The sequence below is a fragment of the Pseudochaenichthys georgianus genome, chromosome 17, assembly GCF_902827115.2.
Source record: "Pseudochaenichthys georgianus chromosome 17, fPseGeo1.2, whole genome shotgun sequence".
Taxonomy (NCBI): Eukaryota; Metazoa; Chordata; class Actinopteri; order Perciformes; family Channichthyidae; genus Pseudochaenichthys; species Pseudochaenichthys georgianus.
Genome location: NC_047519.1, coordinates 26,579,562 through 26,651,329, shown reverse-complemented (window position 1 = coordinate 26,651,329; position 71,768 = coordinate 26,579,562). Strand labels below are relative to the sequence as shown.

The window sequence follows — 71,768 nt, the reverse complement described above, 5'->3', positions numbered from 1 at the left end:
GCTAAATTGAACTAAAGTATATTTTAATTCTATTTATTTCGATGCATTAAATGTGTTACAACCTTGCGAAAAACATACTAAGTAAGGCTAAAATGCAATTTAATTTAAAGTAAATCATGAAGGTGCTCCATAGTCAGTGTAACTGGAAACTGACAGCACCATTATTTATGCCATGTTTTACTTGGTTGTAGAAACATTTTGTGATTCATAGTTGGTCTTTGAAACAAACATCCCATGAGCCAACAGAGTTAGTCAGTAATGTAATATCAGTACACCGACTCCAAAGCTGATTCTCTCATTTCAAACTTAAAATCTTTTGTTTTCACACAGTTCTAGGGTAGATTGTGGCAAACACTGCACCAGACCTTTATTTCTTTGCTCAAATCTTGCTTTAATTAACTGTGTCTGAGTCAGGAAAACAGAACTATTACTGTCAATACATTCTGTAGAGAAGGAGATGTTTTCAATGGCTGTGGTGGGCCCAGATGAAAAACAGATGTGTTTCTTTGTTGTTGTGAAACTGCAGGCAGTCTTATGGAGACGCGCTGTGTGAGTTGTGGACACGTGGCTGTCAACAAGCGGAGCCCCATATGTGCTGCCCTAAAGGACAAAGGGTAAAAGACAGCCCCTCTGGAGTAAACACACACTGATAAACATGCAAGATGTATAGCCTGACCTCTTCAGTTTGACCCACATGTGTCATTTACCCCACTGTGTTTGTTCTCTTTCTGTACAGCGCACCTGACGCAGATGTTGCTGATGCCCAGATTCCTGTGGATAAACTACCAAGGTGGGTTTACTGTCACTTCATATTAACAACTCTTTGGTCAGAATAACTGAGCCTTTCCGACTGATTTTCGAATGCACACGACAGCTGGAGTTTTCTTTTTTAAAAGCCTAAAAAACACGGTATGCCCGTCATCTTAGGTGCAGTCTGCATGGCCGTAGGGAAACTATCTATATCTCCTCTTGAGGTTTCTTTTGAAAATACCAGGAGGAGATATGAGTTTTTCTTTATTGTGTGTGTTCCAGTTTTATGTGAAAATACTTTTCCTATAAAGAGCAGGTGAAGAATGTTAAAGGAAAGGTTGTAGTGAAAAAGAAAAACATGCAACCTTTCTTGCACAGAAATCTTTTTGAGATTCAGCTGCTCTGCTTCTGAGCTTCTGCTGGACCTGCTGCTCTTTCTCTGTGCAACATCTCCCTCACCACCTGTCGCAATGGCTTGTATTATGATATCATGCCTCTTATTAATCTGCCTCTATTCTTAATAAGAGGCTAAATGACTAGTGCCTTTCTAATATAAATACATAAAGCACTAGATCATTGTTCTTAGGTGGAGTTTAACTGGGACATGTGTATCGTCATTAATCTGAGCTTAATGATTTTAGACAAAAACCATCAGTGACCTGTGCCAAGCATAACATATATTTTTCTCTGCCTCTCTGGCCTAAAAGTAACCTTGATATGACAACAAACACATGTCCGCTTGCTTCATTGTTTTTCATTGATTTTAACCATCAAGCATGTTGCATGCACGGCTATATAATCAGGGAAATTAGTGAAGTATGATTAATAAAAGTCCATCTTATCTTATGTGTGGATTTAGACTTGTGCGGAATAAAACAATTAATCGTCTAAGGACTGTTTGGTGCTGCTGTATCAAGGTGTGGCGAAAGAGACTGCCGCGGTCTTCTGAGACCCAACGTGGTGTTTTTTGGAGAAACCATGGACTCTCATATCCTGACCAAGGTGGAAGAACAGATGGAAACCTGTGATCTCTGTCTGGTGGTGAGTCATCCTTTTTTACGTGGATACATGTTATATCTTCCTCCTGTGTAATATTAGTAGGTAAAAAAACATTTTGTCAAAATTGATAAAAGACTGTACCATTTTATTACTATACTTTTCAATAGATTTCAAGTTGACACTGGTGTTTTTCTCTCCCTGTTGTTAACCTGTAGGTGGGCACATCTTCCATTGTTTACCCAGCAGCCATGTTTGGGCCCCAGATTGCATCAAGGGGCGTCCCAGTGGCGGAATTTAACACCAATACAACTCCAAAAACTGAGTACTTCACGTAAGTTATTCACAAAACTGAATTTTCTATATTTAATAAAGTTGTTAGTTAGTAAGCTGAAAGTGATATTTAGTGCCATCCAGTGGAAGAATAGGCAATATCCAGAACCTTGAATCAATAAGTTACCTTTACCCTTTTAACCTAAAATTCTGACCTTGTTTTTTCTGTGTGATGTGGCTCAGGTTCCACTTCCAGGGTCCATGTGGAACAACGCTTCCCCAGGCTTTGGCGCAACATGAATCGGAGAGTATTTAAGTTTGTAAAAATAATTACTTTACAAACAGTAACCAGCGGCTTCTTCTACATACTAATGCAATCAAAGGCTCGGTGGGTGGTGCATAGCATTATTTTACTCAAATGTTTTCCTTACAATAAGTTGTTTATGCTTGGTAGATGGAGGGTTAAGCTTAGAATGTAGCTCGTTTAAACTTGGAGATGCATATCTTAATACTTGAATATACTGTATAGCTGGATAAACTGGAAATGGGGTTTTGTATGTTTGACATATTTACTGCTTTGAGTTAGGCAGGAGCTATGCAGTTTGGTATACCATAGGGAATGCACTACGTGTAGTTATTTGCATTGGATATTGTATCGTGAGATATTAGAGGGTATTACTATTCCTATATAATGTTGCGTATAAGATGCTGGTGAGGAATTGTCCTATTTTGCTGTTTATCAAAACAAATGACTTCTGATGCAAATGGAGAATATTCATTTTTTCTCTACTGAACAGATGTATGTAGAAACCTAATCTTGTGCCTTTCAAAACTGTTTACACAACCTTGACCAAAGGCTTGCTTTAAACCTTAAGTGCAAATCAACCAATGTTACAGTTCCAGAGTTTGCTTTGACCAAGGACAGAGAAGGTAGAGAGGGGGAAATGTTCTCTGTTCAATCCTAGCCGGATGCCGCATAAACTCCTTCTCATTGCTGTTTGAAGGTTTTGTAGGAAATCAATGGGTACATGTCATGGGTTATTCAAAAATAGATATACTGTTTTTTTCTTTTTCAAATATATGTTTAACTGTAGATGGAAATTGTATAAAAATGAAAGCAATCACATATTTGATAACCCTAACCCTGTCTTTAAACATCACGCACAATTCCTTGATGTTGATGAAAACGTACAATGCAATAATAGAGAATTATTATTATTATTATTAAAACACTAAATGTACGTTGGCTCTTTTTGTGTTTTATTATCTGCATTGATAAATAATTGTTCCTTTTTTTTTTAGTAGAGTGTACTGTAATGTGTATTTGCCACAAATGAACAGTAGATGCCAGCATGTAGCCTTCTATCCGAGGTTATACAGTAACTCAACACTATTGTATCAAGTTTTTCTCTTAGTATGCACGAGTGAGAGGAAATGCAGACTTCAGCACCCTGAGGCCAGATTTGTTACGGCTGAGGCGAGCCGAGTACAAAATATGAGCCTCAATCATAATGCTGCTGAGGATGGAAACAGTCTGTAGTGCCCCATGACACAATGGGGCATCTGTTGCCCAAGCCGATCTCTTACATGGATTTCGATACCTTTTTATGTTTCCATAGTATTATTTTTGGAGGGGTTGTTTAAATTTAACATTTTAAACAAGTTAAAAAATGTGGTTTATTCGGTTTTAGATTATTTATTTTTCTAGATTGTGGCTCAGTGTTACCAACTCTGTTTGCCTTGCTGCAGCTTCAATCAAACTTTTGACAATAAGTAATCGCTTACATACAGCTCTGAAAAAATTAAGACCCCTGCAAAATGATCAGTTTCTCTGTTTCTCTATCCTTCAGAGGTCATGTTGTGGTCCCATAACTCGCTGAACGGTCTTCACCAGCTGTTGAAGATCTTTCAGCTCTTTCCCTGTGCAGCAGTAGACCAAGATGTTGATGGTGGCACAGACGTGTATCATCAAGGCAAAGAATCCAACTCCTTAAGCATTTATCTTCATTGACTGACTGGACTAACATGGTTAAATCACCCAGTGGAGATGTAGGGCTAGGAGTCATTAAAATTACCCATGGAAGGTTATGTTCATTAGACAGTGTTATGATAATATGATGATATTCGTAAAGGAATTTTCTCAAGAGAGCTACACTGACTACGTGTTTGAGCGATAGGGATACACACACACACACACACACACACACACACACACACACACACACACACAGGTACGTGATCCATCTTCAGTATCTCACGGGAGTCGAGCTAATTTCATGCCCACTGTAGTTTCAGTCCTCACGTTATTACATTTTTAGTGCACACAGAATTGCAGGACCAAACGCACCACAGAGTTGTTCACATTGGTTAAAAAGCACGTGCTGCCCTCAGGTTGTATTCCTCTTACCACTTGCTTTTTCTGCTCAACAACTGCATCCAAATCAAATCCCTTTGTTTAAAACTTTACCTTCACCTGTTAATGAACATACTCATCGTCATTGCCATGATTAGATTTCCTAATTTCCTCGTTTATCACTGCTGCTTGTCCTTCAAGGGGATGTAAGGCCAAGTCCCATTTGTCATCAGGAAAAAAGGTACATTGAGGAGCACTTAAGATAAATCTCCGCCGTCTGATTTGGTAATTTCTTAAACTGATGTGAACAAGGCCTTCAGAGAGCGGACAACTGCTCCCAAGTCCTTCAGTGGATCCCAACCTTTTTTCCCAAGAGCCCCCCCAAATGACTCCTGTTGGAATATGTGCCCCCCCCCCATTTTTGAGACTTTTAAACTTGAATAAACTTGAATTGCAACAGGGGTAATTCAAGTTTAAAAGTCTCAAAAATGCTACAACTACTGTCACAAACTAGATGAATGTGAAGTATTTTGTTAAAGGAGGATGACAGCGTAATTAAGGAGCACGATTGGAGTGACTTTGATTGTTATTGGACTCAGGATTAATTCATTTGGATTCCCGCTGTATAAAGAAATTAAAGGATGGCGCGGAAGTGGAAACAATTCACAAAGGGATTAAACTGTTTAAAACACATGCTCAAAGTAAGCCGGATTTTGCCGATGTGTTTATGTGGATTCAAAAGTCGTAAATAATCTACAAAATTGAGGAGACCGATCTGATCGGAGCAACTGTGACAAATAATCCAACTGAAACCAGCATGGACAGTGACTATGTTTTAAAAATGCGCTTATCCAGAAAAGCCTGGTTTGGACACTTTAAGGGCAGAAGAAACATTTCTATTAAAGGAAAAATTATACATTTCTGTCTTTTTACTTGAATTTGTATTCAAATTAATTAATCAATTATTTTTTATATTTTTATTGTAATGTAGAGACGAGGCTTTTAGTGACAATCATGTATTGCTTTAAAAAAAGAAAAGAATAAAAAGTCTAAATATGATATTTGGCCTCAAATCATCTGAGGCCTGGAGCTTCCCCTGCGATTTGTGGCGCCTCCCCAAGGGGGGCATGCCCCCCAGGTTGGGAACCACTAGCTCATTCATGAACGCAGTTGGTAGGGATGAGACAGAAGTGGAAATGTTGTTGTCTGACCCAAAAGCCTTGGGGTTAATAGACTCATCATCATGGGTGGCAACTCTACAAATATCCCTTTGTTTCTTTGACTGAGGTGTTAGATTGACCGGGTGATGGTGTGTCTGTGATGTCCAAATTGCTCATGTGGGGATTGCCCACAGTACTGAGTATGTAAGTCGCTTTGGATAAAAGCATCTAACAAGTAACATGTAATGTGTGATTGACTCTCTTTGTTGCAGTCTCTGTGTTTGGAAAAACGCTGAAAGTGGTATTTGATGGCCAGCTGGATGTTCGAGCTGTATGTGTACCGGTAACATTTATTTTCTTTCTGTATGCAGACCTGCAGAAGTGTCAGACCAAACCAGGTCAGGCATTGAGACGAGACGTGAACATTACAAATATTTTATTTATTTTAAAAACAGGTGTAAACATATTTTATGAAAGGAAATGTGCTTCAGTATTTTAGAAAAAAAGGGATTGTTTTACAGTATTTTCCAGGTTAAGTGTTTGATATAATTTGTTTCTGTTGTGTATGACAGAATATAACCAATAACCATACGTTTAAACATTTTCAATTAACAGATGAGCTTCCAAAAGAGATTGGGTTTAAAAATAAGCGTAGCCTATTTAATTTGGCTGCAGAGGAAAATAGAACAACAAAGGCTTAGTTGTTTTCTATTTATAGCAGATATCAATTCACTGCAATGGAGGCTGGGGCTTGTCTCACGTGCGCGCACACACACACACACACACACACACACACACACACACACACACACACACACACACACACACACACACACACACACACACACACACACACACACACACACACACACGGTGCTAGCAACAAGTACTTCTCATCGTCTCCTGTTCTTAACCTTTCCCTGAACTATTTGTGCAAGAACTGGCTGTGAAACCAAAGGTCCACTGCTAATCCCTCACTGCCATGAGAACCATCGTAATTTATAAGTAGCAAAAGCACTAATCACATCATTCTTTGAAGGATCCACTTGTCCCCACCCTACATTGTATTTTGTGTTGTTTTACTTGTGGTCTTCTGTTCCACAAAAGCCTGATATCCCCACAATGAACAAGATGTGAAAAACAGTGATCCAGATATGTCTTTCTCCAGATCTCCGACATTCCCTTGATTTATACTGATACTTCGAGGTCGCCTGATGGAGAATAGGGGCTCAGGTGCAAGCTAATCTGCTCTTACCCTACACTCATTAGGATCAAGGCCAGCAACCACTTTCTCCTGGTTATTGATCACCGGAGAAGTATTTGACTCTATAAGAGGACAGCAGCGCAGGCAAACTTTAGAGGAGGCTCTCCCCTTCCTGCCTGTTGAATCCTGTGTTTGTCTTTGAAATTCAATATCCATTTCGTATTCAACATCAGGCTTTTTTAAAGTGTTGTTGAATCTCATCTGTTATGTCTCCAATCAGCTTGTGTTCGATTGTCTCCTAGATCGGTAACTCTTTATCTGACCCTATCTTACCCACTCAATATTTATTGTATACATAGGTGTTGGTTAACCAGCAGGGAAGGCCTCTCCTGTTGTCTTAGCTTTTCTATTGTTATTTCTGCCATCATGTCTCTCTTTCTTTCTCATTTCACTTAGCTTGAGATAGGCTTTGCTACATACACTGTTTCCAATGCTATTTCCCTCGCCAAGTAAATTACTAAAATGTGGTGTCTACGGAAAGTCGTTACAAACTCAGGAACACAACTAATCAGATCCTAGAGGTTTTAAACATTCCTCCAAAGTCAGACAAAACTATCTGGAAGAGAAAACAAAGGTTACCAAGACCTACACTACATACGTGTGCACACACCCGTATTTCCGCAGCAACACAATGGTATTAGAACTCTAAAAATAAGGCCTAAATTGTGATAAATCATCATTAGTTCCATAGTTTTATATTTTGATTTGATCTTTCTTTCACCACTAGATTTGATGTTGTAGTAGAGCTGATGATTTCAGTGCCTATAGGTAGTAATTAGAGCAGTGTTAAGCTGTATCAGTTAGTGAACTCTCTCTCTCTTTCTACCTCACTCTACCTTAATGTCTCTGCATCCAAATTCAGTGATGTACGTACTTTGGGAGCCAGCCATTGTGGGAGGAGACAAGACACATGGACTTGACGCAAACACTTAAACACACACATACGCACATAGATTAGCTTACACATTGCCTCTCCCCCAGATTACTGGAACTATCAGAAGCTTTAAGAGGATTTCACAATGGGGTGGGTGTATCACTTGAATCTCATGCACCTGATGGCTATTGATCCATCCTAAGCCTTCAAGCAGACACGTGCAATAATAGCCACAGTTGCACCTGACCTTGCGTTTGTGTAGTGTTGTTGGAGGTTGGGCAGTGTCTTGCTTCTTTGAAGTTAGGTCTAGAGAGCAGTACTTTGAAATAGCACAGTCCTATAGACAGTGTCTCTATCATAAATATAAAGTTGTTGGATGGAAAACATCCAAACAGTATTGCAAACGATACAAAAAAGGAATAAAAACACAAAGATAAATAGATAGATAGTTAGTACTTTATTGATCCCAATTTGGGAAATGTTTGCGTTGCAGCAGCATACAAAAACACAAGGCAATGTACATAAGATAAGACACAAGAAATAAACAGTCCGAAATATTTCAGAAATAGAAATAACATAGCATTACAAATTAAAAAAAGTTAAATAATATTACATTAAAAAAATATACAAGTGGAAATACAAATTTCCAGTAACAAATATAATGTAACAAATGTAATGCAGGATACTGTTGTGCAACTACAAGTGTGAAAATACAAACCTCTTTTCTAATATAGTCTGCAGTTAAAATAAATGTGTCCATGAACAGTATAGTCTAGCTGTCAGGTTTATTGGCAATGCTGATGTGAGTGGAATATTAGAAGGGGGGTGTTGTCTGTAATAGAGGAGACGCTGAACGAGTCCCTCAGATGTGTAGGTTGATAAGCAAAAGGTTGTAATCAGCAAGCTGTCATGTGAGAAGACGGGATAATATCAGGTAAACTGTTTAGGGAAAGGCAGGAGCTGCATCAGGAGTACATGGTTATATTTGATATTTTATGTCTAACTGTTCTAATCCTTAAAAAATATGTAGAATACAATAATTGGTCAATGTCCCTTTACAATATAATAACTAGCTATGAACCTTTTTTTTTAACTTACCCTGAAAAGGAAAGAGGTGTTGTTTCAATATGTATTTATATATATATTTTCAATATTTGCCTTCCCAGAACTCAATTGTTTAACCTCTCATACAAATTATTATGGAAAGAATGCAAGATCTTTAGGAAGGAAGTAAGATCAGAAGCTGGATAATGTAATTGATTTGTTAAATCCTAAATGGCATAATTCATCCCTGGCCCTGAAAACGATTTCTTAGGCCACTGGGTGGGGCTATGTTATTTGACCTAAAAATCTAGATTAATTTAGCTGCTGATCACAAATGTTAAAAACAGAACACACTACATATATCTGATTATGACAGATGCTTTTGTTTCTTTTTACTAAGGATATAGAAAGCAAAACCGCATTAACACGCTTTTCAAGTTATGTGTTGTCATATTTCTATGTGCAATGCTTTAGAAAAATAATTTTGAAAACATTATTAGAATACAGGACAAACAGATGACCTGTGTTGGATCAAGATTTTGTTGTGTGAGGTTTTTAAAAATGGAGTCGAAACCCGGTCAATGACCTTGTTGACCCTGAACTGTCAAGTGCATCCACAGATGAATTATGTTTGAATCATGAATCCTGTGGACACATAGCTTCTCCATGTATCTGTTGTGACCCCAGAGGGGACAAATCATTGGCTGTCGGGAATGAAGGATAAGCTTGTGGATTTTTTCCCCAAGACCACTTTTGATTTGGTAATTATGTGTGCATTATGTTTTCAGCCCTGACAAATGGAGTTCTGCAGGTTCCCGCTCAAGGCTGAATTTGGACTCATTCCTTTTAAGTTTATGTGAAAAATTACTGGCTTGTGGCCATATTTGATTTATACTTTCTATTCTATTTCATAACTAAAGGAAAATAAACATATTCATCACCACGTTATGGATCTCATAAAGCTTATATATTATCACCAAGTTCTCCATCTGTTGTAGTTTTCTTATCATAACAATATAGCCTTTTCAGGAATAGCACACCTGACTGACAACTGTGAAAAAAAGGCGTTTTCTTTCTTAGCACATTTTAATTAAGGCTGACATCAGCTAATTCCCAACATGCATTGCCAGTCCCTCTTGGGTCTGGCTTGGCTGTTTCATTTGCTGGTGTTGAGCCAATGCGTCTGTTATTATAAGACCAGCAATGCCTCAACCACATCTGGACACTGAGGGAACTTGCCTGCTGCATTTTTTGAGAGAGAAAAAGAGGGTGACATTTCTCACTGCTTACTCCAAAAGAGAAGCCACATTTGAGACATGACCAGGCCTATGAAACTATTTAGGTAGCAAGCACTTTGCCAATATCTTTTATGTGCTATAGATTAGCTTTTTAAAGAGAAGTTTTACAACTGACATGTGGCGGAGAAGATTTTAATTGCTGCAGAGAGCTCAAGCTGTTGAGTCATCAAGCTGTTATTGAGGTAACGATTTGCAATGTAAATATGTAAGGTAATCAGCTGTTTAACACATTTAAAAATGTTCAGAGTTTTTTTGTGTAATGAAAGAGCAAGGGACAGAAATAGAAAGACAGATAGAGGAAGTGAAGACGCTTCTTAGTAGAGAGGCAGGGAGAAGGCTGCTGTCTCCTTGCCGGACGCCCTTGGAGTGCAGCATTATGGTGTAAACTCCCACAAGACCTCTCTTTGTTCTCAGTAGATGAGGACTAGCGGAGTGTGACCGTGCACTTACACCTGAAGCCATCAAAATTGGAGAGAATAACACTTTTACACCGTGTGATGCCTCTACTCTCATCCCCCAATGTCCCCTGCCACAAAAAGGCCAAGAGGTCCCTTTTGGAAATACTGCTTGCTTTGCCACAAATGCAAATACACCATCCGTCAATCACCTGCTGTCAAACAAACTACAAACCTGCATGTGTAGATACATAAATGGCAATGTGAATGTCAGATATTCATCTTGTTTCAATGCACAGTTTGACATTTGCATCAAAGGAATGAGAGATGTCTTACAAGATTGAAAAACAGCAGCGCTCATTATTGAGATTAATTTAGGGGCTGCTACACAAGGAATATTGAAATATTGATCAGGTGATGACAAGAAATCAATGCCAGATTAATTGCATTCTGGTCCACAGGATATGTATGACGACGCTGTTTTGTTCCATTTGCATATCACCTCAGGCTTGTTATGGTCAGTGAAAGGGCAAACTACAGTATTAGGGTAATAAAGTCCAGTGCAAAGTGTCAAGGGTAAGAAACTTAGATAAGACTAAAAGCAATGCGCCCTACATGATCTGTCCCACATCTCTCTCTGAGGAGCAGATAGATAATGCGGAAAAGTGAGAAAGGCAGCCAGACCAGGGGGAAAGGTAAGGGCCAATGTTGTGGACACAAAATAAAATTATTTCGCAAACTTGATCATGAACTTATAATGTATTGTTTTAAATCATTGTTTGGTATATACATTGTCATTACTTCCAAAATCACAATGGTACTGCTTCTATTTTGCCTCTGAATTTGGTAGGCTGCCAAATGTATGATATTCGAAGTTTCTATTTTCACTACACCCACCCTCTCTCTCTCTCTCTCTCTCTCTCTCTCTCTCTCTCTCTCTCTCTCTCTCTCTCTCTCTCTCTCTCTCTCTCTCTCTGTTTACCTTTCAGACTGCTTAGAGTGAGATGAGTGAAAGCTAAGCTACCAACAGCTGAGAAAGAGAGGGCAGCAGAAGGTGTGTGAGTGTCGTATAGCATGGTGGAGGGCTGGACTTTGGGACCATCCATCTGTCACTTTCTTACACCCTCCTTGGCACTGACGGGTCATGGCAACGGCAGCCTGTGACGGATGACTAATCTTCCCTTGGTAATGATTAAGACACCACCCCCTGAATGCCAAGAGGGTGCTGATGGTGAGGGTGGCTGCCTCACTGGCAACACAGAAATCATATGATGAATGGCATGCAAGCATGTTATCACGTGTGTGCCAAGCAAACACAGCAGCTGCCAGCTCAGTGAGAATTTCATGAATCATGGCCTGGAAACATTTATTTATTAGTTCCTCGTGTTCCTCTCATAAGTGAGTAAGAGACAGGAAAAGGAAAGGCATAAATGAATCAATATATGTGCATATTTAAACAAATTAGATTGCGCAGGCTGTAATGATGGAAACATGTCATGTGTAGGAGGAAAATAAAAGGATATTGCCATTATGGATGATGTATGCACTGTTGTGTCACATTGGTGAGGGGAGCTCTGCAGCCGCACCAGTCTAATCGTCTTGACTGTGTGTTGAGAAGCTGAGACCTGTCTTATCTTTACCTCATAATGCGCAGGCGTGATCCTATCTGAGCCTTGCAAAAAGCTTTTACCATCTGAACTAGACGTCGTGTGCGCTGCTCCTCATGTGGCGCTCAAACGAATGCTAAAAAAAATTGATAGGTCTTTTTTTTCAGATCGCGTTCAAATACAGCCGGGACATGAAGGTTTCTGTGTTAGCTGATCTCTCCGAACAACACGATTCAACCTGTGGATAGAGTGGAGCGCGTGTGTGACCACCGGCCAGTCTCCGGATATCTGGGACTCTCTAGCCTCTATAGCCCGCTGTGCAGCGCGCGTCTTTTCCCTGTTGGCTCCGGTCTGTGTTGGAGGAGGAATCCGGTGTTCCCTTTGACCTAAGCCGAGAGCAGGTATTCAGTTTATGAATGGCACTGACATGGAGGAAATACCGTTTCAGAAAGTCAAAACCAGGCGGAAGAGAAGTCACTGTCCAACGGGCGTCCCTTTGACCACCATCGCGTGTGAGGACGAGTTCGACTGCAAGGAGCTCGAGTCCCTGTTCCAAAACTACAACCTGAAGCTGGAGCAGACGTCCGCTCTCAAAGCCCTGGCCGTGCTCATCTTCATGTCGTCGACACTGGCCTTAGTGGAGTTGCTGTCCGGCCCCAGCCTCACAATCTCCAAGGGGTCCCATCCGGTCCACTGTGTCATCTTCGTCTCCCTGTTCATCGTAACTAATGTCAAGTACCTGCAAGTGACTCAGCTCCAACAGATCGTCAACCTGGCATTGCTTTTCGGCTTCACTTTCTCCTTTCTCTGCTGTCCCTTCTCGCTGGGCGCGATGGGGATGGAGCCCCCCACGTCCCCCGAGCAAGGCGTGTGGCAGCTCATCCTGGTCACCTTCGTCGCCTATGCGCTTCTGCCTGTGCGGACACTGTTGGCGGTTGTGTTTGGAATAATGGTCTCCGTCTCCCATTTGATTGTGACTGCCACTTCTGTCACAGCGAAAACACAGAAACTATGGAGGACGGTACGTATGTTCTGCAGACTAACTACGGTGCCTTTTATTGTTTGTGTGTTGTATTGTTACAATCAATAGGCGTATTATAGTATTTAATTTAGCGTCGTACATTAAATATCATAGGTATAATGTAGGCCCATGCAGTAAAACATTATTAAGACTTCATTTCAGAACCTAGGACAGTTCCCTTAGACTTGATGCATTTGCTTAGGCATTGATCAAATTAAACAAACGTGTATATTGTATACAACATAATTGCTAGCTGGTGTCAACCCTACCAATAGATCAGAGTTATGAACCATGAAGAAGAATTTGAGGCGATAATTCTGATCTTAAAGTCTGGTGAAAAACAAAGTGAGATTGAGAGTGCACCTTTCTGCTTAATCAACTATTGTCCTCCTTAGATACTGCAATATCACACCTTTAAATAAATTCAGATGTCTACAGAGATTCTGTAATAATAAACTACGGTATAGCTATAGTATACCTGATGTATACCTGCTTTAGGTCACTAAAATGAAAACAAACAAAGTTAGTCTGCATGCCGACTGTTTCCCCGGGGTGTGATTTCCTGGCTGGGAATCAGGAACCAGAGTGACATCCTGCCAGCACCAGAAGTAGGGCAAACAGAGTTGCCCACACACACACACATACACACACAACACACTTTAACCACACTGTATGCTTCAGTTATGGAAAAGAGGGCAAAGTCATTCATGTCTTTCCTGAGCAAAAATAGAAATTGGTACACCACTCTATATATATATATATAATATATATATATATATATATATATATATGTACCTATTTCCCAAAAACATACACACTCACAATTCTCACTGTCATCAGGTGTGAGGAAAGAGGATATGTCCCATCAGTCAAACCCTCCAGGGTAGTGGAACATGTCTGCCTCTGTGCAGCATATGACATGAAGATTGTGCATTTTGTGGAAATGAAATGGCGATTTGATCAGTTCATCACACCCTTGGCTGGTGACAGCGTATTTACAGAGGAGATTGTTTTCCTGTATGTAGGCTTTGAGTTACCTGCATTGCCATGTGAAGGACAGTGTTAGATGTACTACCAGAGATAGCTAATCCATTAAGCTTAGAGATGAGCTGTGTGGCATGACCCCACACGGCCCAGGCTCGCACCAACAGCCAACATAGGTCCCAGGCTCTCAGCAGACATTACCATCTGCTCTCATGGCTCAGTCTATATGTGAAATGTCTTATCACCAAAGCTAGTGAGGGACATTTCTTGAAAAATAGGTTATTACTATTTCCTTTGCCTCAGCTGTTAGTTTTGCTGACATCTAAATTCTCTCTGCCAAGAACAGGAACATTCAGTAATACATATAATACATAATACATGGTATATGGCATTCATTTACAATCTTGCTTATAAAGCTTTGATTAGACAAGCAGAACACAACAACACTGAACATCTAGATCTATCAATCGCATTCACAATACTATAGTGACTGCTATATTTAAAGTAACAAGTCCCAGTAACATTATGGATTCTAAAATGCACATAAAATGAAAGCTTTTTCAATGCAATGTTCCTGGTACACATATGTCACTTTGACACACAATTTAAATAATAAGAGCCAATGTAAAGTTTCCTCACTGCGTAAAACTATGGAGCTCTCTTGAATGGGTGACATAGCTCCAGAGATGAGTACAGTTTAATGAAGTCAGTTATTTCCCTCTGAAAGGCACATTTTGGTTATGACCACAGTGTTTTGCACCCCTCATCTCAGATGTCCAAATGTACCAACTCAAGGCTGTCAAGTAACTTGAGAATAATTTGAACATGCTGGTGCTTGCCAGCATTGATGCCAAGCACAAAGACAGACTGCTGCTGCCAATAACTCCCTTTTCAAAGCAATCCATTATTAATTGGACTGGAAAATATGCCTGTCTGTGGCAATGCAAGTTGTTATATTGAGTTTCTGTATATATTATCCGAAGTTTTAACAGTCTATTTATGTTGTTCAACATTTGTTTTAATAAGTGAACTGACTCAGTCCCTAGTCATAGATTTTTCTTGTGGTCAAATATGCTTCATCATGTGCTCAAGCTTGTGATGAATGACCAATGATATGAAGGAAATGAATTCCTTTTATTCTTACGAAAATGTAATCCCTGCCTGGGATAACAGCTTGCTAGTGATGTGGATATAGTACTGTGTTTGGTTTGTTTACAAAGTCATAGCCAGCCAACCTCAATCAAGTAGAAAGAAACTCTCTTTTCATTGTGTCCTGCACAAGGTTGAAGCAGTCATGCTGCTGTGCATCTGTTGTGATGGATGAACCACAGCAAGGCTTCTCAAGCACTTTAATGTCACAGACTCCAAAATAGAGAAATATTGGGCCCCCCACCACACATCTCTCTTATGGCAGATGTCACAAACACTGTGCACTCAAAGGTAATAGTTGATAATTAGTGTATTGCATGCCTGTCACCCAGCTCAACAGATACACACACAATAAATAGGCAAAGAACAAACTAAAGCAAATCTAGAAAAATCTTTAAAGGAACAAAATCTTAAAGATGCATTACTTAAAATCGCAATCATGGGGAATTGAGATGTCTAGTTTTATTCTAGTTTATCCCTCAAAGGCCCACTTGCGGTACCTAATGCCCAGTTTCAGGACCTTATAATTAGGAAAATACATTCACAAATACAACTGTACATGCATATATGAACGTGTGCATATATGTGCATTTGAATAGCAATCAAATGACATGCTTAATTTGAGTATATACAATAAATGAACACACCCAAAAGTTACACACCCAAACATATGTTTGAGTGTTAATCCTGCTACATATTTTTCTTCTGTTTGCAGTTGGTTGCCAACACAGTGCTGTTCACCAGTGTCAACCTGTCAGGGCTGTTTGTGCGCATCCTGACAGAGCGAGCCCAGAGGAAGGCCTTCCTGCAGGCACGCGGCTGCATCGAAGAGAGGCTCCGCATGGAGGATGAGAACGAGAAGCAGGTACAGTCACCTGTGCTCTGCTGAAACTATGGGTAAAATTAGATATGTGTCTAGAATTATTTTCTCCTGCGTTATTCCCCCTCTCTCTCTCTCTCTCTCTCTCTCTCTCTCTCGCTCTTTCTCGTGTGGTGAGTCATTTCAACACATTATTCATTTCTGCTGGGTCTCATGCCTTTTTGGTCTAGCACATTTCTTATCACCACTAACACTTTGTCCTATGATAACTTTGCTTTGTTTGACTATATAAATGTAAATTTAAAGTAACTGTATCTTTCTCCTTCCCTCCCTCTCTTTCTCACACTCTCTCTCTCTCACACACACACACACACGCACGCACGCACGCACGCACGCACGCACACACACACACACCACACACACACACACACACACACACACACACACACACACACACACACACACACACACACACACACACACACACACACAGGAGCGCCTGTTAATGAGTCTGTTGCCCAGGAACGTAGCTATGGAGATGAAAGAGGATTTCCTGAAGCCCCCAGAAAGGATCTTTCACAAAATCTACATCCAGCGCCATGACAATGTCAGGTAGGATCCTCACATCCTCACAACACAGCTGTAGACCAATCCCAGTGATATTTAAATCCCTCTTGAATTGACTTAATTAATACTAATACTTTTAACAGTGGTGCCTGAAGATACAATATTTTCCTCATTGGCGAACGACCCATGAGAATGGAATAAACGCTGTCTCTGTGAGTTATGGAGCGTGCAAATAGGCTCTGAATAACTCGTCCATACCTTGGAAAGAACATCCAGGGCTACGCCTTTTTGAGTGATCTGACCCAACAGTGTCCTAAAACAGTTTCCTTAAAATGGCTCCAGGCTGCAAGCTGAAATATGTAATACTTAACATTGATTATCAATGGGTAGTCCCTGACTCACGTGTTTATTGTCAGTCTTGATAACACTGAATCGAAATACAATGCACTTTCCATTTGGATTAATATAGTTATTAACATTTTGTAGCAACTATAGGGACAACACGGAATTTACCCAAATCTGTGCTAAGGATAATTTGGTAGTGCATTTGCCAACTTCTGGGCCATCATAGGGCAAATAGCTTTTTGGAGTCAGGCACTAGAGTAAGGCAGATTAATCAATGCTCGGTGAAGAGGGAATTCCTCTGGCACTTGTGCAATATCCTGCACAGCTTCCAAGATCCCAGCAGTGTGAGAGCGATAATGTCTGTCTTAAGATCATTACTTTTCGCTACAGGGTGATGACTTTTGAACTTCTGAACTCAATAACTATCAAAGAAGTCTTCAGAAACTAGCTTTCAATAATGTCACATCAGTTAGTCTCTTCAGACTCTCTTGAGAAGTTACAGTAATTCCTTTTTCACAAGACATTAGTTTATATGCTGTGTCAAAACAATTCTGACACCATCATAGCATTGATAATATTTCCTCTTTAGCAACTATTTGTAATCAAGCCAGCAAACAAACCAGTCAGTATTTGTTAATATTTGTTAGTAATTCTTCCTCCAGACTCCTGCAGCATTAGTTGGCTCTGCTTGACCTTGAAACCTTCTGTCGATAAGATGTTAACAGCATGTTTAACACAACATTCACTCCTCCATTGTCTGCTATTTATAAGTCCGTTTTTTTATTCTGCTTTTAATCATGTATCTTAATCTGCATTTCTTACTGTATTCTTAAATCTCCTTTATTCTGCTCCCACATTCCCTTGTTTCCTTTTCTTATCCGCTCGTCCTCCTTTTCAGTGTGTGCTCAGAGCAGCAGGGACGCTTGAGGAGGAGAGTTTGCTTAGCCCCAGGATTAAGTTGCTACAGGGGATTAAATGCAATGGAGACTAAATTATTGTTGCATAACACTGTATGTGCATGGTGGATAAATATGAACCCATCTCAGTGGAGCTCTACTGATTGCATTTGTGCCTGCAACTCCTTCAGATAGCGCCACCCTTTGAGAGTGATCTAAACTGGATGTGGACATGATTTATGTGATTTGGGCTACTCTAATTAAGAAGTAAACAGCGTGCTCAATGTACTCCGAGTTTTCTTCATTATGTTCGGAGACTGTGGGCAGCGTTTGATCTGATTAAAATCCAGCCACGGGGATATTGTAGTAATCGCTCACGGAAAAAATAATAGGGCTCCAAAGAAACAAATCTGAAGTTTATTTAACAAGATATGTAGGGTATTAGAGACCCATTTATTGTAATTATTGTTATGGCTTATAATATAGTAACTTATTAAATAATACATATTAAAAATGCTCTTGACCTGGAAACAAAAGTGCTGACTGTATAGGAATAAACCTCCAGTCTTTCAGGCTTATCACCACTATATAACTTAGCACCCACTTTAGCACAATATTGATCTTTACCACTCGTTGAATTTGCAAGCATTTAATTTTTGCCATATTTCATTCCACGCCCACATATACGACAAAGATATATATGGGCAGTCCCTTACACTAATGATGTTATTTTACCCAGTTGATATATCAATTATAAATCTTCTAAGGGCTTTCCTTTTTACATTACTTACATTTCCGTTAAATAATTATTAGAATAAGAGAAAAACCGGTCTGTTACTACTGACATGGTTTCTTGTAATGTTTTTAGAAGCTCACTTGCAATGTAAAAAACAAGTTTTATTTAATCCTTCTAAAATGTAGTGTAAGCATCTTCACGCTCGTCTTTGTTAGCTACTTTATTGGCTCGAAGTCAGCACATACACTGCCCACACACTGTAGCTCCAGAGGGGCCTATCCAAAGTTAACCCCTGTGTTGGCCTGTGTTTCTGCTACATGATTAAATTGAAATCACATGTGCCAAAATAGCTACAGTAATGCTTCCCACAGAGGGAAATAGGAGATCATTGAGGAAATATGTGCCATTGGAGAGGAAATAATGGATCAGGGAGTTCGACTTAGACAATATTATGAGACAAGTAGCAGTTAGCACACGGAAATATCTGTGCGTAAAACCTAAGTTTAATCATTTGAATTTTGGTGCTTTAAATGCTGTGGATAGAGTTTTCTGAGCCAGAAATATAAATTGGCAAGAGGTTTTGACCTTGACCGTGGAACAGTACAGTACAGTAGATTGGGTGTAGGTAATCGCTGTACAGACTAATTTATAGCTGGACTTACAAAACCAGATTAAGAGGCTTCAGTCTCAATCTCTGTGCTTTTCAGTGATCTTACTCGTGAAAAAAGAGTACCTTTGAGATGTGACATTACTCAATAAAATGTTGCTTGATGTATCTGCAAATTCTATGTCAAATAACTCTGGCAACACTTCAAATTTGTATGTTTACATTGTGAACAAGGACGTTTAAATACAGATAAAATCAAAAACTATGCAGGCGGATATTAAATGTATCGTTTGCAGATGTTTGTGTTATTACCTGCGTGTTCAGCTCTTACCCAACATCCACATCTGTCTTTATGATTTAGTTTGCCTGTCCTCCAACACATGGACAAGGTTATTAATTACAAAGTAGGCTCCAGTGCTGTCCTGTTTGATGTACATACCTCTATTTTTGTACTTTTATGATGTGCTGGGTTGGACAAGTTGCTAAGTAGTTGCTCATTTTGGTAAGGTAATTAATCATACACATTTCAAAGCTGAATATGCAGTTACTAACAAAACATGTATAGCTTATTTAGAATTGACCAGCATCTTGACTGGAATAACATGCGCATTGCAAGATCTTTTCTAATGTTGTTCAGTGTTTACAAAGCATCTTCGTAAACCTGGGACAAAGAGATCTGACCTGAGAGAGGAACACATGCCCCATGCTTCACATTAAAGTGGAGACAATGGCATGCATGTGGTTCCTTTGAGGTGAACACAGCTCAAAATAACAAAGCCTGTAGTAGGGCTCCAATTATGTTAGTTTAAGTGGTGTTTATTCCTTTTCAGGAATTGTGGAAAGAAAATGCGGAAAGACAATTTATACAACACCGTCTTACAAAAGAGCATTTGAATATGAGGCATACATTCATCATGAAAACGCCCCAGTCTGCTACCTCAGATGTCCCCTCCGAAAACATAAACTAAGGCATGTGTCACTTTGCAGAAGTCTGTTAGCCATCACACTAGGGAACATCCTAAAATATGTGTGGACGGCCACTATCTTGTCAGTGTAATATCATTACATTACAGAGAGAGATGCACTGTAAGCAACTCCAGGCAGACGTTGTAGTGCTACTGTGCTATTTTTAAAAGCAGAGCCCTGAAATCATTAGCATTGTTCCTTGCAAGCAAAGTTGATCCTCTAGTTTTAATAGCCAGCACTCTAAAGTATGTACAAGAGACACACTGTAAATTAGTTGTGATTGGCTTTAACAACATCATTTTATTATGCAATTTGCACAATTCCTCTCTTCTAGCAACTGGTGGTCTTTGAATTGATTACTGCATGTGGGACAGTGAAACAATTATAATTTTGTACAGCTTGCCTGATTATTGAAGAAAATGACAGAAGGCTAATGACATTTGTGTCAAAATTATAATCAGCAGTTGAGCTTTTAAAATGGCCTATTCCAGACCGTTTACAAGAAATGTGTATGTTTGTTAGGGGGATCAAATAAAAGGGCATGTGTTGGGTAATTCAATTCACACATTAAATATGCTTTGACTGCATCCGTATGCTATTTTGTCCACTGAAATTACACATTTTTGAAGTTATTTTGAATGTCTACACTTGATTTATATATGTGTAAGCCAAAGCTACTGGCCAATTGAAACATTCATACACAGAAATGTATTCAGCATCTTTAGGGTGACATCTGTGAGACCACAAAATGACATTTAGCAGCCCCCCTTTAGAGATATCTGCACTCTGTCACATTGTGAAAACACCAGCCCACATGCAGCCTATAGTCTGCCGTCAGTGTGAGAGTCGCAGACATGTGAGTTGGACAGGACAGAGTTTGATGACTAACCCTCTTCACACCCTCCACTGCCACCCAACACTCTGGGCAAAACCTTAAAGTTCCTGATCTTCTCTGACGCAGATAGATAGTGATTAGTTCCTCAAAGGCTGGTGAACCCTTTTAAGACACTAGAGTTTACAACAAAAGTAACCTTTTCCTTCCAGGACCTGTTGTCAAGTTTGAATGAAACATGATTAATAAATGCAAAAAAGATATAAAAACAGTGAAAATAACCTCTGCCGAACTTGAAACCTGAAATTTGAAATGAAAACACTCATAAGGAATTATAAGTTAAAATGCAATTAAGGTGGATCTTTTTCCATTTTTAAAAATAGGAGGAAACCATTCGATTTGTTCAGAAAATAGCATCTAGCCTTAGGCCTCTGGTGAGGTTGCGTTCCCCATGGCAGGGTTTAACTGACACCTGATGGCCAGCGTTGCCCTGTAGTCCACACATGTTGATACAAGACGTGAGATAACCTCAACACTCAGTATACTGATCTGTGTTTGGACTGATGACGGTGTCACTTACATGCAGAGTCACTGAGTCCCATATGGAGCGTTTAAATCACAGATGGGACTAACAGCAAAAGAGGCGGCTAAAACAACATTAGTCTCCCAGCTGGTTAACTGCTTGTGTGACTGTAGAGATATTAGGAACTATGTTTAGTGCCCGCCTACACATATATTAGACCAATTGTATTACTGCATCTTCCGTCGTTACCAACAATGTAAGCCAACTGGAGAATATTAATGTAGGAGGTGATATCACTGCAGAAAAGCTAATTCTTATTAACATTTCTTCTTGATTTTAACTTCAAGCTCTCTCAGTATTGTGTACTAACAATCAAAAGGTTGTACAAGTTGACCTGGAGAGGGGGGGAGAGGCCTTGATATTTGCAATATATGGCTGTTCATCAGCTCCTTACAGAACATGTCTCCACCTTGATTCCCATGAGAATGCTCTCGCTTCTATTTTTATGTCGCTCTGCCTGACTGGCACTGCCAGTCTCTGCACACTGTCTTTCTCTCTCTCTCTTTTTGCTGCTGCAGATCATTAAATTGAATGTTTTATGTTAAAACAGTATGCAAAGAGAATGTTCAAATTTACTTTAGCTTAGACTCTTTAAACATCATTTTAAATACATTCCTGAGAGCTAATCTGATGAGGCATCCAATAATCTTTTTTTCCCTTTATAGACGCTGCTATAAATAACCTGCATTGACTGAAACGCTTCTTTTTTTCTCTCTCCTTCACAGCATCCTGTTTGCAGATATAGTGGGTTTCACCTGCCTGGCTTCTCAGTGCACAGCGCAGGAACTGGTTAAACTGCTAAATGAGCTGTTTGGAAAATTTGATGAGCTCGCCACGGTGAGTCTGTTTCCCTTCCTTGAACACACAGTCCCTCAATCACAGTCCCTGTTTGCATAAAAAGCAGATCATTTTTTCTTTCTTTTATTTCTCCTTCTTTTAAAGCCAAACTTTAACACAATATAAATGTATGGCATTGTGTGTGTGTTCCTTTCCTAGCACATGCCACCATCTTAGATGTCCCATATGATGCTTAATGTGATTATCCAGTGCTTCGTTTAAAGAAGAGTTGACAGACCTCTTTAATCTATGCCAGATTTAGCTAGGGCTAAACTCTGGTTGTGTGAATGAACTGAATGAAGTTGTACTTGTCCCAATCTCCCTGGGTTCGCATGTAGAAAAGATTTCAGCTCTCCCATCTGTCAATATCTTTGTGATTTCAGTGCTGAAAATCCGCTCAACTTTTGCTGTGAATTTGACGGCTGCAGTTAATCTAGTCTCTTTCAAATGTGACGCTGGCAGCGCTGGTGTTACAAAATCTTTCAATCAAAGCACCACATGTACCTTGAAATGCTTTTATTCATAATGTGCTGATCAAAATAAAAGCACATGCTCAAAAGAGGTATGATATTGCTCAATCTCCGGCACATAGTGTTTTTGTTGGTGAGAAGATTGAGCCCCTGAGCCCCTGCAGATCACCCCGCTGCTGCTATATCTACATGTAATCTGGCCTCTATAATTTACACAAGGCACATGCCTTCGTGAAATCCGTTAATCCATGGGATTACAACTAACCCTTTTTTGCTTTCATAGAAGGTTTTACTTGGCCATGTTGGGAGCTTCTATTTTTAACCTGTTTGTTGACATGCACAAAATTAGAAGCCACTAAAAAGAGTGTCTCTCACTCAATTTATTTCTGTCAAATAAATGTCATTGCCTTTCCAATTAGTTCTATATCAGTGACTCTACCTGGCTCTTTTTTTTTGCATGTCGGCAAACTGTCTTTTTTGCAATTGAAACATTTTCCCCCAAGATGCTATTACCATAAAGAAGATGATTCCATGCATTACAACACACACACACACACACACACACACACACACACACACACACACACACACACACACACACACACACACACACACACACACACACACACACACACACACACACACACACACACACACACACACACACACACACACACACACACACACACACACACACTCAGAAGCACACAGGCAAACTCTCAGTTGTATCTTCTAGTTTGGCTAGAAGAAATGCATTCTTGAGCTATGTCAATTATATTGCCGTGGTGATTTATTTTCATTCTTTGGGTCAAAACTCAGTAGATTGGTCTGATCTCCACTTGGCTGCTACCTACTCTGAGCTTTGTGTTACCATGAAAGCTGTCCCCAGCCATTGAACTTGTTATCAAATGCTCCATCCTTGCCCTGACCCAAAGCCCCACTCATTCTGATCCACTTTGGCAGGAAGTGGCATTGCCAGTGACTCATAGCTGTGGTCACTGTCGGCACACAGACTCCTCTCGTTCCATACGAAGAGCGGGCGATGCCACATGGCCACTGGGCATCATCTCATAATACCATTCCAGCACCATCCCCACACCACCTGTCCACTCTTTGGACTTGTCAAGCTGCATGGGAAGATGGCCAGGAACGCAGTGTACTCCTAAAGTGCTGTTATAGTCGACTGTCTTCTCACCTCTCTCTCTCCTCTCTCTTTCTCTCTCCTGAAGGCACTCAGACAATGTTTTTACATAAATGAAGATACACCTTATCACCTCAGTTAGCTAACAGACACATACCAGTTCTTGAATATGACTCATAATCACTTTCACACTTGATCTTAGGCATATGATAAAAATAGACCTTTTGTGTTTGAGCATTAGAAACAGTTAGCAACTTTTGAACTTAGGTATTTTTAAACATTGCAATTTCATGTGAACACTTGCGATTTTTCTCCTCCACCTACAGTATATTCTCAGTCTATTCTATGAAGCTGAGAACAAGCAGTTAAAAAAATAACTTTGCATTGTATCTTCCTATAAAGTCTATACGTATGTGTTAGCAACAGTTGCCTATTTACGCATCCAGCAGACATGTAGCAACATTAGCATTTATTAAGAGTCTGGTGTTTGGCCCCCTGGCAAATAAAAGCTCTATTTTGGTCTTTACCCCCTGAGGGAAGCATATGGCTGTTTAGCAGGGGCGGCGCCAGGGGGTAGCTTGGAGTTGCTATAGCAACTCCAACAATTGGCCTAGAAACGGCTTAGCAACCCCATTGTTTTGTTATGAAAATGTATCTATATTTATACACATTCTCGCGAGATCTGTCAGGGGTCGTTGTTCGCTCCCATCGCTCTAAACGCTCGAGTTTCACCCAAGCGGCAAACTCTGGGGAACAGCCGGGACGCCAATACGGAAGTGCCACACACTGCAGTTGGGCCGCTAGGGACTGGCTGCAGAAAGGAGCAATTTCCATAGACCCCCATGTTAAAATGCCCAACTTTACAGCAGAAAAAAACATGTTTCTACCCATGGATGCAATAAATATTATTATCGATATAGTTAGATTCCACCTTCATGATTATGAATCTGTGAGTGAATTGTTTTCTAACACGACCCTTTTATTTATATTAGGTCTTTAAAGTTTTTGCATAAATTAGGGCGTGGTCACGTTGATGGACATGTACATGCCTCACTGTCAGCTAACAGCAACTTGTCCACTCTGCTAGGCTACAACCATAGAGGCTACAACATTAGTTAGTCATAGTACTGTACTTGACCCTTTAGCTTTAGCCGTGTTCGTGGTGATTGTGCCTTTTAGGTAATATTGTTACAAATACCAGACAATTAAAATGTCGTGCTGTGCGCTTGAATGTACAAACAGAACTTCCAAGAAGTCTAAAATGATAATAGTATACATGTTAACCCCGTTCACAGGTGTTTGTGTGCTTGGTAGCTTAGCTTGTTACTTATTAGCCAGCTAAGGACGTAACCCTTTATACATAGCCTACATATACATTTTAGTTTATGATTCAGCCTTGGGTAAGACTTTTATAGTCTATGGCTATGACGCCCATAATGCTAAATGGGCAAATGTTAATAGGGGACCCAATTATCCCAGTGGTGGCTGCCGGAGCTAACGGAGCCGCAGTGGGCTAGCTCCAGCCGGCGTCCCAGAGCTATCCCACTGCGGCTCCGTTAGGTCTGGGCGGTGGAGTCTGTCATTATAACTGGAGATCAAGGAATGCAGCGAAACCAGAGCGAAACGCAGACTTGGTTCGCCTGCTGTAGTATTAGCTAAATAAATTATGTTGAACAAGGCTTATTAAGCTGAACATCGCCACAATTGTTCTGCTATGTATCGTTACTTCTTTTCTTAACGTGTGAATGACAAGCATTAAGAATAACAAAATATAGCTAATTCTCTTGCAGATTGTCTCATTTGATTATGAATGTAACGTTTATAGGGGAACTACACTGTTAGTAGTAACTTGGCATGCATGTATTTCATGTTAGCTTAGCTTCTTAGCCTGAGCTAGCTCTGTTTACTTCCAGTTCGGAGGCAGCAGGCTCCGCCTCTTTGCCCTTATTTGAAGCAGGCGGGATTAGACTCTGACGTTGCTGTCAAGTCGTTAGTGGCCGACTCCGCCTACTAAGGGCTTCTCGGCAACTCTGCAGAATCCTATGGGTGACGTCACGGACACTGTCCATTTATATATACAGTCTATGGGTTTCACCCATGGTTTCACCACGGCTGCCAGCTGTGTTTACAGTCTATGGTTTACTCGCATCATTCAAACAAGACGCGCTGGCTCGGGAGCTACAACTACAACAAAATGAACATATTTTAATTGCATGAACATATTTAAGTGATTAAATTGTAATACACGTTTCTAAATGATGCCGAAGTAACAACATACTGATACCGGTTAGTAAAAACCATGAATTAATGCTTGACAAGTCTGCAGACAGACGGCAGGCAAAAACACTTTTAAAATGCTTGTTTTCTGAATGAAGATCGGGTCGACCAGGCTAAGCTAACGTTGTATATAGGCCTACTCCGTCCACACTCACAACAACGGCCTACAGACATAAATAAACCAGCGACTGTATTCGCCATGACACAGACAGTCTGTGGTTTGTACTTGTTTAACTTTTGTCCAGTTTCTGAACAGATATGAGGAGATGTGAGCTCTGTGTGCTAACTGTTAACAGCTAACGGCTAATGTTTTCTGGTTGAACGTCAGTGGCAGGCTGAGATCCTCACCACTGCTGTGTGTGTGTGTGTGTGTGTGTGTGTGTGTGTGTGTGTGTGTGTGTGTGTGTGTGTGTGTGTGTGTGTGTGTGTGTGTGTGTGTGTGTGTGTGTGTGTGTGTGTGTGTGTGTGTGTGTGTGTGTGTGTGCGTGCGTGCGTGCGTGCCTGCGTGCGTGCGTGCGTGCGTGCGTGTGTGTGATGAGGTTAAATGCCACAGCATGCCAGTTGAAACAGTGAACGATCGCTATCGCTATCTCTCTGTGACTATGCCAGTAGTATGTGCATGTCATATTTTTGTTATAAATGACTGAAATAAAGCAAAAAGCCTTGGGTCAGTGGTCCAGTTTGGATTTCGAACTTGGTTGCAAGGAGTAAGAGCCAGCCAAAAACAAGCCCAACATATATCGCAATCCCAAATTGATGCAAAAATCAATGTGGAAGGATTTGAAAGGAGAGCTTTAGGCCCCATTTATACGGGAACGCAAACAAAAATAAAACAAATTCGATATCAAACCGTTCACACGCAATCGGCTCAATAAACGTGTCCGTTCGACTCACTGTTGTACATATGCCGGGCCTGAAAGTGGCGCTGTAAATGGTAAATGGACTGTACTTATATAGTCTTTAAGACCCCTCAAAGCGCTTTACATACGACATGTCATTCACCCATTCACACAGCGCAGTCTATGTTACTCTAGGAACTAACATGCATACACATTCACACACCGTTGGCCATGCCATCGGGAGCAACTCAGGGTTAAGTATCTTGCCCAAGGATACATCGACATGTTGACTGCATGGGCTGGGATCGAACCCACAACCTTCTGGTTGAAAGACGACCGCACTCCCTCGCAGCTACAGTCACCCTAGCTGTACTTCCGCCACAAAATACACCAAAAGCAGCGAAGAAGACCCCCGAGCATGGTTGCCCTTCTGTTTATTCTCCGCGGTGGATTTAGCAGCATGTAGTTCATGTAGTTCTCCATGTCCACTTGTTGCTGATGGTTGTGGTAGAGGAGATGTAGATTTTGCACTAACATCTGTAGCATGGTCAGTAGCAGTAGTATCTACTGACCATGCTACAGCAGTGAGCAGCAGAGGTGGGGAAAGGCGGGGCTATGGCTTCATCGTTATCAGGAAAATAATCGAATAGGACGTACACACGGAGCCGTTTGGCCCCCCAGAGCGTTCCGTTTGCAGATCTATCCACCTTGGGACCCGTTATCATTTGAGGGGTCCGTTTCCGCGGTTCCGTTACGGCCTCGTGTGAACGAATACCCATGTTGATAACACCTGGTAAGATATTTAGAAGGATAAGCCTGAGCTTAGAAACTCAGTGGAAATGGCAACACATTACATTACATTACATGTTATTTGTTAGACGCTTTTATCCAAAGCGACTTACATACATTCAGTACTGTGGACAATACCCACAGGAGCTATTTGGGGTGAAGTGTCTTGCCCAGGGACACAATGACATGCTGACTGCAGTGGGACTCGAACTTGCTACCCCCTGATTTGAAGTCCACAGCCTCCTCATCGACAAATTAACATGAGACATTAAAATCTAAAGTCTTTATTTTTGGACTATGCCATATAAGAAATTAACAGGAAACCCACTCACTTACATCAGCATTTGCAGTTTGATTCCCACCACCCACAAGAACACAAGCTGGGAGTGATTATACCTTTTTAGCACCAGGCTGAGAATCTGCCGACTGTACTGTTAAGACGGAAGAAAAAAAGCACATACATCTCGGGAAAGCTTTAAAAAGATATCACTACCCAAACTTGGTCTTTGGGGAAATAGTAAAATCAGTCTGGCATACAGAGCAGACACAATCATACAAGTGTGAAGGGACTGAGTTTACTGTTGGGTTTGGTCCAAACTCCACTGTCTTAGCATTTCATCTGTCAGTTTAAACTATTTTTAATAAAATGTGTTTTTTAAAAGACTAACAAGAATGTAAATTATCACACCAACTTCTCACCCTATAAACACTTCCTTTCCCTGGCTGGGTTTCCTTCAGTCGGTCCAAACCTGAAACAACAGCTTCTGTAACGAGGGGGACTCTGTTATTAATTTATGGTGGTTGTGATGCTATATAACATTAATAACTCTAGACTGGCTGTGCGTTTGTGTCTGTCTGCATGTGTGTATGCGCGTGTCCTTGCTGTTTCCATAGCAGAGTTTCACAAAGCTTTTCATTCTTGTCTCTCTTTTCTCTCCTCTCGCAACACCTCCCTGCATCACAGCTTTAAGACTCCTCCGCTCCTTGTTTCTCAGCTGTTTGATTGACATGCAGCAGCCTACTTCCCTCAACTCTGTCTTTTAAGCCCCGTGGTTCTCTACACCCTCTGCACTCTCTTCCTCACTTGTGTTTCCATTTTTAGGATGGCTCAATGATGTATCGATTGCCTCATCCCCAACACGTCACAGTTCCCCTCACTCTCGCACATATATGACTGTGAATGTTTACAGAATATCCTGCATCACATATGCAGGGAATGAATGCATGCTTAAATTTACATAATACATTTTTTAAGCTACATAATACATTGCCATATTTGCATTCTGGGTCTATTTAATCTGTGCTACTATTTTGTTTAACAATTCACCCAAGCATATCTGACAAATAGTTATCAGAAGTATTTATCCCTGTTTAAACCATTTACTGTAAGTACTTAATTAAAGGTGGGGTAGGTAATTCACTTCAGAAACACTTTTTGTTATATTCCATGGAATGCTCTTAACATCCCGATAGCAATGAATAAATTAAATGCTTTGACAATAAATACAAATATTTCATCTGTGGAAGCCATGGCGCTGTAAAAAGCAAATCCAATTATCTGAATCGGCCCGGCTAAAATAACTGGATGGCCTACCTGCCTGTCAGTCTTCCATCTCGTGCACAAACTTATCTCGTGCCCTCATTGGTCATGTGCACGTTCGTGTGTGTTGGAGGAGGGGCTCTGTAAGGAAGTCTGAAGGAAGGGGCAGATTTGTTTCAGTTGTGTACTTTCAAATTCTAGCGCACTCGAGCTGGTTTCTCCATTCTACCTTTAAAGAACTTGAGAGTAAACTGAGATGGTGTATTTTCAATTGGGATTTCTTCAGGAGCTCACAAAAACAGTGAGAGAAACACAACTTTTGTACTGTTCCCATTCTCCAAAAAGTTAGCTTTTTAAAACTGTTCCAACTTCTTTGTAGATGTGAATTTTAGTACATTTGCATGTTTATATAACGCAAATCCTACGCCAAGAAATTATAACAAATACAACTGCTAAGGATACCAATAAATGTGGATTATTCTTAAATTAGGCACAAGGACTGCTAACTGCCCACACTGTGACAGCAGCCTGCCAGAAACTAAAGTCTGGGTGTAAACACGACTCAAAGAACCCTGTTTGGGTTTGTCTCGTGAGCAGGTGCAAGGATCTCTGTCAAGTCCTGCAGTTCCCTCTACCGCCTGTGTGCTGAACACTGTGGGCTCAAGATAAATCCAAGCCAAACAAGCCATTTTAGAATCTTATCTGAGCAGTAAGAGAGGGACAATGCTTCTGTTTCAGTAAAAATAGAAGGATGATGTTTGTCATTGCAGTGAGCATACCATAAAGAAACTAGCACTTCTATAAGTTGGCAAACTCACATGAGGCAGATTTAAAAAAGGAAGGTCAAATTTGAAGTGGCAGAGGCCAAGACAAGAAATGAATGTGTTTTTAAGGTGTTCCTAAATATTGTGTAAGGGAAAGGTTACTTACAGACACAAATTATATTAAGTATTTTACAATTAAACTACACAAATGACGTTGCTGAGGGGTCCAAAAATATGTTAACAGCACCTCAAGTAGTTTTTCTTTCATCTTTTAATAATTTGAATAAAACCAAGAAGTCCTTCTTGTTTTCTATTCCAACCAAGTGTTCTGAAAATCAGTGCCATCTTTATAAATACAACACTTTTGGACTGCTGAACATTCTTTGTTGTATTCTTCATCTTTGTATCTGTTAAATATATCTACATTAATATGTTTACTTAACAGATCTACAACACCTGCTCGTTCCAACCCACCAGTTTGTGGTGGGTGGAGGAAGTGTTAATATATTATTCATTTGTTGTCGCACATAAATTATTGCATGTTAATTTGAATCAATAAAAGAGCTGGGTGACTAAAAGGGAAAAATCCTGTGAATTCCTGGCATGCAGGCGGAGATTCAGACAAATCTGTGGCGCCTGGGAAATGTTTATAAAAAGATTTCGCCCTTGCAATGAATCATTGTCTGCCTTTATCGATAACATGTGGCCATTATATAATAATTGTAAGGAAGGCTGGAAAATGTTTGACTAACCAAAGCAATGGCCTAATATAAAATGCATTAAATACTGGGATTGGTTATACTTTGAGCTAAGAGAAGTGTTTAATCTCTGCTATAAATCTACCTGTTCAATCAGTCAGTGAAGGGCCAGTACAAAGATATACAGCTTCAATCACACGTCTGTCTGTGTCCATTCAACCTCCCGAGCTACAGGAGTGGAAGCCCTAATCTTTAGCCACATCAATAATATGTACAGAGCACTGATCTTTGTCTCTGTGTTGACAAGACAGAGCGTGGCGTGTACTGCTGTCTCCTTTGAGGAATTGTAGGAAATGAACTGCTGCTACTCTCAGCTGGCTCGTCCTTTTTTTAATAATCATTTACTAGATTACCCATCCCTGTCGCTGTGTCCCTTTTGGTATCGCCCTCTTTGTCTGTGTATGCTGAATGATTGCTAATTTCTATCACTGAAAGCATTTTGTTGTTTGTATTTAAGGTCCCTGCACACTAGACTTTTGATAATGCTGCTCCCATATATTCTGACCTCACCGAAAACACATAAACTATCCAAAACATTTTAAGAATGTCTTTCCTTCTTAAAAGAAAGTGTGATTAGGTGTCAATTCTACCTGTCTCTAACACTCAAAACCCATCTTGACCACCCAGATTGTCCACAATGCTTCAGTCACATGACGTTGGTAATCCTGCCTGCAGGACTGAATCAGCCCCTAAGCCTTTCACATTGCAGATTAGCAGAGACTCTGTAAGTACCAGGGCTTTCCCCCACTTCCTGGAGCTCCAACTATATCTCACTGAATGGCCATCTGCTCCACCGTGACCTGAGTAACCACAAAGAGACCTCATTGGCTTTGTTACAGTGAACAGGTTTTTAATAGAAGATGGGAAAGACCTGGAGAGGATAGCAGTCTAGTGTCAAGTTTATAGATCAAGATTCAGTTCAAAGGACATTTAACATTTCAAGTGCTGTTTTGTGCACCTGTCTTGTATGAGGATGAGTATGATGGAGTGACGTAACTCTCAAAATAGTAAAGTAAAACAAAAGCTCTGTATTTTCAGTGCTCAATTACAGAAAAACAACAGCTTTGAAGCTAGGATATATTGTGGTCGTTTTATCAATGAGATAACTAAAGTGACTGTAGGTTGGATATTTTGTATATGAAGGAAAGATAAGAGATGGAACTTTGTTGATCTTCATAAAGGAAATGAATGAAGAAATAAAGCAGTACAATAAACAAACCAGGGACATATGCAAGAGTAAATACAGATATTTAGGTAATGATACTTCATGCAATTAAAGATGCATAATGGAAATGGTAAACCGTAAAATAACTAATACCATTGTGGTAAATAAATAGATAATTAATATTGTGTTAGTTCATATGAAATAAGAAACCTGTATATTTAAGGAAAATCAGGACAATATTGAACATAATTGCAGCTCAAAAGTCTATACAACATGCATCTCTCTATATTTGACTGTTTCTGAGCGCTTTTCTAAGTTTTTATTTTACATTACATTTCCTTTCATTTGGAAAGCTTTTATCTAAAGCGACCTACAATAAGTGCAACAGCCATAGAGATTCAAACTCGGGACAAAGAGGAAAGTGCAGATATACAGTATTCACTTCAAGCAAGTCAAACCATTGTAAGTGCTGGTGAATTATACAAGGCCTAAATTGTTATTATTTGTATGATTCTATTTTTTTCTCAAGAATGTACCAAGGAGCAGCAGCAAAGTGCATCTGCAAAACAGATGCATTTTCAGTTCTCATTCATAACACTCCGTTCGATGTCTCACTATGGGATGCGCCTCATCGCGGAGCAAACAGAAGCATCAATCTCATTACGCCAATCCTGATTGGCTGGTGATCTTGACGTCAGCGTCAGGGGAAATCACCCCCTATAAGTAGCTTGCGCCACAACGCATGCGTCATTCAAACACCTCTTCTCGCTTCAGAGCACATCTCTACAGTAGCCGGGCAAGCTTCACTGTCCACAGACTGAACCCAAATACCCATTTCGGTCGACGGGCGCTCACCGGCTACTCCTTCTGCTTTGCAGGAAGACGGTAGTACTAACGCAGTTAGTATTAAAATCGACCTCGCCCTTCTCTTCCCCGGAAAGGTCCGATTTTTTAAGCTAGCAGCACACCTGTTGCTAGCTCGCTCCCTCTCTACCGACACCACGGTAGCGAGGACGTTTTTTCTTTTCTCCACGGAAGGGAAAAGGATTAAAAAGGAGCATACTGTCACACCAGTCAGTATTCTCCGGGAATAAAAGACCCACATCGTCCTTTTTCTCCGGATTAAGGACAAGGTCGTAATACCTTTTTCTCCCGTCCCACCTGTCGAGAGCGGGCCCTCTCCACGCCACAAGGCGACCAAGATGGACGCCCCTCTCCCTCACACCAGAGGAGTCAGGGACTCGGTGGCTCGACTCGGTGGCTCGACTCTGCGGCTGCGGGTTGAAGATCTCGGGCACAGACACACACCAGGTCTGTTCGTCCTGCCTCGGGCTGGAACACGCTCGAGGCGCGATCGACAACCCCGGCTCATGCGGACATTGTGTCCGCTTCACCGTTAAGAGCCTCCGCCGACGGTTAGCAAGACAAGCTAGCCTGTCGGAACAGGACCCCCCCATGTCCATGGACCCGCCGACCGGCAGTCAAGACACGGGGGCGTCCGCCACAGAGAGTGAAGCCCTTTCCGTGTCGGTCTGAGGCTCATTATCCGCTATGACCACAGAACCGGAATCCCGCGCCCTGGCAGGCCGGGACCCGGTGACGACAAGACACGCGGGAACGGATTCCCGTGCTTTACCAAGCTGGGGCTCCCGGTTAGACCTCACCATGGTCTCACCCGCGGAGGATGTCCTCGAGCTGGACTACGAGGAGGATGAAGAGGAGGACGCCCTGGTCTGAGCATGGACCTGCAGGCCGTGTGTAAACGCGCTGCGGTCAGACTCAACGTTCCGTGGCCTGAAATGGCCAAGGAGACCTCCAGGTCCCGCTACGAGGGGAAACACCTTCCCCAAGCAGCGGGCAAAAAATAGGCAACTCCTCCCGGTCTTCCCGGAAATGTTGGATGAGGTGTCGGTCTCGTGGAGAGACCGGCCCTTCAGCAACAAGGTCCCAATCCAGGGTGCCTCCTCCCTAGACTGCGACGGAATGGAGAAGCTCGGCCTGCTCCGCATGCCGCCCATGGAACCGCTGGTAGCGGCTCACCTTCTACCAAAGGTGGGCCCGTCACCAAGCAGGAACCCCACGCTGCCAGCAAAGTCGGACCGTTTTCAGTCAGCAATGACTGAAAAGTCCTACAAAGCTGCAGCGTTGTCCGCCAGGGCCCTGAATGTGTCCTCGCTGCTAACCGCCTACCAAGCGGAGCTCTGCGAGGACCTGTCGGGTAACCCGGGGGCAGCCACTCTGGACGAGATGGCAGCGGTCACGGACATTTGTCTCCGTGTCCAACGCTGCGCCGTCCAGGCCACGGGCAAGGTAATGGGGATCATGGTGGTGCAGGAAAGAGCGAGATGGCTCAACCTCACCAACCTCCCAGACCGGGAAAAGGAGGATGTGCTGGATATGCCCATCGTTCCCGAGGGAATTTTCGGCTCCACTCTCGCCTCCATGCAAAGGAGGTGTGAGACGAAAAAGAGGGAGGACGAGGCACTCCACCTCTGTCTCCCTCGAAGGGTCCAGCCGCTGCTTTCGCAGCAGCAGTCCTCTGCCCAGGCTGCCTCGAACTCTGCTCGGTTTAAAGCACCGAAGACGCAGAGGCCGCAGCCCACCCGAGTCCCCAGCCCAGGCTGGAGACAAGGGCAAGCTGGCCTAGAAATCCTCCGGTTCCGGCTGCAGCTCAGGCTCAGCCAACCCAGAATTTCGGCCAGCAGTTGAGGAAGAAGAAGCTAGCGGCGTGACAGCCCCTCCTTCTTCCCTCCGTGAATGTCTTCCCGCCGCCTCAAGAGATGCCTAAACACCATCCTCAAGTCCGCACAAATACATGTCACACATTGGTTGATCCTTCTGTCATAAAACATTTGCAGCTGACGCATCCAGGCTTCAGGCCGAGGGCGCAGCTCAAAATAATGAAAAGAAAATCAATAAAGCCAATAAACAGCCCGTCAATTGTTCCCCTTCTGAGAGCAGCTACGGCATCTCTCAAAAGGCGAATTACTGACGGGTCTGTGAAGGCACCACCACCACGCGCACGCGCAGTGCCGGCTGGGGCTTTAAGGGCACCACCGTCACGCGCATGCGCAGTGCCGGCTGGGTTCGTGAAGGCACAACCGTCACGCGCATGCGCAGTGCCGGCTGGAGCTGTAAAGGCACCACCGTCACGTGCATGCCCAGTGCCGGCTGGAGCCGTAAGCGTGACATCTCAGCTGGCTCTAAGGAGCATACAGCAGGAGATACTCACGACATCTGCCTGGGCTTCTCAAAACAGTTACGGAGCGTCCACACTACAGCTTCAAAAATAGCTTGGAGCTGGGCGTGTCTGGAGCTTGGGGATTTTATTCAAGCAACACGACCAACAACCAATCACATGAATCTCCCGCCCCCGACATACAGAGCAAAAAACCCCGGGGATTTTATGGGAGCAATATATATATATATATATATAAACTCCCCAAACAGGCGAAAACCTACCAGTTTCACCCACTGTCTCTGCCACCTCCCTTCATGCCTGGTTCCTCCGGTTTGTATCCCGGTAGGTGAAGAGGGTCTGGTCATACAAAACCGGGTGATTTGCTACGGCGATAGTTAGTTTCTCCTCCGACTTTTTTTGAAATATAGAAATGAACGGCGGGATATCTCTCCCAGTTTAGACGCGGTTTGATTAGCTACGGCTTGAGCTGTCAGATTTTGGGAAACGGGATTTGATTGGCTGGCGCTGGCTACTCCGGCGTCTCCGGCGTCAGAAGTTGAACATTGTTCAACTTCTGACGCCGAAGACGGCGGAGACGGACCGCTCTGCTACCCACAATTCAGTTCGGCGAAAAAGCGAGGCTACGTGACGTCACCCCATTGAAAGTGAATGGGCAGATTGGAGTTTTCGACGCTGTCGACGCTGTTGACGCTGTGGTGTAGACGGGCCGTTACACATTATCTGTTTTCGCAAGCCCAGAGAGAGTCAACCCACATTCTGGAGAGAGAGGTTCTCTCTCTCCTAGAAAGAAGGGTTTTATCTATAATGCCCGCCGAGCGGAGTCAGATTACGGAGACAAATGTCCTCGTAAAGCACCTGCTCAACATGGGTCTCATAATAAAACTAAACCCCGCGCGCCACGGGGTGAGTATTGGTTATTATGTAATGCGTAGTGACACGACACCCGACTTTTCTAGTACGGGACGCGCCTACGGGTGCAGTCCTTTCACGGAAGGTGGTCACCACGGACGCATGTCAGACAGGCTGATAGGGTATTTACGAATGTCGCCCGGTGAGAGGTCTCTAGAGCAGAGACCTCCAGCGGGCGCACGTAAATTACCCGGAGCTTTTAGCGGTGTTCCCCACCCAAAAACGCTTCCTCAATCAATCAATCAATCAATGTTTATTTATATAGCCCAATATCACAAATGTTACATTTGTCTCAGTGGTCTTCACAGTGTGTACAGAATATCAGTATGACAATACGACACCCTCTGTCCTTAGACCCTCACATCGTACAAGGAAAAACTTCCAAAGAAAACCCAGTTTAAAGGGAAAAATGGGAGAAACCTCAGGGAGAGCAACAGAGGAGGGATCCCTCTCCCAGGACGGACAGACGTGCAATAGATGCCGTGTGTAAATTGAAAAGATAATACATTTGCAACATAGGTAGTCCAAATGTTTGGAAATGCATGTGTGTATAATAGGAAGATGAATCCACGAGGATATCCATCCAGGACCTATGATCCAGGACCACAGCCACGACTCAAGATCCAGCGCTCGCGATCCAGGACACAGGACCGCAGGATCATCCATGACTCCGGATCCCAGCGTATATAGACACCAAAAAGAAAGACATTTGGGGAAGCTGGGTTAATCGGAACATGAGTGTACACGGGTATAGACAGAGAGAAGGAAGAAGTAAGATGTCCCACGACAAACTAAGCCTATATCAGCAAAACTAGGGGCTGAATCTAATCAGCCCTAACTATAAGCTTTATCAAAAAGGAAGGTCTTAAGCGCACTCTTAAAAACGGATAGGGTGTCTGCCGCCCGAACACAAACTGGAAGCTGATTCCACAAATGTGGAGCTTGATAAGAAAAGGCTCTGGCTCCCATTGTACTTTTAAAGATTCTAGGAACAACCAACAACCCTGCATTCTTGGAACGCAATGCCCTAGTAGGACAGTAGGGTATAATGAGTTCTTTAAGGTAAGATGGCGCCTGCCCATTAAGGGCTTTGTAGGCGAGAAGAAGAATTTAAATTCTATCCTGTGTTCTATAGGGAGCCAGTGTAAGGCAGCCAGAACAGGAGTAATGTGGTCCCTTTTCCTAACTCTGGTTAGTACACGAGCCGCAGCATTTTGAATCAGCTGAAGCGACTTGATTGACTTCTTAGTACTCCCTGATAATAAAGAGTTACAATAATCCAGCCTAGAAGTAACAAATGCATGGACTAGTTTCTCTGCATCGTTTTGAGGCAAGATATGCCTGATTTTTGCAATGTTACGTAGATGGAAGTAGGCGGTCCTTGAAATTGATTTTATGTGGGCGTTAAAGGATAAATCCTGATCAAATATAACACCAAGATTCCTTACAGTCTCACTGGAGGCCAAATTAATGCCATCCATAGTTAGTATGTCTTTAGATAATTTGTTTCGTAGATTCTTCGGGCCAAGTACAATAACTTCAGTTTTGGTTGTGTTTAACATCAAAAAGTTTAAGGTCATCCACGTTTTTAAGTCCTTAAGGCAGTCTTGAATTTTATTTAGATGATTAATTTCATCAGGCTTGATTGATAAATATAGTTGAGTATCATCCGCATAACAATGAAAGTTTACAGAATGATTCCTTATAATATTGCCTAACGGAAGCATATATAATGTGAACAAAATAGGTCCGAGCACTGAGCCCTGTGGCACTCCATGGCTAACTTTGGTTTGCGTGGAAGATTCATCGTTAACACGTACAAACTGAGAGCGTTCAGATAGATAGGACCTAAACCAGCCTAAAGCAGTTCCCTGTATGCCAACTAAGTGCTCTAGTCTTTGCAATAGGATATCATGGTCGATAGTATCAAATGCAGCACTAAGATCGAGCAAAACAAGAATAGAGACAAGTCCCTTGTCTGAGGCTATTAGAATATCATTTGTGACTTTAACCAGAGCTGTCTCTGTGCTATGATGTGTTCTAAAGCCAGACTGAAAATCTTCAAATAAATCATTGTTTTTTAAGTAATCACACAACTGTTTTGCGACCGCTTTCTCAAGAATTTTTGAGAGGAACGGAAGATTAGAAATAGGTCTATAGTTGGCTAAAACCTCTGGATCGAGGTTGTGCTTTTTAAGAAGCGGTTTTATCACTGCTACTTTGAATGATTGTGGAACATAGCCTGATAATAAAGACATATTCATAATATTTAATAAAGAAGTGCTAATTAATGGAAAAACTTCCTTCAACAGCTTAGTTGGAATTGGGTCTAACATGCACGTTGATGGTTTAGAAGAGAGAATCATTGAATGTAATTGTTCAAGGTTAATGGCTGAAAAGCATTCTAGTTTACTATCTAGTGTAATATTAGAACTTACGATTCCGGGAGCTGTTGATAACACTATACTGGTCGAAGGCAAGAGGTCATTAATTTTGTTTCTAAGAGTAACAATTTTATCGTTAAAAAAGCACATAAAATCATTACTACTGAGTGCTAAGGGAATAGAAGGCTCAATGGAGCTGTGGCTCTCTGTCAGCCTGGCTACAGTGCTGAAAGGAAATCTTGCATTATTCTTATTCTCATCTATTAATGAAGAGTAGTAGGCTGCTCTCGCTTTACGCAGTGCTTTCTTATATTCATTGAGAGTAATATGCCAAATTAAACGAGATTCTTCAAGTTTAGTGGAACGCCATATCCTTTCAAGTTGTCTAGACTTTTGCTTTATTTTGCGGGTTTCGGCATTATGCCATGGAGCTAATCTATGTTGTTTTATTTTCTTCTTTTTCAAAGGAGCAACAGAGTCTAATTTTATTCGCAGCGCATCTATAGCACTATCAACAACATGATCAATTTGGGGTGGTGTACATTTTGTATAAGTTTCCTCCCCTACATGCAGACATGCTATCGAGTTAAGTATTGGTTGAATCTCTTCCTTAAATGTGGCTATAGCACTAACAGATAGGTTTCTGCTGCAAGAGCTTTTGACTAATGCTTTGTAGTCTAGTAACAGTACTTCAAAAGTTACTAAGAAATGGTCGGATAAAGCAGGATTATGCGGTTCGACTAATAGTTGCTCAATTTCAATACCATATGTCAGAACAAGGTCGAGAGTGTGATTATAACAGTGGGTTGGTTATTTACACTCTGACAGAAACCAACAGAATCTAATATAGAGTTAAATGCAACAGTAAGGCTATTTTTATCATCGTCAACATGAATATTAAAGTCACCTACGATAATTACTTTGTCTGTTTTAAGAACCAAAGTTGATAAAAACTCAGAGAATTCTGATAAGAATCCTGCCTTCTCTCAGAGGACACCATGTCCTCGTGAGGACAGGCAACACGATATTGTGTATGAACCGCCAAGGGAGGTTGCGTTGTCTCCAGTCACACACACTGGCACACAAACTGATCCCTTGGAGCGGCAGACGTCTCCTCTCTCTGAGAGCGACACAGGTACCGGGAGTGATGCACCTCGGGACAGAACTACTGTACAGAGGTGCACCACTCTATGCAGACTGGACTCCTCATCCAAGGATCGGGAGTCCGCTGTGGGTGCGTTACGGCAGAGCCGCGTTAAATCTGTTCGCATAAAGAAAAAATGCTCAATGACAGCTGTTCTCTTTAATGCACGATTTAAACGCACTGTTAGGCGGGGACACACTCGTACACGATTGACCTCCGGGTCCTCTGTACGCGTTCCCACCCCTGGCTCTGTTACCCCCAACTCTGGCCAGAGTGAAGGAGCAACGCCACACACTTATCCTGATGGTTCCGCCCTAGCCCGCAATATACGGGCTGGCGGAGATATATCAGCTGTTGTGCGGGCAGCCATGGCAGCCCCCACCACGCAGGGACAGATTGTCTCAGGCGGGGGGGGCGATCCTTCACCCACGCCCAGAGTGCGGGGCACTATGGGCCTGACCCGTGAGTGGTACAATCTGAATACAGTGGGACTCCCTCAGAAGGTGATAAACACTATTCAGAGTGCGAGAGCTTCCTCCACCAGGTCTCTTTACGACTGTAAGTGGAGGGTGTTTGAGGAGTGGTGCCTTCAAGAAGGGCACATCTCTTTTCAATGTCCTGTCGGGGTGATTTTATCATTCCTACAGGACTTGATCGATAAACACAGAGCTTTCTCCACGATCAAGGTGTACCTGGCTGCTATTGCTGCATGCCATGTGGGCTTTGAGGGTAAGACGGCTAGCCAACATCCTTTGGTTTGCCGTTTTATGAAGGGAGCGCGCAGGCTCCTCCCTGTCTCCAGGTTGCTGGTGCCCTTATGGGACCTGGCAGTGGTTTTAAATGGGCTCAGAATGACCCCATTTGAACCCCTGGAAGGAGCTGACATGAAACATCTGTCACTCAAGACAGTGCTGTTACTGGCCCTGGCATCCGCCAAGCGGGTCAGTGATATCCATGCACTGTCTGTACATCCCTCATGCACTCAGTTCGCCCCAGGGCAAACAAAAGTGTTGTTGAAGCCCAACCCTGCCTTTACACCAAAGGTGGTTGGTTCGTGTACCCCAATTGACATTGAGGCATTTCCTCCGCCGCTGGTTTCCTCCGGGGAGCAGCAGCAGGATCTGTTGTGTCCAGTCCGGGTATTGCACACATATATGGACAGATCAAAGGAGCTTCGTCTTAATGACCAACTCTTCGTGTCCTGGGCTAAACCTCACAAGGGCAAGCCCATTACTAAGCAACGGCTATCCCACTGGATTGTGGAGGCAATTGCTTTGGCCTATACGAGTCAGAATTTGCAAGCACCTTCGGGTCTGCGGGCTCACTCGACTCTGGCCTGGCTACATCCTGGGCTTTGTTCAAGGGTGTTTCCATCCAAGACATCTGTGCAGCGGCGAGCTGGTCCTCGCCGCTCACTTTTGTCCGCTTTTACAGGCTAGACGTCTCCGCTCCAAGCGTGGCCCGAGCAGTGCTGGGCACCTTGTTGAGTCGGGACTCTACCTGTTAAATTCTGGTTGATCTGTATTTTCGAGATAAGCTCATCTGGCAATACGGGAGCTACAATATCCCATAGTGAGACATCGAACGGAGTGTTATGAATGAGAACTATAGGTTACTTACGTAACCCCAGTCCTCAGAGTAACATGAAGTGAGATGTCTCACCAGACGGTCCTCCTTGCTATGGTGAAGCGAGAAGAGGTGCTTATTTTGAATGATGCATGCGTCGTAGTGCAGGCTACTTATAGGGGGTGATTTCCCCTGACGCTGACGTCAAGATCACCAGCCAATCAGGATTGGCGTAATGAGATTGATGCTTCTGTTTGCTCCGCGATGAGGGGCATCCCATAGTGAGACATCTCACTTCATGTTACTCTGATAACTGGGGTTACGTAAGTAACCTATAGTTTGCAACGGAGGATCTGCAATTTACATATGCCTCCATGCCTCTAATCACTAAGCATGACCAAAGCGTATAAAGCTACACAGGACAAATAGTTTCCCTTTTTTCCCTGAAACACACATGGCTAACATGTTAAAAATAGAGCGTCTTGTCTTCTGCCCACCATTGTGCATAATTACAAGTCTTTGTGCTCTCCACATGGCCAGCGATCCTATTACCTCCATGGAAACAATAAAGGGTTATGAGAAGGTGTCCACAGTAACCTGGTCTCCCTGGTGAAATCTCTGTCTGTTGCTCATATCCTCTAATAATGGATTATATTTGTAAGCCGCCTTTTTATGCCAGTCCTTACTGTCCCCAAAGACTGAGAGAGTGACTCACCTTTTTCCCTAAAGTGAGACTGATCTGTTGATTGCATTGTGGGAAACATTTTAGCGTTAGTTTGAGATTAAGTCTCAAGAGTTTGCATGTAATAATGAACATGCTTTACAAGTATCAGTCCATGTGGTGATGTGGTCATATATGTTGTACAGTATAACTGTTGTTGTTTAACTGTCTTATCGGTTGTCTCTTAGGTTGTGTACCTATATTTATTTCTCTTAAACCTAGAGTCTATGAGATGGGTTCTCTCACTGTAACTTTCTCTCTGTCATTTGGTCTTTTTGCACTGCACAGCAGGTGTTGACAGTGGCATAGATTTATGTGTGCGCTGTTGCAGCCATAAAACAATATATTAATCAAAGTGCAACAGGCTATTTCTATTAATAGCTTTTCAAATGGGCAACACTTCCTACAGTAGGCGACTGCTTTACTGAGAAACAGGAACGTGCTGCTCTCAGGAAATGAACCACTGAGAAAAAGGTGTATACTCTGTTTTAAATTGTTTAAACTAACAAGATATAATTAATTAGCTCTATCCTGCTGCTGAAGAAAGCATATTCTTCATATTCTTCATTCTAAAAAAAGCTTTTAATTAGTGTAATTTGCCTAAAATCTTGCTGAATGACATATTATAAACACGATTTTTTTTTGACAAGTGAGTTACAAATTAAAGTAAAATGATAAATATAGATTTGAAGTGCCTTATCTCCTGCACCATGAACTCAATCATGCTTTCAGCAAATGATACAATGATGGATATAAATCATTGTACTGGATAAACTATAATTGAACGTCAGACTTTTTAACTGCTCTCAGAAACCACTGTTGCTACTAGGATTAAACTAAAGTGATGATGCCTGACTGATCTGACCATGATGATACAAGGTTTGATCCTAAGAGAGATAGGTGTTATAGCACTGGTGATAAAACTGTTCTGTAACTGACCCCTCTTGGAGGAATGCAGGGAGTCACAATATCCTTTTTGATTGGCAGGAGAACCACTGTCGCAGGATTAAGATCCTGGGGGATTGCTACTACTGCGTGTCTGGACTGACCCAACCCAAGGCCGACCACGCCCACTGCTGCGTAGAGATGGGTCTGGACATGATTGACACCATAACGTGAGTCATCATATTATAGTTCTTTATTTAGCAGTATAACATGTATTAATATTAGTTAAACTATAACGGGTTCTATGGGTTTAAACACATGAAACCACTATTTTCTGTCTTTATTTCCTATCGGTGTGGTAGAAATCTGCCCTTTGATATTTATTCTTTCCTTAACACACTGTTTAACTGAGTCCATGTTGAGAGATTTCTTGGAGGGAAGCAGCCTGAGTGGCCATGTGTGCTGTGAGCCAATTCTAACACTGAACATCTGACTGCGAAGAACTTCAATTGGCTGAGAACAGGAAAGGCTTTAATGGAAAAAGAAAATAGGCTCTTTTATTGAGTTTGTTTTTCTCGCATAGCCTGCAGGGTTTCAAAGGGGGGGGGGGGGAAGACAACTAAAAGAAAGTGAGTGATTAAGGTGCAGTCGAAGATCGAATCAGAAACTTTGATTCCTTGGAAATACGTTTTTCTTAAACACTGATTAAATAGAAATGCTCAACTTGGCAGTCCCTTTTGTTCTTTGACGTTCAAAGCGTTATATGATTGTTTTCAAGTACATCCACAGATAATGATAAAGATATGGGATTGCATTTTAAGATTGGAACATTTTCAAAGAGATAGGAAAATAAATTAAAATAGGAATTTAATTAAATTAAAATGGACAGAGATAAAATAATTGGGTGGAAAATAAATCCCAAATGAACGACTATAAACATTTTTAAATATTAAGACGTTATGACAACAATGTTTTTTTGTGTAACGCTGATGATTGTGTATAAACTTACAATTATAAAAGTAGTGATCCAACCTATGATAGTTTAACTTTAAAACATATAAGGTTGGTTTGCCGACTGCTTGAGAACCCTTTCATATTATCTATAATGATACAGCTTATGAAAGAGACAATCCTCTAACACAGTTTCCTATTATTTTATGTCTATTAAGTTTGAGAGACATAGGTATTATTAGTATATGTATCATTTAGAAAATGTACAGTGCTTGTGTATAGTAATGTATTATTAATGTTATTTGGGGTGTTTTTTTATGCTTCCTTTGTATGTTCAGTCTAATTATACATAAGGATTTAGGTATAAATATAGATATGACCTTAAAACCTTTCTGTAACACTTAATGTCTTCTGCCCTTTCAGGTCAGTCGCTGAGGCCACTGAAGTCAACCTCAACATGCGCGTGGGCCTGCATACAGGTCGGGTGCTTTGTGGAGTACTCGGCCTCAGAAAATGGCAATATGATGTTTGGTCCAATGATGTTACCCTAGCCAATGTAATGGAGGCGGGAGGACTACCTGGGTAAGTATTTGACATTTTAAATCAAATAAAGCCTCAATAGCTGTGGAAAGTAATTCTGTGATCTGGAAATGGCACGTGAAATGTACAGTGAGGTGTGAATCATTTCAATATTGTCCTGTATCAAAGTCTGTCCTAATGCTAGTGCTTTTAAATACTTCTAATTGATTAAGACAGATCAGGAGGAAAGGCAAACTCCTGAGGAAACAAGGATTCTAACTTTAACTACAAAGGTCACATGTTTGCATAACAATAGAATAACTTAGAAAGCTAAGAAATGTTTTTGTGGAATTTTGAATAGAGTTATTTTGACAGTCTCTAGCAACCCTCCTCTGCAGATAACCTGCTTGGAACTGTTTGTGTTGAATGCCCCTCACTGCTGCATCAGAGAGGCTGTCAGTAGTGTTGTGTATAATCCTGTCCCACCTCTGTCCCACAGGAAAGTTCACATAACCAAATCTACGCTGGAGTGCCTAAATGGAGATTATGAAGTGGAGCCTGGAAACGGTCACGAAAGGAATGCCTTCCTCCAAAAACATGAAATCGAAACCTTCTTTATAGTGCCATCTCACCGACGGAAGGTATGGTATTATAATTCTGCGCTAAGGAATTAATCACCTGTAATTTAGCTTTTAGCAGAAAAAAATGATAGAATTGTTTTGAATTACACTTCCAATAAAGCCTTGGCCTTAGTTGAACCATTTTATTTCTAGACAGTGCGTAGACCTTGACAAAGCTGTAGCTGTATGCTAATCAGCATTGACTATAAATGAATTAGTTAGTAGGCCAGATTAAGAAAGCTGTTGACCTGTCTTAAACCCTATGCAAGACAACGATGAAACAAATTAAACAAAAACAAGGTGTTGACTAAAGAATATAGTATTATATAATAGAGCTCTCACACATTTGTAGTTGAGCTGACATCTTTTCCAGCCTGTTATACATTGGACTGGAGCTAGAGGCCTGTGGCATCTATCATCTCCAATCGGCACAGTCTTACAAACGGAGATATATGTGTGTGTGTGTGTGTGTGTCAGTGCATAAACATGCACATCTTCAACAGCCACAAGCAACTGGAGAGGGAATTTCAGTCTTGGTTTAGTATTCCTCTCCTCTCTCCTTTCCTCTCCTCTCCTCTCCTCTCCTTTCCTCTCCTCTCCTCTCCTCTCCTCTCCTCTCCTCTTATTCATTGCATAATGTTTAATAGTATGCAATATAAGCTTGAACATAGGTCACTTAGGTCCTTATATGAACCTGTAATATCCCGGTTAGGTGTTTTTTTCTTTGCTATGTAGAGACTTTGCTAATCCTCTTAATGCAGTTGATGGTTAGACTGCATGAGAGGCATTGCTTACAGCAATATGTGCCCTAACTAAGCTGCATTAGGAAGCCTGCTATCACTCTCCTATTGTGCCTTTTATTACTCTTTGGGACACACCTCCTATGATGTGTGGACAACAAAACATATATTTCTTGCTATAAATGAGAATTCCTCAAAGTCTTGAAACTATTCCTAATCTTAATCACTCTCTCTAAATTAGCTATATAAAAAATTAAGGCAGCAGTCCTTAAACTATTACTCACATTATGGATATAGTTAAACCACCATCTAATACAATTAATTGAGCTGTTAAAATGATTGCATGCTTGTGTGTGCATGTACTGTCCAATCCACTTACATAATATATATATATATATATAACTGTGTAGGGTATCATGACTAAATCTTTGTTCCCGTTTCTTATCTGGTGGCAGATATTCCCAGGATTGATTCTTTCGGATATAAAGCCCGCCAAAAAGATGAAGTTCAAAACTGTGTGCTACTTACTAGTGCAGCTTATGCACTGCAGGAAGATGTTCAAGGCTGAGATTCCCTTCTCCAATGTCATGAACTGCGAGGACGGTGATAAGGTATAAACGCTCAGTGTCTGTGTTGACGGTTCTATGTTTGTTCTTGCTGTGATTTATGTACATTGAGACCAAAATGTATTCAGTAAAGTCAGAATGTCTAGAGTTTTCTGTTTGATAATGCTTGTTTCACTTACCTGGTTTCCCAAATGCCCCTAAATATCTTTATTTACACTACAACCAGATTTGTTGTTGTTTGTATGTAAGATATTAGAACATAAAATTACATTTAGATGTGAAAACTATAGCTAAGAATATCTCTAGGCAAATTATCCCTTTAAAATTAAGATTGTATTGACAGAAATGTAGTCGTCAAAATATACCTGTTAATCAGTAACTATATATGGCATTCACAGGATGTATACTTTATAGTAAGCAGCTGGGGAGTGATGGTAACCTCTGTCAGACACCAACGTACTATGTCCCCTTGAATAAACTGTGACACTGGAAATCTGGCAACATGTCAAAGAACTTAGTTGACCTTGTATGCCTGAAAAAAAAATCCTGTGCCTTGGCAGCTTTACAATTATTGCAGCAACTGTTTTTGTCCAGATTTTCACGTGTGTCATTGTGGGGACAACTAAATAACTAAACACGTATAAAGGGACTTACTTATACCCCAAAATCGTCCATATATATTTCAGAATTAAGACTAATAAAAGGACCCAGTTTCAGGCTTTTATAATGTGGCCCTCAGTGTCTGCATCTAGTATGTCTTAACCTCACACTGTCTCCTCCAGAAGGCAGATTAGTAGAAAATGAAAGACAAATGGAAAAGTGCTGACAGGTTAAGTCATCATGCACTTTTACTGAATGGAAATGTTGCATTCAGACCACACACACTCGAATTGTTTGAAAAGACATGCATTCATGGCACGGAGGGGAGCAATATGAGGGAAAAGGGTAGACTGAATAGGATTTTTGATGCATCAGACATGGCCGCCTGATGCTACGTTGAGCATAATATGGGATATAAGGACAAGTAAGCATCTAACGTTCACTGTGCTGCTGCTTCATGAATAACAAAACGAGAGTTTGAGAGAGGCACCGAGAAATAATGGATGGAAATGGAGGGATAAAGGAAGAAGAAAAACAGATACATGAAGTAAGGGAAGAAGAACATAGGAAAGAAGGAAGTAAGGATGGATGACCGAGGAAGAAAAGCCGGAATCAAGGCAGATTACACAAAATCAGAAAAGGATAGAAGAGAGAAAGGATATATAGACTGGAGCAGGAAAAGAAAGGAAGGGGAGAAAGGAGGTAACTGAGGCTGAGGAATAATAGATAGAAACAGGTAGGGTAACGAAGGATAGACAGAAGTATGAAGAGAAGCAGGAAATAAGGAAAATGATATGAAAGCAGGGAAGGACAAAGGAAGAAAGAATATACTGGAACACAGAAGTAAGAAGGAAACAGGGAGAGAAAGCAGGAAGTAAGGAAGAATACACAAGGACAGAGAGAACAAGGAGAAAATCAAGGAAGTCAATTAGCTGTACACATGTATGTCATGAACTCATGAACAGTCTGGTGATCATAGCTCCCCCTTTGCCAGCCTGCTGTGAAACAGAGCTACACAATTCCTCCAGCACTTACTAACATGCACACACACACCCACGTACACACACACACAAACAACCACTCGATGATAACTATCTGGCTTTGCTCCAATGCCCAATGTTTTGCAAAGCTGGGCTGCCGAAGACACTCAGACACAGTGGGCTGCATTCAGTAATGAAGTTAAGTGTGAAAGCAATGTCCTTATTTGAAAGTATAATCAGCTGCCCGTGTTTATTGTTGACTCTTATTCACCCTTGTTCCCAATATGATAATACTCCAGTAGGGCAGAGAATACAGCGCTGTGTTTATCACACTGTTGTTTCTCAACTTCTGCATATTCAGTGAAGATTTCGTTTTTTTTTAATCTAAAGCGGAGAGCAATGCGAACGGCTCCACAGAAGCTGAGGAACCGTCCCAATGCGAACCAGGCTACTGTGATCCAGAGCAGTCCCAGAACCCGGGTCAACCGCTACATCGGGCGACTGATCGAGGCCCGCCAAACCGAGTCGGACACGGCGGATCTCAACTCCCTCACACTCATGTACAAGTCCCCTGAGCGAGAGACGAGGGTGAGGGAGACACATACTGTACCTGTAAAGTCAGATTTAAAGGTCACCTATTGTGCAAAATCCACTTGTTCATGTATTTTATACATAAACATGTGTCCCCTCTGTGTAAAGAGATTCTGAAAGTTTCAGGGGAAAAGATTCGCTCACTTTTTGTCCTGATCCATTTATATAAAAAACAGTTTTTTGGCTTGTGTAACCATTAGCCAATAACCAGCCAATAACCAACCAAGGTAACACCCCCCCACCATTGTGTTCTTTTTAACCAAATATCTCTCAGAGGGGAGCAGTGTTGGGACTACTTGGTGTTGGGGCGTTACTGTAACGCCGTTATTTTTGGCAGTAACTAGTACTCTAACGCATTACTTTTTAAATTCAGTAACTCAGTTACCGTTACTACATGGTGCGTTACTCCGTTAGTTTTTTTATATAGTCAACAACCAGGTGAACAGAGATGAGAACTGTACGTAAGTACAGTACTTGAGTAAATGTACTTAAATACTTCCTGTGTCACATGCGGAGACGGGCTGTGGGCGTGTTTGTGTTATTTACTAACAAGACTATCATGGCGGCGGCGGAGCTCAAGTCTAGTTTCTCCACCTGGAGATATTCTCACTATTTCACTTTTGTCGAGCACGAAGAAAAGAACGTTTTAGTTAAATGTAAGTTGTGTCCTGGCGGGTCAAAGAGCCTATCTACTGCCCAAGTCATTCACATCTCTTAAAACATCTGCAAAAACAACATGCTGGGACGAAGCTAGTAGCTAAGACCACAGAGACTCAGCCGACGCCACTCCACCTGCACCTGCACCTAAGCAGCAGCGGCTGGATTTTAACCAAGGGACTGCTAGCCAGGGAAAAGTCGATAAAGCCATCGCACGGTATGTTGTAGAACACATGCAGGCTGTTGCTACAGTGGAGTCACCCGCTTTCAGGGAGCTAGTTAGCATGATAGCATGTCCGGGCGGCACACCGGCATATGGGACGGAAAACTTTTTCCAACTACCTGGAGAAAGAATATACAAAACTGTAAAGCCAGCTAATATCGATGCTATCCAGATTGCATATAATGCATGTCAAGTTGATCAACATATTGTATTATTCTCCAATGCAATAACAGTACTGAAATGAAGGCTATAAGGGCATTAATATAATGGGAACCCTTTTTTAAGTAACTAAAACGTTACTTTTCACAGTAACGCATTACTTTTTGGTGTAAGTAATCAGTAAAGTAACTGAGTTACTTTTGAAATGAAGTAACTAGTAATGGTAACTAGTTACTGGTTTTCAGTAACTAGCACAACACTGGAGGGGAGTGGCTCCTTATTTTTCAACTAAAGTAACAGACAGATAATCAGCTCTTTTGAAACAGGGGACCTTTAAAGGGATATGTTGTTACTCACTCTTATCTCTCTGGCATTAGTACCACCAGGTTCCTGATGAGTACTTCACCAGCGCTGTGGTTCTCTCCCTGATCCTAGCTGCCTTGTTCGGCCTTGTCTATCTCCTCATCATACCACAGTATGTACAGCAGATTCTGTGTAATCTTCTCTCTATTGCTTTCTCTTTCTCTATTTATCTCTTAATTATTCAGGTCTTTGACCCCCTCCATCTGTTTCTCCCATTTTATTCTCGTCTCAGGGGCACAGTGGTTCTTGTCCTTCTCGTCTTCTGCATCTGTTTCCTAGTAGCTTGTATCATGTACCTGCATATCACTAAAATACAGGTAAATACAGCTGCTCCCTCATTAACTTTTTAATCACACTTTAACTTCATCTCTTGTATCTGATGGCTAACAGAGGTGGCTAGTTTCTTCTTTAGATTTGGTGTCCCTTAAAGGTGGGGTAGGTAATTTTGGAGAAACTAGCTCGAGATCGCTTGAATTTGAAAATACACAGCCGGAGAAAATCTGCCACTTCCTTACAGAGCCCCTCCTCCAACACACATGAACGCTCACATGACCAATGAGGGCACGAGATACGTTTGTGCACAGATGGAAGGCTGACAGGCAGGTAGGCCATCCAGTTACTTTAGCCGGGACGGCTAAAATGATTGGTCGTGTTTTTTACAGTACTACGGCTTCCACAGATACATTTTTGTATGGATTTTTTGTCAAAGCACTGAAGATATTCATTGCTATCGGGATGTTAAGAGCATTCCATGGAATATAACAAAACGTGTATCTCGAGCCGGTTTCTCAAACTTACCTACCCCACCTTTAAGAGGAATATGTAAATGTTTTTTATAAAGCCAAGTCCATATTGATTCAGTATTCATTGGCTTGAAGATTAGTTTCCAAGCCCCAGTGCTGTCTGTTTTCCTTGAGGTTAATGGTATTCCTCAAAGCTCCTGACCTCATCCTTTTTCTTTTACACGTTGTTGCTTTTACATATTACTATTCTTCCTCTCTTTCTCTTTCTGTATTCTCTTGGCTTACTTACCCCATACACTTATAAGCATGTATCTGTTTCCAGTTCCTTTCCTTATACTATTCCTACTATTCTTATTATTTATTACAATAACAATATCTTATTGTGTCCGTCTCCTTTATCTAACTTGTCCTTGTTTTGTCTCTCAGTGTTTTCCAGGATGCCTGACCATCCAGATTCGCACTGCTCTCTGTATTTTCATAGTTCTCTTAATCTACGCTGTGGCCCAGGCCTGTGTGGTAAGTAAATGCAATAGTAAAAATGTCATCCAACCAAATATGAATATAAAAACAATGCCTCCATGTCTTGTAATTGTACTTCCCTTTTCTGGTTAGACAATGTTATGCTTGTAAGCACATTTTTACTGCAGCTCTAATACATGGTTTCAGTTGTAAGATTAATGTAAGATCACTGTCATCTGTATGCACATGCTGTTCGCCTCTGTCAGGTGGGCTGTATGCCCTGGTTGTGGATACGTGCCAACAACAACAGCTCCATCATCATCGTTGATTCTGACGTGGCCAACCACACGATGGAGGAGCTGCCTTGTGATGGTGCCCGCTACGCCTTTCTGTCCTGTGTAGTGGGCACACTCACCCTGGCACTTTTCCTGAGGGTTTTCTGGCTGCCAAAGATGATGCTAATGCTCGTTCTGGGGGTGCTGTATGTCACCGTGTTGGAGCTCAGCGAATTTCGAAAGACTGAAGGGTGAGCAGATCGTGGCACAACATGAACACAATCACCAAACACACAATCATGCAAGACAGTACTTTTTCATTTGTCATTTCCTGAAGCTAATGGAGGCAGCGATTGGCTGTGAGTGTCAAGCAATGCTTGTCTTCTCTTGTTGTATCCAGAGAACGGATAGATAACCAGGAGTTTGGAAGAACATTTACAATACATGTTCTGAGATGTGTGTGTGGAGGAGTCTTTGCTTGTCTGTAGCCCACACACTCTTTCATTTTCCACTCTTTGAAGCAGCACATGGGCTCATTAGTTCCAAATCAGAAGCCTGAAAGGACATTGTGGGCTGGATGTTGGGAGCGCGTTAGCTGTTTAAACCCAGTACTGAGGGCCTGGCCAATGTTATTGGACCTTAGATCATAAATGTGCTCCTAAAAAAATGATTATGTTGAATTTGTTTAGGGTTCTTTGGATATAAGATCTTGTTTAAAAAGCTCACTTTGTTTAGATTAGTCTGTTATATAATCATAAATAAAATGGTATGTATCAACATTTCATTTCTTCCAATATGATATTTCTCCTGAAATAGTTTTTTTCAATATGTTTTTAATAAAACCTTACTCATGATTGTTCATAAAACTGTGTGGGGTCCATTCATCCCTCATGTGTAATTTCCTGTGTGGTCCAGTCCAGTGCTGACTTGTGTTGGTCTCTTCCACAGTGGGGGGTCCTTCCACATCCGGGGCTATGAGCCCATCCTGTCTCTGTTGCTCTTTGTCAGTGCCCTGGCCCTCCACTCCAGACAACTTGACCTCAAACTGCGCCTGGACTTTCTATGGGCTGTGCAGGTGAGGACTTGTGTCCTGTGTGGATGTTAAGAGGCTTACATCTCATTATCATAATGCTTTAATAGAAAGGGCTGTAGAAATGCTGACATTATTGATTTGATTAAGTGGAATTACTAAAGCTGAATTTACAGCTTCTCATTTTCTAGTTATTTAATAAGCAGCATTTGTCATATAATGTATCCAGGTCTATTTAAAAAAACAACTATGAAACAAACACTCCATGTTATAAGACTCTTGTGTTTTTCTACTGACTCCTTGTGGTGAAAATGTGGAATTAGCTGCAGTACTAATTGCTGTGTATTTTTCTGTGGTCTATATTTGCTGTCAGGCGGAGGAGGATAGAGATGGCATGGAGAAAGTCAAACTGGACAACAGGAGGATCCTCTTCAATCTTCTCCCCGCACACGTGGCTCAACACTTCCTGCTGTCGAACCCGAAGAATATGGTGAGCCTCGCTAATAGACAGACAGGTAGATTAACAGACAGAAGACAAAAATAAATCAGAGACCTCAAATGAAATACTGTTATACTGTATTTTTTCGTTTTACATCAGGATCTTTACTATCAGTCCTACGCACAAGTTGGTGTCCTGTTTGCCTCAATCCCAAACTTCAACGATTTCTACATCGAGCTGGATGGCAACAACATGGGAGTGGAGTGCCTGAGATTACTGAATGAGATCATCGCTGACTTTGATGAGGTGGGATGTTGATTTCTTGACTTTGAATTTGAATTTGAAATGTGTTGCATTGTGTGTTTATCTGAACGCATGTTTTTCAGCTCATGGATAAGGGGTGCTACAAAGACATCGAGAAAATCAAAACCATTGGCAGCACTTACATGGCGGCTGTAGGCCTCGTCCCACCCGTTTGTGACAAGGTGACACATTATCTGATTGGATATATTACCTCATTATGAAGACAAAATGAGAGATCATGTAATGTACAAATATTTACTGACCTGTGTGCCTCCTCTTTAGGAGAAAATATCTGTTTACGACCATCTGAGCACAATAGCAGACTACGCCATCGAGATGTTTGACGTTTTGGATGAAATCAACTACCAGTCATACAATGAGTTTGTGTTGAGAGTGGGTACGTCCACCCTTGTTTTAACCCCTTAGTGCAATCACATAGTTAATGACAATGAGAAATCTAACTGGACATTCTTTTTGTATTTGTTTAACACGATCTTCTGTTTGCATAGGTATCAATGTGGGTCCAGTGGTTGCAGGGGTCATTGGGGCGCGGCGACCTCAGTATGACATCTGGGGGAACACAGTCAATGTGGCCAGCAGGATGGATAGCACTGGAGTACCGGGGAAAATACAGGTATCTAACATACTTCATAATATTTAATTTAATATGCAAAGCTAGTTTACAAACAATGCTTGAACTACATAAAAAGTGTAAGATAAATAAACCACATTGTCTTTTGCTTCCAATTTTGAAAAGATGGTTAAAGGTGGGGTATGTAAGTTTGAGAAACCGGCTCGAGATACACTTTTTGTTATATTCCATGGAATGCTCTTAACATCCCGATAGCAATGAATATCTTCAGTGCTTTGACAAAAAATCCATAAAATAATGTCATCTGTGGAAGCCGTAGTACTGTAAAAAGCACGACCAATCATTTTAGCCGGCCCAGCTAAAATAACTGGACGGCCTACCTGCCTGTCAGCCTTCCATCTGTGCACAAACTTATCTCGTGCCCTCATTGGTCATGTGCGCGTTCGTGTGTGTTGGAGGAGGGGCTCTGTAAGGAAGTGGCAGATTTTTTCTGGCTGTGTATTTTCAAATTCTAGCGCACTCAAGCTGGTTTCTCCAAAATTACCTACCCCACCTTTAATAAACATGTTAATTAAATGATAACATTTTGACATATTCGATGTTAAGATAGGGAAGTAAATAATAATACCTAAATATACACACCGAGTGTTTCATTTTTTTATATTTGATTGAGTTTATGCCATTAATAGGGATTCAAGGATCACCTATTGTCATTCTGCAACACAGGGTTATAAAACAAAGTGTAGTTGTAGTTCGGTATGCTACACAAAAAAAACATGAAAAACAGAACAAACAGTAGTACTTTCCTCTAGTTCATTTTTGGAATTTGCATCAGCAACAAAAACAATGGCGCATTCTGTGTGACGATAATAGGTCATCTTACCATATTAGATACTATCAAACAATGTCCATCAATGTCAATCAACACCTCCCAGCCAGGATCATTTTGTGAATAGATACACATGTATGTTTCCTTATTTTAATAACACAGGTGACTGAAGACGTGTTTCGCCTGCTAAACACCAACTATGACCTGGTGTGCCGGGGTAAAGTGAGTGTCAAGGGGAAAGGTGAGATGCTGACCTACTTCCTGGAAGGCAAGGTTCAGGGCGTGGGCACGGTGACCACCTCTTCAGTGGTGCGTTCTGCCAGCCTGGCGCGGCGGATCCACTCCTGCGGAAAGACGAGCGTCCCGACCAATCTGGTCAGTGTCTCCTCCGCTGCCAGCCTGACCGTGTACGCCAGCATGAGCAGCACCATACAGATGAGCACGGCCAACAGCAGCAACAGCCAAGCGATATGCCTGCCCTCACCCTTTGTGCCCGCAGTGGGTGAGGTGGATGAGGAGGACATAGAGATGACACATATTGAGATAGAGGCTGTGGCAGCTGTTGCAGATGTAGCAGTGTAGGAAGACACAAATATAAACACTGAATACAATAATGAAAACCCTGGTGGGAGGCCTAAAGAAGACAGGGCTGTCCAGGTATGTCCTTTAAATCCTGAGCTACTGGCACAACCCAGAATGTGCTCATTCAGGATATGAACTTCCAAATAAATGATATGGTGAAATGGACAATCATGCTCGATTTAGGGGTTTTTATCTGCTTCCTACTCATGGAAGTCAAACAGAAAGACATCCGTATTCTCAAGTCCTCTTTCTAACATCTCTATAATAACAGATGATTTGTGTTGTTCCTGGGATTCCCTCAGGTCCAGGTATAATGTGCATCTTTGTTTTCTAAGTGGAGCATATTCCATGTACAAGAGATATGTGCATTGATATCCAGAAAAAGACTGATCATGCTATTGCACTGTCTTTCTGATTATGCCAAGGATACATTGCATTATTTACAGTGTACAACGGTGTTGTTTCTTTTTGGTGTGTGTAAGCATGTGTGTACTTATGAGTGTGTGTATGCATGTGTGATTTATTCTGAATTGTAACAAACAGCACAAAGTACTTTTTTATATTGAGAGCTCACTGGACTAAATAGGCTTTTTTGAGACATATTTACAGGTTATACTGCATGACTTTTTAAGAGCCGACAGCCATAGTAACGGTACTCCTGTCGAAAGAGAACCAAAGTATTGAACTTTCTTTCAATCTTTAGTTTTACTGCTCATATTGCATCAACATACAAGAGGGAGGAGGAAATGTTGCAGCAGGTTGAACAAATTGGCATATGTGACTAACAGGCGTTATCAGTAGACTTAAGAAGTGTCTTTTTGAACCCCATGGTTGAGGCGACTGATGCTCAATTCCCCTGATTCCCGATAGTTCAACATACTATGGCAAGACATATTGCACTGAGTTGTATGTGTGCTTTGGAAACAAGTTACTGTAAAAACATCACAAAGAGGACTTAATGTATGGTGCATATATTGTGTAGATATCCAGGAAGACATTCATCCACACAGAGGAGAGCACATACAGTACATTGCTTAAGCACATCCAATAAGCACACAGCATCAAGTGCACAACTTAGTCCTTTAGCTTTAGCCTCCAAACACTCCATCTACATTGACACAGTATCTCTAGACCACAGAAACTTTGGTGCGGGGTCAGGTTACCAGCGTCTATCAGGCACACATTACCGTTCTACGGCTCTTTTTGTAATTTTTTAACTACATTTAGAGTTTTACTCTGAGAAATATCAGCTTTAGCAGCACGTCTCCCAGATACTCCCGGTCTCAAAAACGCGATGCACTTCAAATAGCTTTGTAGCCTGCATCTTTATCAGCGTTAAACTTTTACTTGATCTGCGAGTGTAAATACATCCTGTTTCAAGTTGTTTGCCTTACTCAATAAGCTTACAGTGATTGCAACCTGCCTTTTTAGATATATTCACTTTGATATGCAGATTATACTTTTTGTAAATAGCTAAAAGCTGTAAACTATGTTGTATCTTGTACAGTGTAAAGTTGGGTGATTGAATATTTTGTAATAAAGACAATATTGGTGTATAAAATATAAAAAGAGTATTAATATAAATAAGTAGGTGTTTAAAGGTTAAGTAAAGCTGTTTATTTGATTTTTTGGATGAGCCATATCAGGATTTCAAATCTAAATCTCAATATTTACATTTTGTCCCTCAAACGCAGCACAGCAAACTAACAGCTTGTAACAAATATAACTTTTTATTGGAAGTTAATCATGTTATTTATAGTCTATAACATTTTATTTCTCACAACTTAGTTTATGGCTCTCGAAATAATAATTTTTACTCCAAAATATGGCAGATAATTACATTTATTTTGCCAAACGGTGGGCTTCCACTGCCCAAAGCCAGATGAATGTCAACATGTCACAAACAAACTGAGCGGGGGACAAAAATGTTTTCCCAGCGTTAATGTAGTATTTGTCTTGGGTTCACTCAGTGTAACAGTTCAGTCAACAAACGCCTGGCTTGCTCAATAATGTTCAGTCCAGTACAGTATTGGAATACATTTTGCTTGGGAATTAAATGAACAAATTCTGGTCAGTTTTTTTAAAAGTTGCGTTTAACAGAAAAATACTTTAAAGTACAGCTGTTGTTTTTCTTGTCATGGAAGTTCCCTGACTTCAAGCCTAAGTGGACATGAAGCAATGAAGGGAATTCAAGGTTAAATGAAATAACACAAATAACACTCCCCCTTGAGTCATCAGTGGAAAAGAGGGTCAAGATGAGTCAATCAGGTTCAGTCATTCATTAATGACACAATTTCAATAACCACGAAAACAGTATATTATTTTCGTCTTATAATTTATTTTCCACATCTATTTAATTTATGTTTTATTACCAATTAAGTGTTCTGGGAGGAAAAAATATATAAAGACAGTGATTTAGGTTAATGTAATGTTGATCTCAAGAAAAATGTTCTTAAAAGATCTACTGAATTTTTAACCCAAGCAAATATTCATTAAAGACAGGGTATGTAAGTTTGAGAAACCGGCTCGAGCTAAACTTTTTGTTATATTCCATGGAATGCTCTTAACATCCCGATAGCAATGAATATCTTCAGTGCTTTGACAAATAATCCATAAAAAAATGTCATCTGTGGAAGCCGTAGTACTGTAAAAAGCACGACAAATCATTTTAGCCTGCCCTGCTAAAGTAACTGGATGGCCTACCTGCCTGTCAGCCTTCCATCTGAGCACAAATGTATCTCGTGCCCTCATTGGCCATGTGCGCGTTCGTGACGTGTGTGTTGGAGGAGGGGCTCTGTAAGGAAGTGGCAGATTTTTTCCGGTCGTGTATTTTCAAATTTGAGCGATCTCGAGCCGGTTTCTCAAATTTACATACCCTACCTATTCACCCATTAGGTGAAACTTAAATTATGTTTTTCTTTTAAACAAGCAACAATTCAGCTAATATTAAAATGTTATTACATTTTACTCAAATGCCATATGTTTATCCTTATTCTTATCATTAGAGTCACCTCCTTATGGGGTAGGCGGCCTATACACTGAAATGTGTCCCTTTTAAATTTAAAAAAAAAAAAGGTGTGACCATTTTAAAAACTCTTTTTAAGAAATATATTTATTATAACACCGTTGTTTTTTTATGGAATCATTGGCTCAGGTTACATTGCTTTATTTGTCCCAAAGGATAAGCATTTCCACCTGTCTGCAATCAAGCTCTGCACCTGATTTGAATTATCAACTAATTACAACTATACGATCAGGATCCTCACATGACAGGAAAGCTCAGTCCTCAGCCACATGGAACAAAATGTGAGTTCAAAGCCACTTTTTTATATTCATTTATGGAAAGGTGTTCTGGTAATTCTGCTGTGTTCTTAACAAAAACTATAAATGGGGGAACAGAGGCCACGTTTGGAGACCATAGAGGAAGATTCATGGCAGGAAGATGAAACCGAAGGAAGCAAAAGTGGAGAAGAAGAGGAGGATTTCCAAATTCAAGTGGACACAAAAGAGGTGATGGTAGATGAAGAGAGCGAAGAAGATGAAGATGAACTGAGGGTTCAGAGACCTAGGCGACTGCCTGGTTCCCTCCGCCAAGCAAGTTATCTCCAAAACCAATCTACCAACAAGGATCAGGAGGAAATGGAGAATTCCTCTGATTCAGATCGGAGCACACAAGCCCTGGATTTATGTGATGAAGCTACAACACAACAGCCAAAAAGGTTCCTAGATCAGAAGTGGTCCATTAGCAAGTTGTTGAGAATAGAGGTGAGTTATTCTGGCACATTTTACATTCAAAGGAATTATCAGACAACTCAAATGTATAAGAGATGATGCTCTATTGTTTTAGGTATCCAAGGTTAAATGGCCAAAACACACAGCACCTAAACAGTCAGTGCAAATGAAGAGAACCAGGAAGAGAGTCAAGAAGGTGTCTAAGGCTGTGAGTGTACATTTGAAACAGTTTTTCTTTTTAATTATGAAAAAGAAAACTGATGAATGTTTTTTGTTATTACCAATATCCTCAGGGGTTTCCTAAGTGGCTGGTGGACCTGATGATCAACATTGAAGAGGCAACCACCCACCAGCTGGTGGTCGAGTAACGCTCACAGTCACACTTTCATTTTTGTTATTATCAAAAAATGTGTTTTAAAGGTAAAATAATTTGGCATACTAACAAGCGTTGTACATCATGTTTCTGCATGATGATGAGAAACATGTTCTTTTTTAGTCAAAATCATATTTTGTTGTTGTAGTTGTATGGCTCTCTTTTTTTGATTACCTCTTTGGCAAGTGTGTCTCTAGTTATATTTACTTTATTAAAATGATGTAGAAACAGCAAACTAGAGTCATTTGTATATCTGCACACATCACATTTGAGAAAGGCTGTCACCCAATTTAAGTAAAAGATACAAAAAATGGTGTTTTTAAAAAACAAAACAAAATGTAAAAACACTCCATGACAAAAAAAACCTCCTACATTAAAATGTGTACTCCAATGCAAGGACTAGTGTTTTATTTGATCAAAAGTGAAGATAATTAGAGAAATGCCCCGGGAGTACAGTTTAAAACATTACTGTATGTTTACTCATCCGGTAAGCAGTGCTTAAAATGTATTAGTTGTTCAAAATAAAATAATCCTAAATCCTGTGTATACTGTATTCAAACTAAAAAGGTACAATATTAGCCTTGTATTGATTCTGTTGGTTCAATATGTCAGTTCTATGACAATCAAATTTAGTTAAGTAAAATGTTCACAATTAGTTTTTCCCATATTTTGAATTATCGGAGCATATCATAAATAATATTTATTACTGTCTTTCCTGGTTGAAGCCTCATTACAGTCCATGCAGAATCTAGTACCAAACAATACATTTCGAGTAAGTGGGAAGTATATTAGTTCTGTTCAAAAACAACAAATTAGAAAATGAAAATCTCTGGGTCGAGTACACAGTATGAGTGATCCATTTGCCATACATAAACTATGACAAATACTACACCTAGGAAACAACCGGTTACTACCGTCTTTCTTCAGACAAACATGTTGTGCATCCAGCAGAGCAATCCATAATGTTAGGGTTATGCAACGCTTTAAGGGGAATGATCTTGTTTATCTGTCTGCCTGATAAGTGACAAATAGGGTTTACATTTGAAAACGGTGTCAAAGCACAATACGTCAGCCTTACTTCACAACATAACAGTTTGTCAACAACATCAAACCATTATAATCACCAATCATATCATATACTTTAAGCTTTTGGATTATCTAATCTACCCAGTTGTGGATGTTAGCCATAAGTACTTAAAACATATATTACTTAAACTGTTTTCATTACTTAAAAGGCATAATACAAAGATCAGTATTTTCCTGTCAAAAACAGGGTTGTTTTGATGTACAATCACTTTGTGTTCCAAGGTCAATATTGACAACAGACCTCGTGAACCTGGAGCCACGCACGTCTGGCAGGGTCATCCACCGCTTGAAGCAGCTTTGTAAAAAAACCTTTTATTTCTGTCAATCATTAACGCCTCCGGAGGCCAGAGGTCCACATAAATAGACCTACTGCTAGTTTGGAGAAATCAGTTTAGAAAAAAAATACAGTCAGACTGAGCAGGTCTAAAGGTAAGACCAAACCGAAGAGTATATTTGTCTGAAGACTGGAGATGCCTGGATTATATGAGAAGCTGATTTTGGTGGCAGCGGTGGCTCTGGCTGTCTTGGCCGTGGTGAGGTCGTCCCCCGTGGTGGGACTGGAGCCCATCCGCTGTGCCCCCTGCTCACAGGAGAGACTCAACGACTGTCCTGTCATCCCTTTGGACTGCAGGCAGGTGCTAAGGGAGCCGGGATGTGGCTGCTGCATGGCCTGCGCTCTGGAGAAAGGGGCGTCCTGCGGGGTCCACACGGCCCACTGTGGAGAGGGTCTCCGCTGCTCCCCGAGGCCCAATGAGGCCATGCCACTCCACGCTCTGACCAGAGGACAGGGGGTCTGCACTGAGGACCAAGGTAGACTCATGGTTTCATGAATTTCTCTTTCTGCTAATTTGCTACTTCTAAATCTCAAAATGGCTAAATGTAACCTCAAAGAAACACAACAAACATTTCTGATAAATGATATGGTTTTCTTAACTGCTACAGGGGAAGATGATGTCCCTGACCATGGCTCCCTGCACTACCTGCTGGGTCTTAACCTTCCCTTGGACCAGGACACTGCTGAGGGCCAAGAGAGCATCAAGGCCAGGGTCAATGCTATCCGCAATAAACTGGATCAACAGGTGAGCAAACATGTTTACCTGACTGATGAAGATGATGTCATGTGATTTACTTTCCTACCACCAGAGGGAGGACTTGGTTTTTTAAGAGCTGTAGATTTTTAAGAGAGTAATAACGAATACTATTTACTGCAGTCAATATAGTGTTTCTGTTTATACATGGTTGTTTTTGCACAGGGTCCCTGTCATATTGAACTGCATGCAGCCCTGGACATGATTTCCAGCTCTCAGCAGAAACTAGGAGAGAGGTTCACAACTTTCTACCTCCCCAACTGTGATAAGCATGGCTTCTACAAGTCCAAGCAGGTGAGAACTTAAGGATTACACAAGATTCAAAATTCATTCCACCTGTTAGAATAGACTCATCCAACTGGACGATTTATTCATGCGGTTACCCATCTGTTTCTCTCCCAGTGTGAGTCATCCCTGGTCGGACCGCCCGCTCGCTGCTGGTGTGTCTCCTCCTGGAATGGGAAGAAGCTCCCAGGAACCAGCGACCTGCTGGCTGACTCATCAGAGTGTCACCAAGAAGTCACCCACTAAATGATAGACTCTGTTATCATCCATAAAATCACTTGCGAACACAAATGGACACAAGGAAACATGTTTCATCAAGTGAAAGTGTCAATTTACTGATGAAGTGACTTCCTTTCATAAAACACACTCATTCACACTAAATGTAAGAAAAAGCTATTTCAGAGGGGGAAATGTCCTCTCATTTTATTTAAATGATCTATGTATCAAGACTTATTTATTCTTACAAGCATTAACCATTTTGTCATTTTTAGATTTTTTATATGTTTGCCCATTTTTTTTTTGGCCATTGTAAATAGGGCAACACTGTATACATTTGTGTTTCTAACTAAATAACTCCATTGCTCAAAACCACAGGTCAACAGCCCTGCCAAGCCCATTTCAGCGTCTTCAGGATCAGTTTCTTCTTTTATAATTCATTCAAAACTGGAGCTGTGCGCGGCAAGAAACAACACAGCCGCTCATTCATTCAACATGTTGACATTGTCTGAATGTATCTCCATTGGCTTTTCCTCAATGGGTATTGGGGGAAATACTTAAAGTGCCACAAGTATGTGCATGGAGGCCAAGCACAAACATATCAGGGCTCATCCAAGCCACCATGAGGTTGGGATGGGTTCTTCTGCATTTCTCTACCTCTACTAGTCTCTGCAGGTCCACAGGTTTAGCAGAAGATTTCTAAGGGATGTTTCTCAGCTACACCTTCCTCACCTGGTTTTTATTTCTTTCCATCATCTGTTGAAGTATTTATTATGATTCACTTCAGTGTTCAGAGCGCATGTGCACTGAACCACATTGTTTGTGAATGCTATTTGCAAGAAATGCTGCTATTCCATTATTGGTTTTGTAGAAACAATGTATATACTATTATAATTATTTGGATGTGCACCTAATTAAATGTTATTTAATCACGATGAAGTCATGTTTTACTGTGATTTTAAACTGCCATAAAAGTTTGATACACACTTAAAGCAAGAAAAGGCAAATTGAACAGAAAAAAATACAATACCTGGATCATTTTATACTGCCTTTAATAAGTAAAAATAGACCTCTGAGGGTTGCATTGTACATGCAAACAGCATGTTTACTAGTGAATGAGCAAGTGATGTAAATAATCACTGGCTACACAGAGATCAGAGATAACAATTTGTGGCCTTTATCCCAAAATATCAGCTTATGCAAAGTGACAAAATAACAGTAATAACCGCAGATCAGATCAAATGTCTGAGCTGCACAGTCTAGTCCAACTCCCCGAGGAGCAGGAAGCAACCTGGGAAAAAAGGAAGTCATAGTAAGGCACTGCATGCTTACTCTGAATAACATGTACATACACACACACAATGTCTTTCAAACAAATCACATGTACATGCGTGCAATGCCACTTAATTGTGCGTGAAGGAAGAGCCATCTCGTCCACGTTCGTGACAAATGTCTCTTTCTTTATAGTCAGAATGGGGCGTCTGAGAGGCATATCCTCTCATTAGAAGTCATTCTGGTTGTGTCTGAGACAGAAAGCTTATGTAGAATCCATCCATCGCAGAAAACACAGTATCTGTGACACGGGGGCTTTCTTGCCCCTCCTAATACTCTTCCTCTGTTCCCTTTGCTCTGCCTCAGAAAAAGGTCCCAAAGGCAACAGATAGAAATAGCAAACATCCATTTATCGGCCGAGCCATCTCTTGACCTCTCTCCCAATATCCTCAGTGTCTCCATTTTTTTACAATTCCTCTTGCTCTCACTCCCACCCAACCTCCCTCCATCCTGCTTTGCTCCTATTGGCTCTCGGAGTTGTAGTACTGGGCGTCTCCTCGCTCCTTCACATCAAAACCTGGCAAAGGATGCCCGTATTTGTCCACACACCAACAGAAGCCTCGCTTTCTGCCTTTGGATGGACGGCACTGAAAGTAAAGGAAGGGACAAGGTGAAGGGAGGGAAGAGAAATAAGTCGGGGGGGGAGGGCAGCTAAATGTGTAAATACAGTTGAATATGAAGCATTATGAGTAACAAGCCACTTTACTCAATGAAGGAGAACAGTAATAGTTAAGAGGCATTAATGGTCAGATTGTGCTGAGTCGACGCAGCCTTGGTTATCCGACACGCTGTGGTATTTTCAGCTGCTTTTATGGTCTACCTCCTGTTACACACACATATAGAGACCTTTAAGGTAAATAGAACCTGGTAAAATATTTGCTTAGTCCCGTTTGTGAACAACTAAGAACCAAGATCTATTTTCAGAAGCTGGTGGCCAGTACGAATCATCTGTTGCTGATTATACCCCACAGCTCCAAATTATGGGTACTACAAATGACTTACAGAGTCTGTGGAGCCCAAGGGCTGTTATTTTACTGCCAATTTTACTAAAGGTCAACCTCCACTCTGGTAAAACATGCAGCCATTCATTTCAGGGGCTAAAGCAACAGTGCTGCTACTCCACAGAGGAGGCAGAGCTGATCAGGAAGGAAGACATCCGTATTTAGTTAGCAAAATGACTCTCTTGTTTTAGATCATTGTTGCATAACAAGTGGGAGGGGGTCAATGGGGGAGAACATCTTTTGTCGGCTGTATGGACGATGAAAAAGTAATTATTATATCAAATATTAGCTGTAAGACAAGAGTCTTACGATTCTATTAAAGGAAAAACTGTTGTTGTATTCATAGTTAACAGAAAAAAGTTAATCTGCTTCCAGCATTACATCTGTCCTCTGTATATGTATCTAAAAAGACATTAACTGTTTTTAAGAGATGTAATAAGAGTTGCTTTTGCTTTAAAACATGCAAATGAGCAGTGGTACAGTAGGTTCATTCTATATAAACAAAGACAATGAGCTTGGCGTTGTGATTATGAGATGATTGCAGGTAAAGGAGAACACTTCCATTAAGCAGAAGGGACTGCTATGTTAGAAAAGCTGCGTTGTGATGCAGTGGCGCGGGAGCCCTAAGTGCCTCCATATGAATGCGTCAGAACCACTCATTTATTACAACCCGATCGTGGGTGAACCATGTGAGCGTGGGGATGGCTGCAGCTCTATTTCTGTGCAGGCTTCTCAAAAGTCCAGCAATTATGGGGGGAGCTCATCGTGTGCCGGTGGCCACCTTGACGTCTGTCTCCCTGGGAGGGTTCCCGTTAAACGGCCATCGTCCCAGCCGTCAACCCCACTGGGGTTTGGCCCCTGTGGTTCCTGTCTCCAGAGCCAATGGCTGGGGTCTACCTCACTGGTGTGGTGGTGCAATGATGAGGCTCTAATGACTACCAATGAATACAGGAGGACAGCTATAAATCTGTAATTGGGCTGCAGGAGACCTAAAGTTTGAGTCACTAGACTTCAGCATGAACCTTTATTAATGCAGCATGTAAAAAGGGAAATGTGGGTTTCCTTTTTACAGCCTTGTACAAAAGTTGTAAACCAATTGAAAGGTTTTATGTAGTATATGTGTAGGCTCTCATGAAATGGATGCAGGGATTTATAAGCATAGAGTGAATATCAAATGATGGTGTTTTGAATGTGCTTTTTACCTGCTTTTTCTTATAGAAGCCCTTCTTGTCACAGTTTGGTATGCGGAAACCTCTGGGGTTGAGAATGTCTGTGATCTTGAGGCTGCTGAGAATGCTCTCAATCTCTCTCCGACAGGGACCCTGCAGATGAGGGAACACATATGCAGTTACTCTACCAATACTTAAACATCTCCAGCTCCAAAATATATAGACAAACAGTTTTCTTCGATGTTCTTCTTCAAATAAAGACGTTTAGAGAGCTGCACCACGTAGTGATCTGCCGTAATACCTGAACAATAGTGGCTGCAATATGAAAGAGGTGCCGGAAGAGAAATTAATTCATCTGACCGACTTGCAGCGGATTAACATTTTACCAAAGCTGCTTATAACTCTTACACTTTACACAAAGAATGGTGAATACAGTGAATTCAAAGGGCTCAAAGTGGGAGCCAAAAGGCTTGTCCTAAAGTTCAAGTACTCCAGTCACTAATCAAAGCAGCCAGTCAAAGCTCATTACTAGTGTGTGCTCACTTCTCTGGCCAAAGACAAGATCAAAATAGCAGCAGGGCTTCCCAACAGGCACTCACATAGGCCAATCCATCATTTGCTGGCTCCCAGTACACCCGGCACGCGGACGCCTTGTGGCCAAACAACCGCCTGACCCAGGTCAGCCGCAGGGCCATCGTACCCGCTCGCTGCTATGCCATTCTACTGTGCACGATGCCTGCCAACCCCCAGCACCGCTACCAAAAACATTTCATCACCCACAAGAGGGGAAAAACACCAAAACGCAGAGGAAGAGGAGAAAAACATTCCTCTAGTATGCTACGAAGACATTCAAAATGGGTTGTGGTACTTACATAATCGGGCTCCTGTTTGGTCTCCAGAGAGAAGTTTTGTTGGTCTGTGATGAGTGGTCCCGGGAGCTCCTCCATTTTAAAGCTCTGGATTCTCTTCTGCTGCTTCCGTCGCAGGACCTCTGACTTGGCAGAGGGGAAAAAGTTGTGAAGTGGAGGTCTCTGGGGTCTGTGGGTGATGGACGAGGTCTGAAGGCCTAAGTTGGTGCAATTTTGAACCTCATCCAGAGTTTCAAAATGATCTGCTGAAGTTTGAGAACAACATGTGTTTAATTACACAACAGTACACACAGATATACTCTTGCTGGAGGTCACCTTGAGTGTCATGAGGATATATATATATACATCTAAACACAGAAATATGCCAAATAACTACCACCAAAGTGTTTCTACCATTAATTTGAATCCCTGTAGTCTCTTTGCTTTAAATGTATGCTGAATAGAGATACCTAAAAGTCAAGGTCTTCACATTGAGTTACAAAGGGTAAACCTTTCTGACATTGAGTTGCAGCTTTAAAATGCACCATCAAATCCTCCAAAAACTCCATATTCTTCAAATGTCTCATTCTCCACCTTGTCTTTGTATTGATGAAGAGCATTTTCTGAGTGAAATAAATAAGTAAATGCAGCTTTGAGTTGCATTTACTCTCATGTTATGCCATGGAATTGGAATTAATTATAACTTGATAACTGGCAAAAATGTACATGAAATACTAAACTACTCACTTTTAAGATTACACGTTTTTTGTTTAAAGATGGTGACACAAATGTATAGTTATAATTTCACAATTATAAAGCATCTATGGTCTACATTTGATACATGGAAAAGGTGTATGAATTACCTGGCAGTTCATTGACTGGTGGAGGTGTTGGTCTGGCGGTAAGTCGTTTATGAGTAGCGTTTGCACACGTCCCCCTCCCGTCCAGCAGAGCCTGCAGAGGCTTCGGCTCCCCGGGCTGCCGCTGACATGTCAGTCCGGAGCCGCATTTCCCGGTGTACACGCCGCACGGCTGGCCGGAGCTCAACGCGCAGGTCATGCAGCAGCCGCAGCCCGGTTCTGGGACATTCTCGGCGCAGTCCTTGGGTAAAGGTTTGCACAAAAGCCGCGCTCCAACATCACAGGGCTCGCATCTGATCACCGGTCCAACCGCACCTGACGATGCCAGAACAAAAGTCATGCAAAGTGCGCGAAAACAGGAATCCATTGTGGCGTCTGAAAGCATAAAGTGAGGAAGTGCGCTGCCCCAATGTGATGGTAAGTTTTCCCTGGACAGCATCTGATTCACATTCAGCCGCCGGACAAAACGTCTCAATATATAGACCCCAGCGGCTGTAGGCACACCCCCGAATAGTTTGTGGTCTGCTGATGAATTGCCTCGACTCCGTTATCCCTTTAAAACCATCAGAGCAAGTGCAGAGCAGCAGAATAACATTCAAGGTAAGGCTATAAGAATACTTCTGAACAAAACTAAATAAAGATTTTTCAGAGGTCTAACAGTTCAAATGTGAATATTCAACATTTTAATAAATTGTCTAATGCAGTTTATTATGCAGTCAGGTTGTTAGACACACAATTAATTAAAAATGTTTACCCAAGAGAATACACAACAATTGAATGTGTCTCTTGGTTTGAAAAGCTCACACATAAGTCCAATTATCTGTCATGCACAGATGCATTCATAGGGGGCGCCAAAGTGTGTGTGTGTGTGTGTGCGCGTGCGCGTGCGTGCGTGTGTATTTCGTGTGTGTGTGTGTGTGTCATGAAGTTCTAATTTCTGAATAATTCGGTGACACTTGCAGTGAATTTAAGAGGCTTAAATGGCTTCAGCTATTTGTTTGTGTGTTTCTCCATCGAATGTGTGGGTTTATGTATGTGTTCACATGACTGTGTGTTTGTGTGAGTGTATCCATTTATCTGAGGCCAAGACTCTGTGACCCATGACCCTGCATGACCTATATGGTTTAAGCACATAAACTGGGACCAATCCATGCATAAGATGATTATTCCAAGCTTCAATAGAGTATAAGCCTACAAAAAAACGTGTGGTGGAATTTTACTAAGTACATTTCTGTGGTACTTGTATGCCGACTTTAGTTTGCCCTTTATTCTTCTACTCCACCTCATTCCAAGGGCACATGTAGTGCCTTTTATATTTAATTGATAACTAAAGTTACATTGCAGAATAGTACTTCACATGAAATGGAAATCTTATTAAATATTGTGCATTTTAATAGTTAAAACTTCCAAACAGTGTGATAGATTGAACATCCAGACTGTTTAAATGCTGCATAAACGTTAATTTCGCCCTTGTATCGCAATATTTGAACAACAAAACAATAAAAGCTGTCAATCTACATGTTTGTACATTTTAGTTTTACCGCCACTTAACAAAACATAAATGTACATACTATACTAAAATAAAATAATGTTATTAATATTCTACATTTTAACATTTTCCTCAGTAATTTGCATTTGCAGGACTGTAGCTTCAGGTTACAAATTAGTATATGTACTCTTGCAGGGTTGTATAGGTCTTAATGTAGGAAAGATGAAATTTAAAATATAATTTAGCCACAAGTTCTGCTGATCAACTCTTTCTCAATAATAAAAACAATTTCAAACCTGGAGAAAATCCACCAGCCAAACAGGATTCAAGGTGAACTGCCCATATGGTATTCAGTGCTTTTGATTAGTGAAAAAACTGCACCTCATGTACCTGTTCCTCACACATACAGTAAAGCAGCGGGCTCTGAACTTGTGGTTAGGACGTGTAACATAGTTGGGCCTGGTCGAGTCCTTAGTCAGTGCAACAAAGCAGATCTTAAAATAAAGACACATACCACACATGTGAGTGAGAAAATTCCTCAGTAATTACATCTGTTGCATTTTTAGGTCCACTATTAATTGGTTACAGATGAGAGAGGGAATACACCAGCACAAAATGTCCAAAAAATACCGGGGTAGAGGAGAGGTGTACACTTCCTCTTAGCTTTTGAAATGTTCTTGGAAGCCAATGTCAAATCAGTGGCCAACATGCCCTGGTGTTCTGCCGCCTGTTAACAGACAGGTCTACAGCAGAGCAGCACTCAGTGGAATGCCAAACATTTGTTTCATAAGCTGAAAAAAGCCTGCTGATTTTCCTCCCTCTCCTCCACTCAGAGCTCTTTGGAAGGGGGTCTCTCAGCCACCTGTGCATATTCAGCATAGCAGAGGAGAGAGTTGGGCAGAGGGAGTAATGTACCAGAGGAATGTCGTCCCGCAGAACAGCCACTCAATAAAGAAGGAGTGTGAAGAATTTGCTTTTGCACACACAGGATATTACTGTACATGTGTTTAACATAACCTGCTGTCAAAGGCTACGCTGGCCAACCGCAACTGCTAGTCAAATCCTAATTCGGAGCAATTTCCCACTGTTTTAAAATGATTTGAATAAATCAGGCACACTTGCTTGAAGCTCTGGTGTTGCACTGGCCCCAGTCGGTGTGTTGTAGCTTACTCTAGTGAATTGCACTGAATTCCTTGGCTAAATATAGACTGAATGCTTCAGGATGTTATTCTAAGTTTCATCTCAAATCTTATAAATGCCAAAGGATGCTTCTTTGTAATGCTAGCAGTTATTTTCATAATGCTGCTTTACAAAAACATTTATATCCCTTAAGTTGGTAGTAGTACAATAACTATTAGAATTGATTCAGGAGCGCAAAAAGGTTTTTACAGGAAAAGTGTATAATTTTCATTGGTTATATTGTAAATGAGGTCTCTACATTAATTTAATTCAAAGTTAAAATAAAAAATGAAATTATTAAATTTTTTGGGTGTTTGTTAGATAAACTCACCCAAATGTAGGTTCCTTTTAAATATGAATGGTTTCTCATGGGCAGTGAGAAGAAATGGGCTCTATAATGCCTTTTGGTATTCCTTTCTTTAATATTAATTATTTTAATTAATATCATATAATAATGCTTAATTTACAGTAAGTAGCATCCCTACTTCTGGCTCTGTTAGTTCGTTTTTATCTGTGTTTAGTGCGTAGATGATGGTGTTATTGTAGTGGTCAGGAACAGCATACAAATCTGCAGCAAGTGCAAAAACTCACAGATTGAAAAGTGCATAGTTTAAACAGCTGGAGGTCTGAAGAACATGTCTGAGTTAACCCAGAAGGAGGATGTGTGTGTGTGTGTGTGTGTGTGTGTGTGTGTGTGTGTGTGTGTGTGTGTGTGTGTGTGTGTGTGTGCGTGCGTGCGTGCGTGCGTGCGTGCGTGCGTGCGTGCGTGCGTGCGTGCGTGCGTGCATAGGTATGTTGTAGTAAGAAGGGAAGGGGTGGGACTGTGTAGGAATGAGGCTGCCTCAAATCACATGACAAGTCTGGTACAGTCACTTTTATTCTTTTTTAGCCTCACAGTCTCATGACCTTCTCTCCTATAGTTGCCCCTGTCTGAGAGCTTTTTAAACAGACTCTCATCTCAATTAGTTGGATGAACGCTCTCTCGTATGATTAATACGATCATCTCTTCCCTTTGATTCATCTATGTCTGGCCCCCCTACAGAGCTTCAACAATTATCAGATTATTAGATGTGGTTTGAATGGACAAAACAAAGTGTGGCAAAGGCCACCTTTCATCTAAGTCCAGGGTTGGTTAATTATTTTTTTGGAGTGGTCCGGTCTGTTCATGGAGCTGTCATGGTCCCCATTTCTGGAGGCTTGGCCCCCGAGGCAGTCCAAGGCTGTAATTAGGCCTGAGCGGAGTGGAGGATGGAGAGAGAGGAGCTCTCAGCACTCAGGCTGACAGATTGCTGAGTGCTCGGAAGTAGGCTAAGAGTGGCGCCGCTCACTTTGGGCTCCGAGTCCCCCTCAGACAGTATCACTTCCTGTGTCTTTCTCTGTCTCATATAGACAAATTAAAGCCTTTTCTTAATATGTTTTCACACATGTATGTATACAAACTATCTATAAACATTGATTCTCATTTTTTGTTCTACCACTTTCTTTCAATCCATCAGACGCTTGTTATTCCTATGGTTATTAAATTGTATAGAAAGCAATTATTATATATAAAGTTTTTTGTCATCACAAAAGTGTGTACTTTTTCATTTATGATTCATTTGTCATTTATTTCTTTGGTTATTTTTTGTATTTTGAGTGATCCACAACAATGCCCCCAAAGGATTTTAATATAAAATGGTACTGAAAATGACAAGTTATTTATTCTTACACAATCACATATCATTTTCTAACTCACACCAACACAACACTGCTCTTTGTAAACAAAGACACAATTACAGTTGGTGGAGGAGGGAATATCCCTCGCAGATGGAGGCTCTACAAAGCTTCATTTAGTTTATAAGGGATGGTGGTCTGTGGTTTAGATGTGGGGTTAAATGCTGAAAATAAAAGAGAGAGATGTCAGTCAGACAGGTCCACCAATCTGATATACTTTTTGAAGTTGCAGTATGCAAGTCAAGTTAGTTTTAAAATCTTTCCT

The 71,768-nt window shown here is 41.3% G+C and overlaps 4 protein-coding genes across 4 annotated transcripts in view; 3 read left to right on the top strand and 1 right to left on the bottom strand.

Moving 5' to 3' along the window:
* The window catches only part of LOC117462237 (NAD-dependent protein deacylase sirtuin-5, mitochondrial-like), a 5,911-nt gene extending 2,646 nt beyond the window's left edge, over positions 1–3,265 (top strand). Inside the window, exons 5-9 of the mRNA XM_034104372.1 lie at positions 527–614; positions 737–790; positions 1,668–1,791; positions 1,965–2,080; positions 2,263–3,265. Coding sequence (XP_033960263.1) covers positions 527–614; positions 737–790; positions 1,668–1,791; positions 1,965–2,080; positions 2,263–2,335 — 455 coding nt within the window. The 3' untranslated portion in view covers positions 2,336–3,265. The remainder of the gene's footprint in view (positions 1–526; positions 615–736; positions 791–1,667; positions 1,792–1,964; positions 2,081–2,262) is intronic.
* Positions 3,266–11,774: 8,509 nt separating this feature from the next.
* Positions 11,775–56,680, top strand: LOC117462870 (adenylate cyclase type 1-like). Its single transcript, XM_034105222.1, has 20 exons — positions 11,775–13,035; positions 15,884–16,033; positions 16,482–16,600; positions 22,246–22,357; positions 43,014–43,141; positions 44,286–44,444; positions 44,881–45,022; positions 46,197–46,352; positions 48,278–48,475; positions 49,895–49,992; positions 50,113–50,197; positions 51,050–51,139; positions 51,349–51,608; positions 52,306–52,432; positions 52,761–52,877; positions 52,986–53,132; positions 53,213–53,311; positions 53,412–53,526; positions 53,639–53,763; positions 54,713–56,680. Exons 1-20 carry the CDS (start codon positions 12,427–12,429, stop codon positions 55,130–55,132), a joined length of 3,456 nt encoding a protein of 1,151 aa, XP_033961113.1. The 5' UTR covers positions 11,775–12,426; the 3' UTR covers positions 55,133–56,680.
* A 4,037-nt stretch (positions 56,681–60,717) lies between these two features.
* LOC117462418 (insulin-like growth factor-binding protein 1) lies at positions 60,718–62,560 on the top strand. Its single transcript, XM_034104645.2, has 4 exons — positions 60,718–61,133; positions 61,266–61,402; positions 61,577–61,705; positions 61,814–62,560. Exons 1-4 carry the CDS (start codon positions 60,794–60,796, stop codon positions 61,940–61,942), a joined length of 735 nt encoding a protein of 244 aa, XP_033960536.1. The 5' UTR covers positions 60,718–60,793; the 3' UTR covers positions 61,943–62,560.
* A 388-nt stretch (positions 62,561–62,948) lies between these two features.
* On the bottom strand, positions 62,949–67,682 carry LOC117462513 (insulin-like growth factor-binding protein 3). Its single transcript, XM_034104772.1, has 4 exons — positions 67,126–67,682; positions 66,287–66,528; positions 65,448–65,567; positions 62,949–63,831 (listed from the first exon to the last, which is right to left on the bottom strand). The coding sequence occupies exons 1-4, from the start codon at positions 67,559–67,561 to the stop codon at positions 63,706–63,708; spliced, it is 924 nt and encodes a 307-aa protein (XP_033960663.1). The 5' UTR covers positions 67,562–67,682; the 3' UTR covers positions 62,949–63,705.
* Positions 67,683–71,768: the final 4,086 nt, after the last annotated feature.

What these genes read in the sequence shown, in the direction of transcription:
- LOC117462513 (XM_034104772.1), bottom strand. Translation starts at nt 67,561, where the DNA reads ATGCTGTCCAGGGAAAACTTACCATCACATTGGGGCAGCGCACTTCCT. An exon ending in ACCAGTCAATGAACTGCCAG is followed by an intron (nt 66,529 to 67,125) that starts GTAATTCATACA and finishes CTCAAACTTCAG; the next exon opens with CAGATCATTTTGAAACTCTG. An exon ending in GCTTCTATAAGAAAAAGCAG is followed by an intron (nt 63,832 to 65,447) that starts GTAAAAAGCACA and finishes CTTTACTTTCAG; the next exon opens with TGCCGTCCATCCAAAGGCAG.
- LOC117462870 (XM_034105222.1), top strand. Translation starts at nt 12,427, where the DNA reads ATGAATGGCACTGACATGGAGGAAATACCGTTTCAGAAAGTCAAAACC. An exon ending in GAATTTCGAAAGACTGAAGG is followed by an intron (nt 51,609 to 52,305) that starts GTGAGCAGATCG and finishes TCTCTTCCACAG; the next exon opens with TGGGGGGTCCTTCCACATCC. An exon ending in TCCCACCCGTTTGTGACAAG is followed by an intron (nt 53,312 to 53,411) that starts GTGACACATTAT and finishes CCTCCTCTTTAG; the next exon opens with GAGAAAATATCTGTTTACGA.
- LOC117462418 (XM_034104645.2), top strand. Translation starts at nt 60,794, where the DNA reads ATGCCTGGATTATATGAGAAGCTGATTTTGGTGGCAGCGGTGGCTCTG. An exon ending in GGTCTGCACTGAGGACCAAG is followed by an intron (nt 61,134 to 61,265) that starts GTAGACTCATGG and finishes TAACTGCTACAG; the next exon opens with GGGAAGATGATGTCCCTGAC. An exon ending in GCTTCTACAAGTCCAAGCAG is followed by an intron (nt 61,706 to 61,813) that starts GTGAGAACTTAA and finishes TTTCTCTCCCAG; the next exon opens with TGTGAGTCATCCCTGGTCGG.